At 36.1% G+C, this 72,089-nt stretch overlaps 7 protein-coding genes across 7 annotated transcripts in view; 2 read left to right on the top strand and 5 right to left on the bottom strand.

The window, feature by feature from the left end:
* fest (wurstfest) overlaps window positions 1-3,528 on the bottom strand; it is an 8,785-nt gene extending 5,257 nt beyond the window's left edge. The window contains exons 1-3 of the mRNA XM_028306384.1: window positions 3,351-3,528; window positions 1,035-1,214; window positions 66-151 (exon numbers count right to left, since the gene is read on the bottom strand). Of these exons, the coding sequence (XP_028162185.1) occupies window positions 66-151; window positions 1,035-1,214; window positions 3,351-3,431 (347 nt within the window). The 5' untranslated portion in view covers window positions 3,432-3,528. The remainder of the gene's footprint in view (window positions 1-65; window positions 152-1,034; window positions 1,215-3,350) is intronic.
* Window positions 3,529-5,406: 1,878 nt separating this feature from the next.
* Window positions 5,407-6,354, bottom strand: LOC114354098 (uncharacterized). The gene is made up of 2 exons (XM_028306355.1): window positions 6,285-6,354; window positions 5,407-6,175 (listed from the first exon to the last, which is right to left on the bottom strand). Exon 2 carries the CDS (start codon window positions 6,094-6,096, stop codon window positions 5,407-5,409), a length of 690 nt encoding a protein of 229 aa, XP_028162156.1. The 5' UTR covers window positions 6,097-6,175; window positions 6,285-6,354.
* Window positions 6,355-9,248: 2,894 nt separating this feature from the next.
* Window positions 9,249-19,689, top strand: Tudor-SN (Staphylococcal nuclease domain-containing protein 1). Its single transcript, XM_028306373.1, has 10 exons — window positions 9,249-9,423; window positions 9,781-9,902; window positions 11,524-11,827; window positions 11,912-12,082; window positions 12,190-12,415; window positions 13,335-13,551; window positions 14,051-14,254; window positions 14,557-15,535; window positions 16,747-16,986; window positions 19,090-19,689. Exons 1-10 carry the CDS (start codon window positions 9,373-9,375, stop codon window positions 19,261-19,263), a joined length of 2,688 nt encoding a protein of 895 aa, XP_028162174.1. The 5' UTR covers window positions 9,249-9,372; the 3' UTR covers window positions 19,264-19,689.
* A 6,767-nt stretch (window positions 19,690-26,456) lies between these two features.
* Window positions 26,457-28,926, bottom strand: Bem46 (abhydrolase domain containing 13-like protein Bem46). Its single transcript, XM_028306374.1, has 5 exons — window positions 28,794-28,926; window positions 28,149-28,377; window positions 27,816-28,009; window positions 27,222-27,382; window positions 26,457-26,952 (listed from the first exon to the last, which is right to left on the bottom strand). The coding sequence occupies exons 1-5, from the start codon at window positions 28,924-28,926 to the stop codon at window positions 26,653-26,655; spliced, it is 1,017 nt and encodes a 338-aa protein (XP_028162175.1). The 3' UTR covers window positions 26,457-26,652.
* Window positions 28,927-37,687: 8,761 nt separating this feature from the next.
* Window positions 37,688-44,583, bottom strand: LOC114354121 (uncharacterized). Its single transcript, XM_028306381.1, has 2 exons — window positions 44,019-44,583; window positions 37,688-41,327 (listed from the first exon to the last, which is right to left on the bottom strand). Exons 1-2 carry the CDS (start codon window positions 44,063-44,065, stop codon window positions 37,715-37,717), a joined length of 3,660 nt encoding a protein of 1,219 aa, XP_028162182.1. The 5' UTR covers window positions 44,066-44,583; the 3' UTR covers window positions 37,688-37,714.
* A 1,237-nt stretch (window positions 44,584-45,820) lies between these two features.
* whd (carnitine O-palmitoyltransferase whd) lies at window positions 45,821-69,788 on the bottom strand. Its single transcript, XM_028306356.1, has 17 exons — window positions 69,442-69,788; window positions 68,291-68,444; window positions 67,533-67,669; window positions 67,285-67,393; window positions 67,035-67,202; window positions 66,783-66,904; window positions 66,446-66,647; window positions 65,823-66,022; window positions 62,014-62,192; window positions 57,874-58,007; window positions 57,330-57,355; window positions 56,250-56,312; window positions 55,370-55,551; window positions 54,467-54,672; window positions 53,782-53,980; window positions 49,466-49,626; window positions 45,821-47,347 (listed from the first exon to the last, which is right to left on the bottom strand). The coding sequence occupies exons 2-17, from the start codon at window positions 68,429-68,431 to the stop codon at window positions 47,246-47,248; spliced, it is 2,331 nt and encodes a 776-aa protein (XP_028162157.1). The 5' UTR covers window positions 68,432-68,444; window positions 69,442-69,788; the 3' UTR covers window positions 45,821-47,245.
* Window positions 69,789-71,682: 1,894 nt separating this feature from the next.
* LOC114354104 (uncharacterized) overlaps window positions 71,683-72,089 on the top strand; it is a 2,168-nt gene continuing 1,761 nt past the window's right edge. Inside the window, exon 1 of the mRNA XM_028306362.1 lies at window positions 71,683-72,074. Coding sequence (XP_028162163.1) covers window positions 71,897-72,074 — 178 coding nt within the window. The 5' untranslated portion in view covers window positions 71,683-71,896. The remainder of the gene's footprint in view (window positions 72,075-72,089) is intronic.

Raw genomic sequence — 72,089 nt, 5'->3', positions numbered from 1 at the left:
GATAGCCAAAAGAGAAAGCGTTAGTTTCTTCTTGAAGCACTGAGGTATCAATTAAGTGCACTCACTTCACCCTATCACGGAGTCGGAGGCAAACAGTACCATGCGGGGTTACGGAGGCGTTGTATCCCGCGCCTCCCACCACGTCCGTGACCTACAAAATTAACAGTTAACAAGTGACGTTTAAAATCAAACAGGGAAATAAATCACAACAGTCCCATTTTAGGGGTTAACTGATGAAATTGCTGTATACATAGATTAGTCTTGTATAATTCAAAGCAAGAAGCAGTGATGATAAATAATAACTACTGTAAAAACCATATTAAGTAATTAGAAAATAGAGAGAAATTGTAGATATTTCTTCGAATATGATGAATTTATCGCGACTCTACCTAAATAAAAATCGCTATATGCCGTATGTACGGGCATAAATCTCAGGTGGAAATACCCACAGCCTCTCCACTCAGCTTTTCAGCATCGTCGCTCCACTTATCTTCGTGGCACATCTCAAGAGACCGGTTCGAGACCGCCTTCTCCTTCGAGGAACTTGCTTGTCTTGGACAAGTTAGATTCCTACAATGGCACCTGTCTTAAACCTGGTCCAAAAATACCTCAAGCTTCCTCCAGGTGTCGGCATGGTAGATATCGTCTCCGGGGTAGAAAGGTGCCTTGCGCTGCAGCGGAGCCCTCCACGGGGGCTGCCAGATGGCCGCGCCCATGAGTTCTGCCTGCCTGAGGCCGCCTTCGAGGAACTTATGCTGTAGTCTTGGACCGCGGAAAAGTTACACTCCTACAACGGCTGTCTTAAAGCTGGTCCAAAAGTACCTCAAGCTCCCTCCAGGTGTCGGCATGGTAGATATCGTCTCCGGGGTAGAAAGGTGCCTTGCGCTGCAGTGGAGCCCGCCACGGGGGCTGCCAGCCGGCCGCGCCCACGAGTTCTGCCTGCCTGAGGCCGCCTTCGAGGAACTTGCTGTAGTCTTGGACCGCGGATAAGTTACACTCCTACAATGGCTGTCTTAAACCTGGTCCAAAAGTACCTCAAGCTCCCTCCAGGTGTCGGCATGGTAGATATCGTCTCCGGGGTAGAAAGGTGCCTTGCGCTGCAGCGGAGCCCGCCACGGGGGCTGCCAGCCGGCCGCGCCCACGAGTTCTGCCTGCCCGAGGCCGCCTTCGAGGAACTTGCTATAGTCTTGGAACGCGGACAAGTTAGACTCCTCCTGCAAAAGTTCAAATCTTTAGCCCATGGATTCGGGACCATTGTGAGACCAATGCCTGAAGACAGTGTAAGTAAAGGGAAAGATTTCGATACGTACGTTGTAAGACTACAACCACAAGATGTAGGTACATAACTATGTGTAGGTGGTAGTTATGTACCTACATCTTGAGTTTTTTTTATAAGGCTATGGTTTTGCTAGTTAGCTAAAGGACATAGCGAATTACGATTACGAAATCAAACCACTCATTATCTAGAGGCAGATTCCTATGATGCCATGCTATTTTCATCCGATTTGCATACCTACTAATAATGAAGTGATATTTCACAATCATATTAGGTAACTACAAATGAGAATGTAGTTACAAATGATACAATCAATAAATTAAATACGTATTAATTAGGTAATGTTTTAAGATTCTTAAACAATGTAACGAGCATAACCCACTAACGACATAGTTCTTGCATCAATATAATTACCAATTAAGCAAAATTATCCAAATTGCAAGAATAAACAATTCTCATAAGTTTATAAACATCGCTCTTTTACTAGTGAGCTAGCTCAGAATATTTCGAAATAAAAATGTTGCTCAGAGGGCGTTTACATACTTAAATGGGGGAAGTTAATTTTTAACAAATCGAACATGGATGACGTCATTTGACAGTAGGTATGTCAGACAAGGGGTTTGCGCTGCGAATGCACACGAGGCCACCGATCAAACAATGAGATATTGCAGAGTCTACGCTACAGCATCAGATGCAATATGCTGTTACAGAATCGCAGTAATTTACAATTTACAAGTACCTACCTATCTGTCTACTTAAAAAAGGTGCTATTGCTAGACCTTAAACTTACACTTCCGTCAAGAATAATATTAAATAGAACATTAAGCATACCACAAAGTGGGCTATAACTGGGCCATTCTTAAATTTGTGCCAATTTTTTTTTAAAAATTAAAGATTTTTTTTTTAAACTTTTTGCGATGTGTATCGAAAGTATTAACCAAAAGCATACTTTTGATGTATATGGACAACCTTAAAGCCCTTGGAAAGGAAACAAAATAGCCTACGTAAACACGGCTGTGACACTGCATGACACGGATGTGACAGTTTTACATTTTTACTGTAAATAATAATATTTATGTTGTTAAATTTATATCATAATAGTTTAAATTGATTAACAATAAAATACACTAAATTCGTTTCATCAACAAAAGTGTTATTTGGTAATATGTACTTTTTTCTGAACATCCAAAAATTTAATTAAAATTGAGATCAAAAATACCGTCAGGTAGTTAATATATCTACTAGATAATAAAAAAATAGACTTTTTATTATTGGCACTATCTGATCATGCTTCCGATATGCTACCTACATGGTTTCGATATGATAATATGCTTAACAAATTAGTAAATCTTAAACACAGTAGGTACCTAATTGAGTATCAAATGAGATTTCTGTAGGATTCACATAACAGTTGGTTTTGACAACTTAAACATGTTTCATAGTCACCGTACCACTAAAAATATGGTTAATAGCAATTCCTTTTAAAACAACTCCGACCACCTCTGTAGGGCCTTTACCGGGAGCTGTCTCAGTAAAATTTGATATTACTGCAGAAATGAGAAAGTGCAATAATTTTTCCTTCGTGGCATCTAGAAAATCATACTAGCGAAAAATAAGTACACTTACTAAAAGGCTACTCCTAAAAATTGCACAATACACAAAATAATTTAGCAGAACAACAAAAACTATTAAAATAATAAAAATAGAATGTCACAACCACGCGTTGTAATGTCACGACCATGTACTTAAATAGTTTGCGGTGGTGACACATTTTTAATACCATGGCCGTGACAATTTGGAACGTGTCCGATATATCCAAAAAACTATCTGTGAATTAGCAGATCTTGTGCAATTATCTGAAACTATACTGCATGAGGTACATAATTATGTTTTATACAATAGCGTGACATTGATACCTACCTTTAAAAACCGTACACGGGATGGACGTGCGTAAGAATAAGAATTGACCAACTACCTACTCCACACGTCGTCATCTTTAGCCTACTCTCCTTAGATTTAGTGGACCTAGTGCCTAATTATAAAGGATAGTATGATTACTTTATGGAATGATAACCTGATTGTAAGAATGTGCGGTATAAACGCTCCTCGGGCGAACAGGCATGGTCACATCCTTTCTAAAATCTGCGTTAGCCATTTTAACACTTCTTCAACTTAAAACTGTTAAGGTTAATTCACTATTTTTAAAAATACATGAACAACAGTGACTACATAATATAAATCATACTTCACGGTCGGAAGGTAAGGGAAAAGTCAATTGTCATTTATTTTATTCGATATTTAAATTTTATTTTACTTCTCTGCGGTGACAAATCAATGAGGCTGATTTATTTTAATTGAAACTCTACGAAGGATGGAAATAAAACTAAATTATTGAGGTTTAATTTTATCGTTATATCTCTGTTATTTGTATGCCTACATTTTCTACTTACTCGTAATTAAATCGAATCAAAAATTGAGGAGATCCGCAAGAAATCCAAAGTAACCGGCGGAGCCCGCATTTTTACCAATCTTAAGGCAGTGGCTCGTAGTTCAGAACTGATGGAAGAAGAGAAAAATTCACGATTGCCGACCACAAGCCGAAAGACGTAGTGCAGGCCTCCCACTTGATGGACCGACGATCTGATGAAGGTCGCGAGATATGAAATATCTGGATACGGGCAGCGCAGGACCAGTCATTGTGGAAAAAACTTGTTAGATCTGCCAGTAAGTACTGACCCAGTAAGTATTGCCACCTCTCCACTCTATCTTTTTAGGGTTTTTCTTTAACGTTGGGAATCACCTATTGGTCGATGGGGAGTGGAGACGGCCAGTGTAGGTACGGCCACATGGAACCTCTCACTCTTCGTCTACCGCTACCACACCCTTGCCTTGCCCGGGGGGTCCTGGCCCTACCCCTGGCCAGGGGGTTAACTCCACCATATCGAATAACAAATGATCGAACGTTCCAAATATCGAATGATTATGTAAAATATCGAAAGTCGATCTTATGTTGCATAGTCTGTTTATTAGGAAGATGGAGTGCGCATGGAGATTAGTGAGGTAAGGAATACTTACGCTTCAAGTACTTAACTTAAACTATTCTGCCCGCATCGACATCTTACCTTGTCGGTCGCAGTTTTTATTAATTATACCGAGTGCGAGTACTTACCCGAAGTACGAACAAACACGTTCTCGTTGTACCTTTTCGTGATACTTATTTAATTTTGATAATCGTTTTTATTACGATTACGATTAAAGTGATTCGTGCTTAGGGCACTGAATTCGTTCTTGGACGAATTAACCACACAATCCGACTAATATTATTGTACGTTATTTTTATATACCCGATGTACGTAATTATATTAATATACGTTATATTCAGGTATATTATTGTTAAGTCCACAAAACGTACGTCAGAAGGTTGGAACAGTAAAACATGTGATTTCTTTAAAGGTGTATTTGCGACTAAAATAAAACTGGCGGGCTCAGCCGCCGACACATACAAGGAACAGTATAACTATTGTTTCCTATTGTTAATTGTATTGGGCAATGATGTGGGAACGCAGGACGCTACTCAATACGTCAATACTCTCTGTTCATTCATGAAGTTAATTTATTACTCTGATTAATGTGTACCTACATCATCCCCCTCCTTATACAAAAAATAAAACACAATGACACTTGATTGAGTAAATAACAAAATAATGAATATTTGAAACAACATTATAAATCAAAATTCTATGTCAATTAAAAAATATCTAAAGACAATACGCTCAATCAAATTGTACACTTGGTCCATTGTGAAATTACAAGCAATGCACAAGTTTAAGTAAACAGTAAAAACATAAGAAAGTTGTATGTGCCTATCATTATATAATATAAAAATGTCAATTACAAATTACTAAACATCAATAAACATCTCAGAAACAAAATAACAAAAATGTTTTGCCAAACAAAATACAATAAATCAATTTGAATAAAGAGTAAAGTAAAAAATCATGAAACCATGTATAAAGTAAGTACATAAAAATACAATATTAAATTAATAAACTAATAGCTAATTAATAATACGCATAATAGTTTACATGTTTCGTAAAAACATTAGAACATTGTATTTATAAAAACTTATCCTAAGTAAGTAACGATGAGCCGCCTTGCAGTCGGTTAATCATTTCCGATAATTCGTGAATGCTTCCCGGCGTGGAGGTTTTCATTTCGGCTATTTCTGTATATTCTGGCCTGGTTGCCTCCATAACCTTGTCCGCCACCGTTGCCAAGCTCTCCAAGTCCTTGACCTCGGTGACAGCAAGAACAGCCTGAACTGCTGACGGCAAGTGTCTGGTCCACATTATTTGTAGCGTGGAGTCTGGTAGTTTGTTTCTAGCCAAGTCTCTCATCCGACGGAGAAGTTGCGATGGCTTTTGGGTGCCCAGTTCCATTTCCCCCAAAAGCTTTTGAAATTGCCGCGTCTCAGACTCTTCAAACACTTGTAACAGACGGTCCTTCAATGTCTGATATCGTCTTTCTTGTGGTGGTGACAGCAGCAGGTCGCTGACTTGTTGTATGGCAGATTTGCTGAGTTTGGTAACGACTAAGTTTTGTTTTGTTACATCTCCTAGTCGTTGCGATTCTACTACGGCCTCAAATTGGACAAACCAGAGTCGCGGTTGGTCTGACCAAAAATCAGGTATCCTTGACGAAACACTTATACTCGCCAAAGTCTCCGTCTCCGTCGACGCCTGTGCGGGCGGTGCCGCTAAAGAAGGCGCCGGCGTATTAGGCGCGGCGTAAATAGGTGCGGGTCCGTCTTGAGGATTCATATCCACAATGCACTGTCCAAAACGTAAAAAAAAAATGTTCAACAGGCGTCACCAATGTACGTATTTATACACTGTATACCTAATGATCACGTCGGGCGTATTGATACACTGTATACGTAATGATCACGTCGGGGTATTCATACACTGTATACCTAATGATCACGTCGGGGTATTCATACACTGTATACCTAATGATCACGTCGGGGTCACCAATGTACGTTAATTTTATATACCCGATGTACGTAATTATATTAATATTAGTGACCGACCGAATATTCGTTTTCGTTTTCGTTTTCGGCCATTTTCGGCCAAAAAATGGACATTCGGCCATATTTTCGTTTTCGGCCAAAAACCAGCCGAAGCTTCGGCCAAACCGAATATCAGAAATACTTGAATAAGATGGTGACGTTTATCGTTCCGATATCTTCGGGAGTGAATCTGGTGCACTCATGGTTCCAATCAGACTTGAACGGACGTATTATTGTCACACTCTTTTGAAGTTGTGAAGTGAGGTTACGTTGTAAAGGGTGTCCAGCGAGAATTTTCCAAGTTCAAAATTGAATACAAATAAAACCAAAGAGTTTTCATTAAGTTTAATTGTTTCAAAATAGAGTCTAATGCGGATTTGAAATACGCCATGAGTCACTGGTCGGGCGGGAGCCTACAGAGCGTTCGCAGTTGAGCAATAAGTATTTGAAATGTATTGAATGATCGATGAATGTCTGATACCACAACTGCAACTGCATCCCGGTCAACTACGTAACTCTATTTCAGCAAGAAGGTGTCTCACCACACACGGAGATTACCTCGATGGAGACACTGAGGACTATTTTTTTCAAATAAATGATCAGCAAGTACAGGGGTACATACCCTAGCCGCCTCGGTCACCAGATCTCACACCATGCATGCGACTTTTTCTTGTGGGGATATCTCAAGTCAATAGTTTACAGCAAACAATCCTTAAATAATTCAGGTTCTGTAAGAAAATATCCGCCGTGGAGTTGCAGGAAAATTATTAGCGCGATTGGCTCTCGCATAGTTGTGAATGTAAGGGTCCGGCTGTGAGAGTGCCTATAGTAAAACGTGAATCATCTAAGACATTGCCTATAAAAAATTAAATTCGCATTGTTAAAGTCCAGTTTGCATTTGTAATAAATAATAAAAAAAAAACAATAATTTATTTGTATTCATTTTTGAAGTTGAAAAATTCCCACTGGACACCCTTTATTTCTTCTTCACTTCCCAATATTTCAATATACACCGGATATAATATTCTACTAAGAATTCATGATTAATTTTTTTGTGTTTTAATGTCCGTTTTCTTTAATCAATCCTTATCAAAATCAACTGTCAAACGTCATTATGTTTTTGGTCAAAACAATAACGGTTTTTAAAGTTTTTACATAATTTCAGATTAAAATTTGAGAGTTGAAGGTCATTTCGAAAATGAGACTGCAGCCGAAGCTTCGTTTTCGTTTCCGTTTTCGGCTGAAAATCCATATTCGGTCGGACACTAATTAATATACGTTATGTTCAGGTATATTATTGTTGTTGTCCACTTATAAGTAATGTCCACTTTATAAGTTAAATCCACAAAACGTACGTCAGAAGGTTGGAACAGTAAAACATGTGATTTCTTTAAAGGTGTATTTGCGACTAAAATAAAACTGGCGGGCTCAGCCGCCGACACATACAAGGAACAGTATAACTATTGTTTCCTATTGTTAATTGTATTGGGCAATGATGTGGGAACGCAGGACGCTACTCAATACTCTCTGTTCATTCATGAAGTTAATTTATTACTCTGATTAATGTGTACCTACAATTATAATCCTACTAATATCTATATATATAAAAATGAAACCCGTTTCGCGTTGTCACGGCATCACGTGTGAACGGCTGAACCGATTTCGATAATTCTTTTTTTTAAATGTTTGTGGAAGTCCAAGGATGGTTCTTACGGAAAAAAATATTAAGAAAATCTCTACGCTAAGGCGGTACGAAGTTCGCCGGGTCAGCTAGTTATATATAAATGCGAAATTCAATCCAGATTATGGATGTCTGGATGTTTGTTACTTTTTCACGCAAAAACTACTGAATGGATTTTGATGAAACTTTACAGTATTATTGTTTATAACCCAGATTAACATAATAGGCTATAATTTATGCCGATCTGTGACACTAAATTTCACGCGGGTGAAGCCGCGGGCAAAAGCTAGTCTAATCATAATTAAAGTCACCTATTTCTACATTCATTACAATCTAATAGATAAGTATGTCACATCATGCCCGGGCACATAAAGTCAAAAGGTCAATCCCTGACTCTTAAGGCTTACTTAGAGGCAGTTGGTTTATTAATGTAGGTAACTGTTCCTACACCTAATAGGTCGAACCTAATATTATTTAGATGATGATAAGGTATTCATAGATTTTTACTTATGTAAGTACCATTAGTACTATCCATTCAATGGTACACAAGCAAGAGTGAAAAAAGCAACAACCGGCTTTTTTTTTGGTCTTGCCATAGTGCGTGGCGAGCCGTGCCAGATTGACGTCATCATCACCGTCAGCTAGCGCCAGCGCCACGCCGCGTCGTCGGTCCGCAACAATCTGAATTGGTCCGAAACTGACACAAATAAGTAGCTACCTTATTTAATAAAAAAAACTCAGTAGGTAAATCAAAAAATGGCTAAATCTACAGATTGTAGGTTACATAGGTTGATAACTATCCCTGAATACCTCGTCCTTTTTTTCTGCTTTTTTAGTCCTCGACTAATTTTTCAATCGTTGGATATCTTTTCACTGAAGAATAAAATAGTGATTTTGCCAAATACCAAACTTATTCTTTCTGTTAAAACTTATAAGGCGATTGTAAAATCACTAAATTGACTAATTTTTTTATCCATTGATTAAATAGAATGGGCTTGATTCGGACCATTTATTACGAAACAATATTTAGGTTATCGATTTTTTACTACCCACGATTTTATTAAAGTTTGTAATGGATTGTGACAGGCTAAGGTAGTGAAAAACCCCCAATTGTTTTCATTTATCATTAATAATTACAGATATTTTTAAATGTACTCTTACGCAAAAAAGAGAAAGTAGTAATTAATTACTATATTTTATCTGTAGACCCTCCTCAGCGCCTTTCATTTTCAAATCTGGAAACACCGGCGACCCGCCACGTTTCGCCAGTCTTGTTAGTTGTCCACTCGTCTGTAATTTTTAGCTTCTTATACGTTTAGGATCGTAACAGAGTAATATATATCAAAAATGAGTGCTCCAGCACCTTCGCCTGCTTACAAAATCGGAATAGTGAAGCAGGTAATACATTATTTATGTTTTTCAACATTTCAAAAACACAAGTGGTCCGTACCTCGTGCTGATTTCGTTTAAATTGCCCTGTTGGCACCATAATCCTCTACGATTGGACCGATTTAGGTATTTTAGTGTTGTTAATTTGCTCATTTAAACAAAAAAGATGTGAGTATCTTTGCTTTTCGTTGTATAAAGTTGATTGTTCATCCAATCGGTGGACTATTTGTTCTAATTTGAGGTCGCATAGCATGCAGTGCCGAATGTCAAAGAAATGGTTTGATCGCAACATGGTAGAACTAACGATAGGATGCATACCTAGCGCTTGCAGGCTGGGCGAGTAAATAATGAATGTTTGACTTACAGGTATTATCAGGAGATACAGTGGTCATAAGAAGACAGCCCCAGGGCGGCCCGCCCCCCGAGAAAGTGATTGCTCTCTCTGGCATCACTGCACCAAAGTTAGCCCGCCAAAGGCCAGCTAACAAGTAAGTTTACCCTTGTTTTCACTTTATTGTGTAAATTTTCATATATTAAATTTTTATATAATCCCAGTTCGATTACTAGATTTCATCAGAATGGACAATTATTGTTACTTAAAAGTGAAAGTAGTTTTATGTGGCAACTACTTCCAATAATTATAAGTACATTAGGCTAAGTTTTGTAAGCTGATAAGTAATTTTAACTTAATGGATACGCTTATAGCGAATTCTTCATATTTTGTATTCAGTCTCTACATTACAAACTTTGACTATAATCTAAAAATGTTACCATTCTATTGTGTGATGTATGTGAGAGTATAATTATTATTCATCTACTTAATTTAAAATTGTTCTAGTAAAAAAAAAATAAGTGAAAAAAGTAGAAGAAAGACAGTACGTTTTTCTGACGTCGATTTACCACCACTAAGGTAGACATAATAAAATTATGAAAATTGTTGTAGTTAGAAAAACAAACTTTGACTTTTATTTGGCTTGTTATTATATTTTTATTTTGCATGTTGATGTTTATTCAACAGTATTTGTTTTTAATTTTTTTATGATTATTTTTCATTGTCAGCTGGCGAGATGCAAAAACAAGCATAATAGCGAATACATTTTTATATCAAAGCAGGAGTGCCTGCTCTAATAGTGGTCAGAGGACTACTAATATGATTTTGTAATAGCAGACTATGTCATTACAGTCAGAAATAATTAATCAATATTAGTAAAATAGTCTACTAACCTCTCATAAACTAATGTTGCTGCACATTAAATGCAAACATTAAGTCAATAGGATTTTCAATACAAAGAAATCATTGCAACTAAAGTCTGGAAGTAAAATCTTCATAATATACATACTATCAAAATTATTGACACTAATGCAGAGAGACATCTACTAAAGCTTTTATTTTAAAGGATAAACAAAATAAATAGGTATTTGTGTAGATTATTCAAAACAATTTCATTTTTCATATAGGGCCTAAGTTTTGCACCAGAATGTGTTCAAGCCACCATTATTGTCCATTATCATACTTATTTTTTTTATTTTATGTTTTGTAATAAATACAATCATAGAGCATACTGCAATGGGCCAATTTTGATGTAAATCGAGACTTGGCCTCGTAACTAAGATATGTCAACTTTAGGCTAAAACACGTCGCCTAATGACGTATTTTTTTCTAAATTATGTCCTAATATTAACTTAAATTAGTAGCATTATAGGACCAGTACAAGATTTCGTAATTTATACACTTTGCAGAGGCTAATATTAAAGTTGTTATTTGAGATATTAAAATGACACTTCCACTGCTGTGCTACCTTAAATTTCCTAAACTGTTAGTTTGGCGTTTTGTATACCGGTTTTAGTCTCAAATCGGTGAAATATCAGTTTTCTGACTCAAATCAAACAGCATGTCAGTTGATCGGCAATGTGTCTATTCATGCAATTTTATTTTTCATTTAAATTTTTATTGTTTCCTTGAATTTTTTCCTTTCCTTTATTTTATTGAATGAATGATAACTCTATCATACAGTGTTATTTTTGTTTATTTTGTAGTTTCATGTTTATCTATGTTGTAACTGTTTTTTAATGAATTTAACATCTAACTGACCATTATGTTTCTTTTAGCGATGTCGAGACCAAAGATGAACCTTTTGCTTGGGAAGCACGTGAGTTCCTCAGGAAGAAACTCGTTGGCAAAGAAGTAATCTTTACTGCTGAGAAACCTCCCAACTCTGCCACTAGAGAGTATGGCTCTGTTTGGGCTGGCAAAGACCCTACTAAAGATGAAAATGTAACCGAAGGCTTGCTCGCTGAAGGGCTTGCTAAGGTTAGAGATGGGGGCCGTAATATTCCCCAGCTGAAGAGACTAGTTGAAATTGAAGATGTTGCTAAATCACAAGGGAAAGGCATCTGGGGCTCTGATCTTCAGGTAACGACTACATACTTATTTCACATCCTATATACCTTTGTATTACTTTATTGAAAGTTGACTAAATGTATTTAATTAATGCAGGATCATGTTCGTGACATCAAATGGAGCGTTGAGAATCCTAAGGCGTTTGTTAACAGGCACAATGGGCAGCCAATCAAGGCTATCATAGAATATGTACGTGATGGATCCACGGTCAGACTGTGTCTTTTGCCTGATTTTAACCAAATCACGCTGATGCTATCAGGAATAAGGGTGAGTGATTATATCATTTTTACTCTATGAGCCCTATTATAGCTCTTTTGTTACTTATGTACCTTTACAATAAATAAAAAAATAAATATTTTGTACATTCTTGACAGTGCCCTGCTGTAAAGCAAGATGGTGATTCAGAACCTTACGCTGAGGAAGCCCGATTCTTCCTTGAATCCAAGCTTCTACAGAAAGATGTGGAAGTCATCCTTGAATCAGTAAACAACAACAACTTTGTCGGCACGATTCTGCACCCTCAAGGAAACATTGCAGAAGCACTCCTGAGACAAGGATTTGCGAAATGCGTTGACTGGTCATTGGCAGTAATGAAATCAGGTAAGCATTTTAAGTATAATAACTGCTAATTGCGAAAAATGTTGTGAGAAGTTTTTTCATGCTGTGCTATAAACATTACTTCTATTAGTCACTAATTTTGTTACAGTCTCACAGATTTAAACTAAAAATAAACCAGAATAACATTATAACTTAAGAGAATGGATCAATGAACCAAGCCCGTTGCTCGAGTTTTTGCCAACTCTTCTGTAACATTGTATGATCTATTGTGTCAGCCAAGCAGTGTTTCATCTCTGTTTACAAAGAGAATACCTTGAGGTCTATTTCTGAACATAATACTTAAATACCAGATGTGGAATATCTAAGCTGTGCTTTCCTTAATATCGGTTGTGCCATCTCTTAGTATGTATTACCCAGACACTCAGGACTCGAAATTGAACTCGTAAAGCTAGCTAGGGGAGGGTTTTCTACAGCGGAGACGATAATGTAGGCTGGTTTTGCATATACATAATTATATCAACATCCACGTAGTGTCACATCGCGCGGCTCACCTAAAGCTCGCAGATTTAGTGATACCTAGAATTGTTCCTAGTAATGCATCCTATAAATCAAATTGAAAACTACACGCAATATTTAATTATAAGGCCCAGAACAGACGGTGAAACGCAACTGCAACTGCTAGTTACTTTTGAGTTGCATCTAAGTTTCTGCCGTAGCGTTTGTTGAGCGCGACCAGTTTGAAAGTTTCAAACTGGTCGCATCATGTGTGGTCTCTCAACGGACGCTATGGCAGAAACTTAGATGCAACTCAAAAGTAACTAGCAGTTGCAGTTGCGTTTACCGTCTGTTCTGGGCCTTAGTGTACCAATTTGAAACTAATTACTGCTACAATATCACAGCAAATGTATGTGTAACCTTTAAAACTAAGTAAATAAAAAATTAACACATGACATATGTATAGGTGCGTCCACTCTGAGAGCTGCCGAGCGCGCGGCCAAAGACTCCAAGCTGCGAATCTGGACCAACTACACCAGCACGGCCCCTATCATCGCGGCGAAGGACAAGGAGTTCACCGCCACCGTCACGGAAGTCGTCAACGGCGACGCCCTCGTCGTGAGGATGCCCAATAACGCCACCAAGAAAATCTTTCTGGCCAGCATCAGACCACCACGTGAAAAGTAACTATGGTTTTTCATATAAAAGTGAGCGACATGTCTAATGTAATAACAACAATTTTGACACTTGCCACCGTGTAAGACTAACGCCCGTATTCACAAACATTACTACATTATGAAGTCTCATAGTGCGCGTGGACGCACAGGGTGGCACACGAACCAATCGCAGAGCTCCATTCAACGCTGTGCGTTCGATTTGCTGCTTCACTTAAGCAATCATCGTTTGTGAATACGGACGTTATTTTCTTTGTTTTCAAATAATGGACCAAACAAAAGAAAAAAATTGTTATAATGGGTCGATGATACCTACCTACATCTAAAAACTCTCAATCTTTCTTTCTATTGATGAAAACCTTTTTAAAAGTTGTGTATAATAAGAGAAGCATATTGATAGAAGGAGCGACTTTGTATATTTAGTCTGTTCTTCCATTTCTCTTTTGTGTACTTAACCTTGTCTTGTCTTTCACATTCATTCATATCGTGTTTCCATTTCACCATTTAGGAACAGCCCCGATGAGGAAGGCAAGCAATCTCCCAGGCCGAAAGGATTCAAGCCTCTGTACGACATCCCGTGGATGTTCGAAGCCCGCGAGTCTCTCCGAAAGAAGCTCGTCGGCAAGAAGGTCAACGTCACCGTGGACTACATCCAACCGGCCAAGGACAACTTCCCGGAGAAGTCTTGCTGTACTGTCATGGCTGGTGGACAGTAAGTGGAACTAATTCTCATATGTACTTAATGATCTACTTTATAAAAATAAGTCGGGTTTTCCTTCCTGACGCTATAACTCCAGAACGCACGAACCGATTTCCACGGTTTTACATTCGTTGGAAAGGTCTCGGGCTCCGTGAGGTTTATAGCAAAGAAAATTCAGGAAAATGTAACAAACGAAATTCCACGCTGGCGAAGCCCCCGGCGGAAAGCTTTACCATTTGACTATGTCGTTATCATATCTTAAATACTAAGATTTGTGAAAAATATTTAATCACTTATTTTTTCTATGTTTTCAGGAACATTGCCGAGCTACTGGTGAGCAAAGGCTTCGCTACAGTCGTGAGGTACAGGAACGACAACGACCAGAGAAGCTCGCACTACGACAAACTCCTGGAGGCCGAACTGAAAGCCCAGAAGGCCGGCATCGGCGTGCACGCCAAGAAAGACATTCCCGCCCACCGCATCCAGGACACCAGCGGCGACTCCGCCAAGGCGAAGAAGTTCTTCCCCTTCCTGAAGAGAGCTCAAAAGACTGAAGCGACAGTTGAATTTGTTGCGAGCGGTTCGCGCATGAGGCTGTACATTCCTAAGGAGTCTGTGCTCGTGACTTTCCTTCTGGCCGGCATCAACTGCCCGCGGGGGTCGCGGCCCGGCGTCGGCGGCGGGCCCATGCAGGCCGCCGAGCCCTTCGGCGAAGAGGCGCTCGCCTTCACCAAGGAGAAGTGCCTGCAGCACGACGTCATCGTCACCATCGAGGAGATGGACAAGGCCGGCAACTTCATCGGCTGGCTCTGGGTGGACAACGAGAATCTGTCCGTCTCCCTGGTGGAGCACGGCCTGGCGTCCATGCACCACACCGCCGAGGCATCGGAGTTCGCGCGCGCCATCAAGAACGCGGAGGAAAGCGCCATCAAGAAGCGCATCGGCGTCTGGAGGGACTTCGTGGAAATCGAAAAGGAAACTGAAAAGGAAAGGAACCAACCGATCCAGGATCGCGTCGTCAAGTACGAGAAAGTGTTCATCACTGAAATCACTGCGGAGGGTCACTTCTACGCTCAGAACGTAGACTTGGGCACGAAATTGGAGACCTTGATGGAAAAGATTCACCAGGATTTCAAGTCGAACGCCCCACTGCCCGGGTCCTACATGCCCCGACGGGGACAAATTTGCGCAGCGCGCTTCTCATTGGACGACCAGTGGTACAGGGCTAAGGTTGAGAAGCTGACTGACGACAAAAAAGCGCACATATTCTACATCGACTATGGAAACCGTGAGGTGAGCAATTAATAGTAATTTTGCATTCATTTCTCTTGGCTAATCCATGTAAATATTGATTCTGATCCGTAGATAATATTTGTCTATATGGGTTCTGAAGCAGTTATTGAGTAAAAAGTACAAACATTGTAATAGTAATAATGTGAACCTACAGCGTCAAGTACAAGGTGGTTTATTACATGAGAAATACTGTAAGTATTTACTATAAACTGTCTGGTAAATTAAGTGTCTAAACTTGTGTCTGTGCATGCGGACAATGCTATTAGACTATTTTCTTATTTAGAAAAAAGGGGTTATTTTTACTTGTCGTTTATGCGGCTGCGTGGCCTGACGACTTGCAGTCTGGACCACAACAGCAGACTGAAATACCATATCTATTACCATTATTTCTATTTAACCGGCAGACAGTGGTGACTGAGTTTGTTGCGGCGCTTCTTTTTAGCACTTGCCAATATTGGTCTCGAAGCGCTGGTAGTGCAAAAAGAGACATGTGAAGGTTTCATAAGAGCAAAATTTTGTATTAGTCAATAGTCTTGCTTTTATTTTTTAACTAGCGGCCCGCCCCGGCTTCGCACGGTTGCAATGGAATTTCTCAACTTTTCTATAATAATTATGCATGTTTTATACATATAACCTTCCTCTTGAATCACTATCTATTAAAATAAACCGCATCGAACTCCGTTGTGTAGTTTTAAAGATCAAAGCATACATAGGGACAGACAGACAGCGAAACGACTTTGTTTTATATTTTTTATTTATTTATTTATTTATACTTCAATGCCAAAAATATTAACATTAGGCGAACTTAATGCATAAGGCATTCTCATCCAGTTTACCTTTGGGTTATGCAGAAAAATTAGTTTGGCGGTATAACAAAAAAAAACATTACGAACAAGAATTACAAACGTTTTAGTATAACATGTATATTTGACGATTTGTAAGCACTATCTATATATCTATATATATAAAAGAAAGTCGTGTTAGTTACTTCGCTTATAACTCAAGAACGGCTGAACCGATTTAGCTGAAAATTGTCAGGGAGGTAGTTTAGAGCCAGGAGAAGGACATAGGATACTTTTTATCCCGTTCGAAATTAAAAAAAAGTCTGCTTATTTATTGCCATTAAGGCGGAACAAAGTTCGCCGGGTCAGCTAGTTTATAATAGTCGATGCAAATAAAGGAATTTCGACTGACTTAATCCAAACCTGTAGGTTGTGAGCGTGACCCGCCTGGCTCCGCTCCCGCCAGGCACTGAGAGCGAGCCAGCCTACGCCAGCGAGTTCCAGCTGTGTTGCGTCAAGTTCCCATCCGACCCCGACGAGCGGGCGGAGGCGGTGGCGGCTTTCGGCGCCGACACGCTTAACAAGAAACTGCTCATGAACATCGAGACGCGTGGAGCCCCGCCGTCCGTCACCCTCGTCGACCCCGCCACCAATACTGATCTTGGCAAGGTAAAAATATATTGCTTCAACTTTCATGGTCACTAACAGAATAATTATTATTGACGTGATTCTTGCTATTAACCAAGGGCCCTGGGCCTGGGGCAAATAAAAAAAAGGGCCCACTGATATCTAAACTGGTTAGGTTTTAACAAGTTTATTGACATTAGCTTACTTACTCCTGATACAGTATTATTTTTTTAACCATTTCAATTCCTCTATGTTCTCTTCTCTTTTCTTCACAATAAAACGCACATCGATGAAAATAAAACGCACATATCGCATTTTCGCGTTCAATTCGACTGAGATTTGCCCCGGTGCACTGCCCCGCCTAGCCCTTTGGTAGCTACGCTACTGACGTGATTGCTACCATGCACCTTAATTTCGAGTCTCCGATTGCAAGCGCCATGATCAAGGAGTAACTGAGGAACTGGCGGTAAGGTAAAAATAAATAAAGCTTTATTTATCCATATTTAATTTAAAATTACAATAAAATTTACAATGTGATGATACAATGGATCCCTTTAAACAAAAAGTTGTTCAGTTGATAGCACCGTTTTCGTAGCCCTTTTTTGTGGTCCTTGCTATTATGAAGTTTCTAATGCCTACGTTCGGTATACCTAGAAATATGTCCAATATATGTAGCCTATATTATAGCCTATAGCTAGGCTATAAGCTAACAAGCGAGATCTATATTATAGACTTCTCAGTTGCAAAATGACAAAATTTATGCAAATAAGCTTATATAATCTCTTGTATTCGTTATCACTACAGGTCATCGCAAAAATCAACAAATAACAGTTATATATATTAATGATTAATGGCAATGTCCAAAATTAAATCTAGCCAGAGTTTTCATACATTCATAGGAGACTGGGGAATGTATAAGTAAGCATTGAATTATTCACATGGTGAATTTACATAGCGTAGTTGTTGAAAAAGCATAATATTCTTGCAGAATGAAGATATCAATGTCTGCATTGACATATCGACTGCATTAGGTTTGACTTGATGGATATTACCAATTTGTTTTACAGATAAATGCTCGTGTGTATAAATCCGAAGTAGACTATAAATTCCGGGTTAAAATATTCACTCCATGAATGAATCCGAGAGGTTTTAAATCTTTCTTTGGTATATTTCGATCGTGCCCCACTAGGTTTCTTTTAAAAGTAGCGATGAACTAAAAATCGAATGTTACAGTAACTTTGAGACAATATTGCAGTTAATTTCTTCAGGTAAACTCCGCTTTGAAAACGCTTGAAATCCGCCAGTGTGGCAGCTCACTAAGGTCTCAGTCAGACTGCACTAGCGGGTACGGGCGGGTTTTGAAGGATACAGGCTGAACGAGCGATTAGAAACGCCCGCGCCCCTTCACATGCAGAGACGACGCGCATGTGGAGGGTGAACGCAATAGAATATTTGATACCATTTTCCAATAATTCGAAATCAGAACTTTTAAAAAAGACTTCTTTGTTCTTGTCTTAAAAACATTTAAAATCTGGGGGCACGGCAGTGCCCCCACCAAGTCGAGCAAAAAAGCGGCACGGCCGTACCATCCTTTTCTCGAAGCAATTCAGGCCATTTTCGACCGCCTGTAACTTCGTTGTGGATAAAACTAGAAGGCTGAATTTTCATTAGCTATGCAGGCATTGTAAAGACACGGTATATTTAAAATTTCATTCAATTTGAACCAGTAGTTTAAGAATTATAACGGGTCAAAGTTACTTAATTTTGTCACCGCATGAAAATACGTGTAAATTAAATTATTTAGTGCGATGGCCAAGTCAATATATTTATGTAAAACGTTAAAGATTTCCTGGCCTGGACTTGGTATTACATGGATCTCATAACTTTTTACCGTAGAACAACTGAGTTGCGAGACTTGGTTTTTTTGACAAGTATTGTTTTTGATGGGATTTAGATTTTTGGTGGCATTGTAATTGAAGAAAGTAGTATAATTGAGTTGACAAAATAGTGAAGTCACTTGCTTGTAGCCATACAAAATCTATAAGAGTCTCGTTCTGACAGTTTAAAGTACGTCATTGATTGGTGTTAACACGTCTATTGGCGTCTCCGCTCCGAACGAGTCTTGACACTGTTCTCTCGTTCCAGAACCTGATCAAGGAGGGCCTGGTGCTGATGGAGTTTGTGCGCGACCACCGGCTCATGGCGATGGTGGCGGAGTACCGCGCGGCGCAGGACCACGCCAAGAGTTCGCGCCTCAACCTGTGGCGGCACGGGGACATCACCGACGACGACGCCGTGGAGTTCGGAGCGCGCCGCTAGCGCCAGCCGACGCGGGTCGACGCCACCGATTCCACGTCACATCTCACCTGTGCCACTTGCGCGTCACCACACATGGAATCAGTCGTATTCGCAATCCTCAACGTTATCCAGGGCTAAAGCAACTCCCCATCTCAACTCTCCCTTCTCAGAAATGAAACTATAATTATTACTATTCTAAGGGCTTGCTGTGTAAAAAGCAACGTTATGTGTCTATTAGAACTACAGTAAAATATATTCTTCATCATATATTTAAATGTAACACAACAGGGTTTATCCATAGCCTTGTTGTATTAGTTTTTCATTTCTGAAAAGAGATCTACTGTCGTGGTTTGCTTTGTGAAGGTATGCAACAGACTTTGAAATATAAATCATGCATTATTTAATGAATTTTTAAACGTAGTGAATTGTGTGTCGGATATATGAATTTCGTATAATAATAATCAGTGATGTGGTCGTAGCTTCGCGCGCTCGCGGGTGGCGAGCGGTGTCCGCGAGTGCTTCTTTGCTCCAACTGTGTGCGAAATACGATTGTGAAAACATTTTACTATAATATATTATATAAACGTGGTTTGTACCTAACCTCTTCCGATATCATAATTAAATATAATAAATTATCTGGTGTAAATTGATCTTAATTATTACTAATATGGTATTATACACATAATAATTATACTATTATACATTTTGTTTTTTATTCATAATGAATAATACAATTTTAATAAATAATAATAATTAATCTATACTTAATAAAAATGCATTATTTAATATTTACAGTTTTATATCAGTAAATGAAATTAATGTGAATTTATATTTCGTTGTTATGTTCTTATTTATTTACAATGACACGTCTATTAGAAAAATATATCAATAGATTGTTTTAAAATATTATACATTGTCATTGATGTCCATTTTTATTTAGCTGCAGTCTTGTCACTTTAGATTGTATATTTTGTATGACCGTGTTGACGACTACACGTTGGTGTATGTTATGTTTATTGGGAACCTCCCCCATGAAATAATATTATGTATTTGTAATGACTGTCTACCAATATTAGCTTCCCCTTACATTCATATTTACAATTGTATAAAAGACCTACCTCTCTTCCTGAGATGTTTGAAATAATAAATCTATTCAGACTTTAATAGTACCATACGGTGGATTGTTAAACAAACTTGGTATATTGAAATAAATATTTTAGGAAATAGTTGTGGTTTTATTCATTTGTTTACGAATGAGGATCTTTGAAATAAAAAGCATTCTAGTTGTAAAAATACTTTCATTGATAAAATAAGACAGAATTTTTTTGTTGACGCGTTACAATAATTAACACATTACATTTTTAGCGAAATTATTAACGGGAATGCTTTTGGCACTACTTTACAAGCCATACAAAAATAATACACAAAGATGGCCGGCATATTAGTCGCCTTTTTTGATGCCCAAAAAACATTGCCTATAGGCTGATTTACACGTAAGTACATAGGTAACTAAATTTTAACTTGATTTTTCTGTCAATTTGGAAGCCGTTTCATAGTAAACAAGAGCTTGACGTTTAGAATTAAGTTAAAATTTTGTTACGATGCAATTTGATCACTTAAAATTAAGTTAAATACATAACTACTTAAATACGTGTAAATCGGCCTTTAGTGTGACCTAGTTATCCACATTTTACTCTGTTTTAACATAGCATACCTCCATAGAATATTAATGGCATTCTAATCCGTTGGCCACCATTGTATAACTTTTAAACATTGTACACGCATATACTAAGTATGTATCTTAATTACTGGGAATATCACTAAACTAGTAATTTGCCGGATGATTGATAAATAAATAGGTGGTATTAAAAATAATGGTTATATTTTTAAGGTGAGTATATGTTACGGTTAATGTGATAAATTGAAAATTATTAATAATAACCGGTTATTATGAATAATTACCGACAGTCGCGGTAAAAGTGATAAATTAATCACATTTAACAGTGATTATTTAATAATTCAACCTTAGTACTAACAAATTTCATAAAAAAGAACAACATCTTGTGTACGTGCTCGTGTACAGCCAAACTTTAAAACGTTTTGATATCATATATTAATATAATTTGGCATAATGAGTTTGGAATGTTTCTTGCATAATATTACTTTTCCATGACGCCTATAACATAATGTTTTGATTTAAAGTGAAAAATAGGTTAAGGTGCGGCGGGGGTGGCCCTTGGGCCACCCCTAAGCCGCCTATTTAGTTTTATACACACATAAATGACCTCATATTAATCACATTTACCAAATCATGCGGTAATTATTCATAATAACCGGCGATTATTCATAATTTTCACATTTATCACTTTGACCGTAACATATACACCATCATTGCACGTAATGTCGAGTTTTGATTAAAGTAAAATAATTGACGGAATGTAATGTTTGACGCATTCACGCTTTGCTGATATGTCGTTTTTCCTGCGCTTGAGTCTCCAAAAATTTTTAACCTGTCGTAAACCTCCAATCTTTTGCAAAATCTAAATGTAAACTTGTACAACTTAAGACATGAGTGTGCTAACTCACCTTAAGTTTACTAACTTTACAAGAGAACTAATAAAATAATTTAGAGAAATACTTATACACTACAACACTCAAATCAAATGTGGATGTTTGCCGGAGTTTTCCAAGATAGTGGGAGAAATCTCAAAGTGACCAAAACGTGAATTTTACCTAATTTAACCCTTTTCCAGTTTATTAATTGAATCAATAACCGAGGATTATTTATAATCTCAATAGAGTCTACTATGCGATTGCTATAATTTTCCAGAATACATAGCTTTCTATTTAGGCATCCCAACAAGTTCTTAGCATAAATTACTTATTACGTAAAATTCTTGGGAGCTTCTAAATAGTAAATGACAGGACTGGAAATATGAAAAACACAGTTCTCGCTCAGTAGTAGTTAGTTTGATTAAGTGAGATAAATGGGTTTGATATTTGTGCAGCTTGTATTACAGTAGTGCCTACAGAAAGTGACAAAGATACAGTAAGTGATAAAGGAATGCAGTTAAAATTTAAATAAAACCTACCTACACTTATTTATTTAAAAAATACTTATCTGATTCTACGGTACTATTAAATAATTTAAAAAGGTCGTGCAAAAGAAAACATGAAATCCGAATAATAACAGTTATATTTCTTTAATTGCTAACAAAGTTTTTTTAGTAGAATCATTATTGTTTTTTTATTATTTTGTCTAATTATATTGCCATCGATAACTAATTTTGTGAATTATAAACTATCGATTGTAATTGGCTGCAGGCGACGGCTAATTAAGACTGTTCAATGTCTGTTTCTGTAAAGGCACGCATTGATGATACGCAAAAAGTCGGACTTCGTCTTCTATCGCATCGTCAATATATTGAAAGTCATTATATATTGTCATAATTCAGTGTAATGTAAACAAAGATTAAGTATTAGATCATCATAAGAATTACATTGTGCAAATATAACATAAATAGTATCTAAATCGCAATAAATATAATAATAATGATTAAAATAAAAGTAGGTAAGCAATTTATAAACTTAAGTTTGAGACAACTGCATGACGCCCAGGTTAATCCTTCAATGAGAAGTGCAATAAGGTATCTCCTACTTGTAAATACAAATATTTTTGGAGTGAATCATAATACCTCATAGTAACAATATTGCAAATAAAATGCAGTAGAACAATACGCACCAGCCACCAAGCCTCTATTGTATGCAATACTCATTATTATACTATAGTCGAATAGTTTAGAAGATTAGTGCGTATTCTAATAGAGGGAAGTCGAATGACTATTTTACATTAATGTCTAACCTGAAATACATTATTGTGATTACTTGTTTGTAACTTGAATAAAATCTTCTATAACATATTATTCTGTGCTATAGCTCATTTAACAACCGTTAATAAATCCATTTAATATCGCATAATTACAGTCATGTTGGCGCTATTTTACACATTGTATTTATTATGGTAGTTTATCAACATTTACAAATTTTCAAGTTCACGTAATTCTATGCATCTCATAGCATTGATGAATGTGAGAGTGATGATGACAGATACTGATGATTTTTATACAAACACCTACTTATATCTATTGACTCGCGACAATGAGGGCTATCGTTTTTATACTTGTTAACAGTTGGCACCCCTGGCGATTGACAGGACCTTACTCTACAGTGGCGCCATCTTGATGAGTGCAAATGCGATAGTCCTCCTACCACTTTAGCGCTCACCAGCCGGCGCCACTGTCTTCGCTACTAGCAAGTGGCAGGACCTTACTCTACAGTGGCACCAACTGATGAGCGCTAAAACGATAGCCCTCATTAATACAATATATTATGTCAATTGTTTTTATTTTTGTAACATTGATTAACTTTTTGAAGTAGGTATTAGTAACGTAATCTGTTTTTCTTGGGAAATATTATTTGTAAATACTTTTAGTGTTCCGTGATGTTTAAATCAAAGAAAAAGCTGTAATTTGACATTTATAAACTAACAAAAGTGGCTTTTAGTATTAAAAAAGGAGTAAGAATACTATTTCGGGAGTATACCTATCATGAAAAATACATTTGGGAGGTCTGTGTAATAATGAGATTAAATTAATTTATTAGACCAAAATAAACCATGATTTATGGAATTCGATGTATTAAGCGTTCCAGTTTAAGAGTATTGCTTCGCTGTAATATTTTAAATAACTAACTCCTATTAAAAATGTAAAACCTCCGATGCAATCAAGGGATGACTTCATTTTCATTTATTCGCTTCGATTTTGGTGCTCAAATACAACTTTGGATATGGGACAAATGTAACAATATACAAAAATATAGTATTCCCCATATAAATAGTAATTTTATTCAGTGGATTAGCTTTTAAAAATAATAACTTACCGTCTTTGTGGTATTTTTTTGTATGATTTTGATTTCAAATCCTATACCAAAAGTTGTATTATTTGCAGACTAGAGACATTTCTGGATCGGACAGGTTTATAGATCAGTTTACTGAACGACATGGAAATTCTAAGAACATCAAAAGCCGCGATCATTGTCACACAAAAAGTCGGGGCCGTAAGTTACGCCTCCGAAGTTTTAGTGCGATGGACTGTAAGTATCTGGTAGAAAATACTTTTATTTGACGAAACCAGCTATTAACATTATAACATAATTGAAAATCGGGGGCGTAATCACCGTGGGTTATACCCCCGATTTTCAATTAAGATTTTCATTTTCCCCCGTGGGCAAGACACATCGGGAGCGCAACTCACGGACCCAAAAAGACCCGTATTATGAAAAGACAATTATCTAAATAAATAGGTTGAATCAGTTTCACAATACGAGTCTTAATTTGCCGACTTTATAATGATAGTACTTAATTGAATAAGATCATGGATTGCAATACCATGTTGCGAACAAAAATCAGCAAACTACTTATTTTAATCGGAACGGATTATTTATCTATCATCTAATAATGTTCATTTAATCTATGAATTTAAATACCTATTCAGACAATATTTGACGACCATTCGCGGGTCAGTTGCAGCGCGGCAGTAGGCACACTGAGGCAGCAGCAGTTTCAAAGCAGTTGTAACGCGGGTGGTTTTAAAAAAATACAATGCTTCAACGCGCTGCGCTGCACTGCTTCCGCCCTGCCTCCAGTGAGTCATGCTAATATGGCCGCTATAGTAATACAACAGCGCGGGCCCGCGCTCGCGCCGCTTCTGTCCCGCTCCCGCGCCGCCTGGTTTGTCGTTCGACTGTTGCAGTGCGGCGCGGTTGGAGCGCGGGCCCGCGTTCAAATTTGGTGTGACACACTTCAAAGAGTTTCTTGTATTACAACTTGCGCGGGCCCGCATTCAAACTGCGTTGCTACTGCCCCGCGTTTGGTCTGCCGAAGCCTTTAAATCAACTCCATAATTTCAATAAAACAATAATGTCATCATAGTTAGATGTAATTTGAGTAATATACTCATTAAACTCATTATTATTAAACTATGGTAATATATTGCTTAAACGATGCCTCTGCATTTTACCTTTCCAACGGTCTCATTAACAACAGAATACACCTTTATCAATGCTATCATACAAAATAATCTCGCATACGAAACCGATAAGCGCGGTGTCTAGCTCTAGGCTCACCGTATGATACAACATTTATAAAACATTAATATTCATAATAATTGCTCTAAGCTGCCGCGACTGACACTATGTATACTTTGGACAATTTAATTAAAAACTATAATATTTACTCTTCTAATATTTAGGGAATTTAACGACGGATTTGCAATATTAATAATTAATAAGACAATTGTTAATTTATTTTATGTTCACAACAAATCTATCGCGACAGCTTGGTTAAAACATAGTATTGCTTATTAATTATTATTTATTATGAAAATAGTATTGTGCAACAAAGCAATTAAAAATCTCGTTGTGCATAGAAAAATATGTAAATTCTTTAACAAACAAGTGTATATCCTGACCAGTATGTCAAAGGGACTGATAGATAAGTTTTGTCACCCAACTGAGAAAATAATAATATGTAATGTAAGTATAAGTAGTTAAGCACCTACATCACATCACACATAATTTGACTTCCACATATCTATCAGGCTATACCACCATATTAATAAGGCAGTCCTTTACTATAGAATCAAATATACATTAATACTGTTGTTTGGTGATAATTACAATATTTTTAGTAAAATAAGCTATAATCTATTTACATTGTCTCTCACTCTATCATTAAACTTTAAATATGTATTGCTAATAAAATTATTAATTCATATTCTATTAATTGCTCATAGTCGGCGACAGAAATTGTTTATAGTCGAAGTATTATTGCGTGAAACAATTTTCATCCGACATTCGCACAACACTATCACAATTTTGTACTAAAATGTGTTTAGAATCTATGTTATTATCTATATGAATTTAAATTACACTATTTCAACAACAATTTTACGTTATTATTATTAAAGGAAGGTAATAGTATTAAAGAAAGGTTAATTTCTCTGTACAAATTGGGGCGTGGATAAATGTTATACAATAAATGTAATTATTATCATTTGAAAAAGCAAAACTAAAAATTTCGCAAGACGGCTAATGAAATGGGGGCAAGTATTTTTGGTCTAAGTGACCATTCTATTTATTTTTTTATTTCATTGCCAATAATTAAAAACAAAACAATCATAATATATACTTCAAATGCACAGCAGAGCAAAATAAAATTCAGAGACTAGAGACCAGACGTACCTATGTCATGCAAGAATTCCTAGCAGCCACGCCACCATAACCAGACTACACACGGACAATTTAACCTTTCCTTTCTATTATCTTAAAAACCCAAATCAATAATAAATTAGTCTACACGGTGTGTACTAAACTGCTTCTGGTGGGATTTTTTGATACGTCGTCAAAGAAAGGGATGATGTCTTCAGGCAAAGCGGGGACATTTACTAAGAACTGTTGGATAGAAGAGTAATAGTCTCTGCAAGTCCACGTGTCGTCGTGGCCCCCGCCCGGCAAAACGACTAATTTTTTGCAGAGCGCGCCGCACCTAATGTACAACTCTTGGGCCATAGCCGGAGGGACCAGTGCATCATTCGATCCACAAATCACCAAGGTGGGTGTTAAAATGTGACCAATTTTCTTCAAGGACATATACTGCAATACAAAAAGGTGTGAACTCAGAAAAGTAACGAATGGCTAAGGGTTATCTGAGAAATACGAGCAATTGACACAATAATAAAAATATTCGCAATCAGCCAGCTTCAGAAAATAAGATGCAAGTCGCCTTCTCACAGAATTTAACAAATTAATTACACAACAGTGTACATATGTGATAAGAGATATAATAAACAAAAATTACTGATAGCACTTTACTACTTTCATGTGACATATTAAAGTAACTTGTTATTTCAATCTCAACTCACCTTATTTTTATGACAAAATTGAGGCAGCCATGTTAAACATTTCCACTTCAGTATGATCTGCGCCATGTCTGGTATGCTTGTGAATGTATTCTCAACGACTAATGCCCAAATTTTATTCCTGTATTCCAACCTCGATACCAAGTCGATTGCAACTGCTCCACCTACAAGCAAAATGCTACTATTTAACATAGATTACCACTTACTAATTAATTTAAAATAGAAATAAAACAAAATAACACACGGGTACAGACTTCATACCAACTTTGTAAACTTAGTGGTCCTGGTGGTAAGTAATATCATGGAAATAAAAAACCATCAGGTAAAAGGACTTTGCCATCAGTGGGCTGAGTGTGAGTTTACATCAAATGTATGACAAATTTAGTTTTTGAACGTTACCCGCTAGGGGCGCTGTACAATCCGTCATACATTTAATGACATTTTGTTTGAAGCGTTTGATATAAAACTCACACTAAGTTCCTGGCTTAACTTATTTAGAATTTTATTAACATTAACCATATTATTATTTTGAATCATGGATATATGTTTGAGATAATTGCAAGAAGTTGAGGCTCTAATAAAAAAAATACATTTTACCTAATGATCTTCCAAATACAATAATTTTAGTCCGATCAATATCAGTCCGTTGTATTATGTAGTCAATTGCAGATTGTGCATCAATGTACAGTCCACTTTCATTTGGTGCACCCTCAGAAAGTCCATATCCTCTGTATTCCACCATGAGAATATTGATGTTTAACTTGTGATAAAACCCTGATACATTTGATAATCTGGAAACAAATAATAGATACATTACACAAATTAGAATTAGACAAATTAGAAGACTAGAGATTTATTACGCTATTATTATGCTTTCCTTCTATCAATATAAATAGCTAAATACAATTCAATGACAAAAAATTCACAAACCTTTGACCCATATTACCAGCATTTCCATGAAAAAACACCATTGTTGGTTTGTGATTACTATTGGATGTTTGTTTGATGAGGAACATGTGAATTTTGAAGCCATCTTTGTTTTTTATCTTGATACTTTCGTAGGGCAGCTTATAGTTGCTTGGTTGGAGGACAAACACTCTGGAGTCTGGAGGATCATTTGGATAATACAGTAGTAGATCTTGTGCACTGTACAAAATACCTGGGAAAAAGTATTACATAAAGCTACATTTTTTAAAATATAGGGTATAGTTCCTGCAACTCATGAAGGCGAGTGAGTTTATTGGCCTGAGAGGCTACTGCTGAGAGGTAGCCACTCGGCCGGTACCCGTTTAAGGTTGCGTTTTGGAACACCCTGTATATCTCAATATACGTATATGTATGGTACACTAATTTTAGCACATGTGCATTTTCAAAACCTGGGATAAAACATCTACAGTAATAAATATTAAACAGATTGCTTGTGTGTAGGAATGTATATTGCTCTTACAATAAAGTAATTATGACCATTATTTTCATTTTTTTTAATAACAAACTATTCACCTGGCATGTTCTAAGACCCAGACAGATTAAAATTCACTGATGAAATGTGGTTCAGTCTGACTCTGAGCAGCTTACCTGATATTCCCAAAACGAAAACGGCGAAAGCTGTCACAAATCCATAAAACCAAAACACAACAAAACTAGAAAACAAAGTAAATGTTGATAAAACCCACAGCTTGTACAGTATAATTCTGAGTATGTGATACATTCCCTTTTTGTTAAATAAAATAAAATCCAATCATTATTCGTGGAGCAGGCTTGAAACTAGTAATTCGTCAGTCGTAACCTTTATATATTTAATGCAATTTAGTTTATTAATATTATGCTGGTGAAATTATTACGGTTTTATTGCACGTAATATAATCACACATTGGCCAAAAAATAAAATTTAGTTTGGTGGTGACACACACATATATCCAACATGTCAATGTCAATTTTGACTTCTTCTTCTTCTTCTTTTTTTATGGCAACGGCTTGGTTTTGAGAACCATGATTTCGCCAATGTCACGTAAAAATACAAACAAGCAAAAGCAAAAGCGTTTCGTTTTTCCTTAGTCAGAGACCATGAAGCTATAGATAAAAATGGAGGCCACACTCCGAATACCTACTTGAAGCACAACCTTTGTATCACTATCTCGCTCTCTGTGGGCAGACTCTCTCTTTCTAAATAAACAAAAAATATAAATTTGCTCAAAGTCAATGAAACTCAATGTAAAATCTTTATTTCTTGACATAGGTATCATTAAATGTTAAGTGTAAATACTGGTAAAACGTTTTAGGAAGAAATTACTGTGAAATATGTGATAAATGTTTACAAATGATCCAATGTCGGAAATCACGAAATAAACACTTACGCGTGGAATCTTAAGTCATTTCCAGGACACCACGCACTACAAAATTTTGCACCATTTCTTGTGATAAAACAATGATTTTGTCCTGTAAAAAATCTCAAATGAAATTAACTGCCTAATAAACAAAATAGTAAACAACAACCACCATGATGGGCCGGATTGGGCCGATGTTGCCACATGGTGGTACCGATTTCCCAGGAATTGGGATTGTAATTCCCTGATTCGCAAACACATTAAGCCTAAACGGCCGACAAAATTGTGATTTTTATAGGTGTACCAGAATCTCATGGCAAATAGGGAAAATAAACTTTGTTGAGAGTAATACTGGGGAAATTGGAATAAACGATCTTGATACTGTTTAATTTTTTACTTTTATGACTATAGTATTGGTAACATGAAGTACGAATATAAATTTTAGGTAGGTATGTGTACCTATAAAGAATGTTGTTATCAACATTTTTAACATAGGAAAATGTATTGAAAAATAAATAAATCGTATATTACTTTAAGTAACTAATTTTATTATGCATCATACTTTTAACTTATCACTTCATTCAGAACTAGAAAACGATTCTAAGAACTCCACTTGCATTTCTTGTTCTTCAAATAGATGATAAGATAAAGAGGTATTGTAAATAAATGGCTCTTCCAGCATTTCAATGGAGAAGTTTACTGATGTTAAAAACACTATATTTCTCTGAATGAGATTATTTAAATTACCTACATATTTTCGCGTGGAATTGAAATAGGCAGTGCCGTTCTTTTTGTATAAATTCTGGTCAGGTCTGGGATATTTTAAAAAAGGTTACAAAATTTTACTAAGAAAGAATGTTGAGTGACCCTAGCTGAAAAATTAAAAACGGCTAGATTAAAAAAAAGGGATCTATCAACAGCACTGGATCAGGGTTGATTTACTGTTTATACTTCGAATGACTGTCGTGAATACACCGATCAAAATGGCGTGAATAGTTATTCGCAACTTTAGGGCCCTGTAACTTATTTATTTGTAGAGATATTTTCATGATTCTTTCACAATTATTATTAGTTTTACTTATATTTATTTAAAAGAAAAAAATTGGAAACTTCTCCATTATTCAATCTTGCTTGATGAAATCTTTTTCAATTTTCTTTAGATGGTCATAACATTTTGACCATTCCTCTGCACCAATTTGTGAGATATACCTGAAAACCCCGATAAAGCAGCTATTGAGTAAGAATAATATAAAAAACATAACCCTCCTTCTGACGAAGTTGGGTAATAAACTAAATGTATCAAAACATTTCAGTCCAACTTACTGTCAACTCGACGACGCGCTTTAGAATCAAAGATTGACTTTGAATTATGCCTTATTTCACAATTCACATTGAAAACAAGCAATATTACTTGTTTGATCTTTTTCGACTTTTTCACAAAAATAACAAATAGTTAAGAAGAGATTACAAAATTTTTGCAGCGACTGACAGGTGACAATTAAACCATAGACAATTGCCATATGGAAAACACACTTTTCCAATATTTTTGTTTGCCATGAGATTCTGGTAGACCTATAATTTAACTAGGTAATCGTAGTTCAAATATTTAATTATTTATTTGTTTAATTTCTGATTTGGTTAGTGAATTGGCTATTTCGAAGAATTTACTAGGAGATTTCAATAAGGAGATAGCAATACTACAGTCCACACTAAAAAGAGAGGTCGGCCCACAGAGAGCGAGATAGAGATAATTAGGTATTTGACGCAGAGAGCAGAAATAACAGGAGTGGAACTGACAGGCAATCCCCTCTAGCAATGTAAGTAGACCAGTGGTTCACTCAGTTTATAAAAACTAGTTGCAGCGCCACCAATGACATATTCCAAATGTCACTATTGAAGAGTAACGTGCTGCGATAAAAATGGTGAATTGCAGTGTTTTTAATTGTAAGAAGAGATCTGAAACATCAAATCTTGAAAAGGACAACATTACATTCCATCGGTAAATATTATTTTATTTATTTCACATTAATTAATACACTAAATTTGCAAAAAACTAAATTTCTAGAAGTGTTGCCACTGGAATGACTGGAAAGCAAAAATTCCTAATTGTGTAGGTAATATTTTAAGGATATCTTATAACAATATAATCGAAATTCTATGCAAACAATTTGATACTGCCAATAGGTGTTCTCTTTTATGATATTTGTTAGTATTAATACATTATTAATAATCACTGATAAATGTAAATTCATTTATTACTTTTACCTCGACTGTCGGGAATTATTCATAATAACCGGCGATTATTAATAATTTTCAATTTATCACATTTACCCTGACATAATAAACTCAAAAGTGTGTACATTTTTATTTCAATACGCTGGCCACCCAGCGGAAATTTTAGTGTGGTACAGCACAATATGAAATATCGATATCGACATCGACTTGGTGATTGTATTGTTAGAAAGATTTACTTCTCTCCTGTAAATAATTTTACGTATAAACCGAACAAAAGAAAATTAAAACAGAGTTCCGTACCATCTTTGAAAGTTGAATTTCGACATTGAACTAACCTTCTATGTACCTTCACATACGCTAAAGTAATAAAGAATATTGAAAGAGCATGAATGCTCAAAATGCCACCTCCTGTTCATCCTCTAAGGCCCGGTTTACACTAAGGCGGAGTGGAGCAGAGAAGTTTTTTGAATCCAATCAGATTCCCTTATTTGCACATCTTCACTCCCCTCCGCTTCGATGGAAATGAATCAAGAGGAGAAGAATCAGGTGCACTTGATTTTCTATAGAATTTGACGCTGCCTTGCGGTGCGGAGAAGAGCGGAGCGGTGTGGAGTTGTGCGGAGCAGTGCGGTATTTCATAGATAGCAATAGACTGACAGCTAACAGCTACGCACAGCTCACGCATCTCCTCTCGTCTCAGCACCGCTGCGCTCTTCTCCGCTCCGCTTTGGTGGAAATAGCCTGCCAGCTTCGTCGTACATCTCTCGTCTCCGTACCGCTCTGCTTTGGTGGAAACCGGGCCTAAGGCTGATAGTCGATCCCCTTTGCCAAGGGAGTGTGGCCGTGGGTCATGTTTGGTATATAAGAATATTAGGTACCTATTTCATGGGTAGTGTAGGGTAATGGTGGTAGGGTTAATACTGGGACGTGTAAAAGTGCTTTTTAAGAGCCTATATAAATGACTTTTTAGTTTTTTTCATATAACTCTTAACTTTCACAATTCGTATTCGTGCTAGGGAAGAAATGCCAAACTTTTGCGTATTTTCCTTTAAATAGAGATCTGAAATGTTGAATCTCCCATAGGATAATAAATTAATTCATATCATTTTTTTAAACGAGCCATAGACTATGAACCATAGAGCAATGATTCTCATCGACAAAAATATCGATAGTGTCTCAGCGCCATCAGCTGTTACACAAATGTCATTACCTCGTCCCCCTCAGGAAATGGCGAAATTTTTTTGTATGGAAATAAACGCGCGCTGCTACTCCTGTTATTTCTGCTCTCTGATTTGACGCAAGTTGTTATTCCAAGTTTGGCCTCCATTTTTATCTTTAGCTTCACGTTCGATTTTACTTCCATTTGCAGCAGGAATACGCAAAGGCATTGTGCTATACAGCTTAGTCTAATGGCGCAAAATTTGACCGAGACGAAGGGCGAAGCCGTACACCGAATTAATATGAACGATGCGGAGCGAGCGACCTACAACGAAACTAACCGTAGTGCATGTTTACACTTACGTCTTGATTAACAATTTCAAGCATTGTGTACTTGCGCCATTATTTTTTTTTATATTCAAGGCTCCATGCGATATCTCATGCGTTATGAACAGCCAACCAACAGCCAGCCAGTGCTTTAGACCATGAAGCTAAAGCTTCATGCTTTCGACATACTCTCTCATCTGTGAGCCAGTGGACAAACAAATACCTACAAGGGTCTATTCCAGTCTCTCAGTCTATTCCCACCTCTCGTTCCCACCGCTGCAACTCCTGCCTGTGCTGTGTAGCCAGGATCTAGCTTGACCGCCAATAAAAACCCAACCATTTAGAGTTTAGTTTTAAAAAACTATTGGCAATTTATTAAGTTGTTTATGATTTGAAAAGAAGTGTATAAGTGATCATGTTTGTCCCGCGCGGGGGAAATTATACCTAACTACTGTCATTGCGGGTATTTCGCCGAAACAGTCAATTTTCGGTGATTGTCCAGCCAAGCGAACACATTTTTTTTTTACATGGGAAATCATCTAATGTTTTATTTGCTTTTGCTATTACAGTAACAGAAACTACATTTATACTTACCGTAGAAAAAAAATATCAAAACTAGTTTTTCTAATTTCCTTGTCTTGTTATACTGTTGTTTGCCAAAATAAGCACATTAAAACAAATTGAAGCGTAATTTCATTCTAACAGTAGGTAGGTACCTATTCTCTTTAAATAAAAGGTATTAGTTAAATAAAGTGAAGTTAATTATACTTGTCCGCATCAAAACTGAAAAGTATAATTTCCCTGCAGTTCTCCTTCTTTTTCTAAATTAAGGAATGTTTACAATATTACTTACTTATTATGAGTACTTTCCCTCCAGGTGGTATTACAAAATTCCACCCTGTATAAGAAGGCCCCAGTTTAGAGTCTGATGTAACTCCTAAGAATGTTGTTGAGTTTACTGAATCTAAGTAGTAAGAACACTATTTTACATCGTCAGACAGAGGCGGATTTAACTGACTGTTTTAAAAAGTGTGACGCGTGACCTACCTATCATCAGCAAATACTTAGTACTACCAGGCCTCCGTCACTCGCCTATGCCGGCCGAGATAATTACCTACAGCGCGCGACAACTTCAAGTTGCAAATCAGTCAGGACCGCCACGCGCCTGTGAGCACACGCGTATTTCTATACACGCTCGGTCGATCATCGTCACAATCAAGGTTTATTATTCCAACAGCACTGTTATCCTTCTTTAATGTAAAATCGTAGTATTTAGGAATAATAATTAACTTTACTAATTTAAATAAAAAAAACTACACTTTTTAAATAATTTTGAAATACTTATGACAAAAAACTGTAGCAAAAAAAATATTTTAGCTAATATAAACATTAACTTACTTCACCGTGTCTATTTTCCGACACTGCACCTTTTAAAACTATTTGTCCAATTTCGAATTATTGCAACACTGAAGTTTATTAATAGGTACTTTAGAGATGGTACGATTATACAAATACCACTAGATTAAAGATTACCAATCGTAAATACAATAAATGCTTCTTAAAATTAAGTTATTATTTATTTTACTTTGCTTATACAACCCTGACGCTTGAGCTGCGAGGTAGATCAATTCTGAACACAAAAAATTTGCGCTCTTGTGAGCGTAGTAGTAAGGTGCGATTTCGAATGCACCATGTGCGTTGGATATTTTGCATTATTATTATTACCGTTAAAATGTCGGCATCTGATCCTACACAAAGGAGTGCAATTTCTGTTGCTACTATTATGTATTCTGTGGTACTACATAATATGTATATCACACAGATCTTCGGTGTAGTTTATGGAAGTTCATTTATACATATAAAAACAAAAGCGGTCCCAATATAGATCCCTGGGGCACACCCATACGTAATGGGTCTACAGAAGAATCAGATCCATTGAAAGTTAGGTACTTTTTGCATCCTGTCTGTAAGGTATGAGCCTAATAATTTTCCAAATTCATTTGAGACCAGGGCCGCGCCGCCCCTGTGTGCGATGTGTGCGGCGCACACAGGCGCCAAGACAATAGGGGCGCCGCGCCGCTACTGCCACCTATTTTTTTTTAAATGGAGTACATATTGATAAGTAAGTAGGTACAGTATGCGCAAGCGCAACAAAACAAATATTACGCTTACTAAACAAGTCTCTCAATATTTATACGTGGGACACTATTTAAGTTGTGAGCCTAACTATGAAAACAAAGTAGTTTATTATTAAAATGGTATTGATTGCGTTTATTGGTATTGTCTTTCATGATTCATGTATTTTTTAATGTGTCCGAAACACTTTTCATAGCATTTTTTCCACTCGGCTTGAGGCACCTCCAAAGCATGGTTTTTGACCGCACCGACAGTTGCTTTTGGCTACATAAATCGCTGTTCACGCATTTAATTTTAATATATGGGTACCAAAAGAAGTGTTTAGATTCCAAGCAAGAATTTTGTAGCGTTGGACCTGTTTGTTTCATATTTTGAGTGTTCAAATAGTCAGTTGTTTGACGAGACGTGTAAAAGCTCACATTTTCGTCACGAATGGCGATTCGACTATGCTGGTCAATTTCCCTTATTAAACTAAATACTTTTGGAAGAAAAGTGGCTGTTTACTATTAAGAATTAACCATTCCAAAATTTCTCTAGTGACGCTTCTATCATATAATCGGATATTTCGGAAAAATAGGCGACCGTAAGTTTTAAAGTGTTCCGAGCGCATGGGGAAAAAAATTAAATTAAAACAAAAATATAAATTTAAAAAAATAGCCCACTTAGGGTAAAATGGGCGAACTTGTATTCTTAAAATGACCTTACCTATACACCCACGAAGTATGTCTAATCTTCCGCCAAACACCCTGTATTATAATTTAAGTATGATTAAAATATTCTTGTTAGCACCAGTTGCAAGTGCATTTCAGTAGCACTAATATAAAAAAAAAGTTAGTAATTGGCAAGCAGAACGAACGGGATTTACCTATTTAGTATCCTAATTCCTAAGTGGTTTTCAGTTTTAATACACTTAGTTATGATAATATTATCTAAGTACCTACCTTACTGTAAAACTGAAGAACATTTTTTTTAGTCAAAATTAACAATTAAAATATTCGTTAAAAATAATTTAAATTCGTTTTTTTATGACGATTTATTAGAAAAGAGGCGCTTCATAGGTTCCGCACACAGGCGCTGCCGGCGGTCGGCGCGGCCCTGTTTGAGACACTATAATGCCGTAATTCGTGGTCCACTCAATCGATCGCTTTCGATAAGTAGATCACAAAATACTTCTACTGCATCTTGTTTTAGCTTCCAACATCAATATAAGCATGCATTTTTATAATTAACTAGCTGACCCGGCGAACTTCGTACCGCCTTAGCGTAGAGATTTTCTTAATATTTTTTTCCATAAGAACCATCCTTGGACTTCCACAAACATTTAAAAAAAAGAATTATCGAAATCGGTTCAGCCGTTCACACGTGATGCCGTGACAACGCGAAACGGGTTTCATTTTTATATATATAGACTAGCGGCCGCCCGCGACTTTGTAGGTAGGTAGGTACTTAAGCGTGGATCCCGTTTTACCTCCTTAGGGGTTGAATTTTGCAAAATCTTCTATTTGCAATCGTATTTAGCACCTACGTTAAAATTTGAGACTCCTAGCACTTGTAGTTTCTGAGATTTCGTGATGAGTGAGTCAGTCAATCAGTGACCTTTCGCTTTTAAAGATATAAATAGATAAATTACTTATTTAATCACAGAGTAATATTATACTATCCGTTCGCTTAAAGTTTGCCGCTGGCGATATGACGTCACTCGAAGGGAATCGTTATACAGCCACACATTTTGAACGTTTGGACTGTTTTTACTTAGGTAACCAAAAAGCAAAAGAAGATTTAATCTGGCCAAAACCGGCTACTTCTACGGTCTACCACAGAAAACTTCTACCCTGCTAATCTAAAAAGGCAAGTAAAAATAAAACTCGATTGGATTTTTCTACATTTATTACAAACATAATTACTAGAACAATATTTTAAAGAGCAGCTAGAATAACTTATTAAAACAGAAAAATGTCAAATAATACAGTTTTTTACATACAGTAACATTATTTAAATAAACATTTTAACTAACACAACTCTGTATGGATCATTAGGTCTGAAATAAATTACTGTTTATTTATTTAATAGATTAACAGCTAAGTAACATTCAGTATAAAAATAAACATTTTAATAGATTAAAAGCTAAGTAACAGTAGGTATATATTTAGTTAAACATTTTAATAGATTAACAGCTGAGTACGACTAACATAGGCGCGCGCGCACTTGACATGATACTCCATGATAGATACTTACGAATCTTACGATTAGCTAATATTTATTTACTGTTTCTTTTACACCTATATGCTACAACAATATTAACAGTGGGCAACATAACTATTCCATTGGCTCCACGTCTACACGAAACTTGCTATGCATAAGGCGCCGAATATCAACGTCGGGATATTCTCTAATAGTGCTGTACGCAGATGTATATAAATCTAAATCACGTGTTGGATTTAAAGGCAGTAAAATTAGGGCTATCAGACAAGTTGCCTTTGTATTTACTTCTAATATGCCACTACACAGTGACACTATAATATCAGGGTCATCCACATCATCTCGCAGCTCTGAGCCCCTAAGATATTTTTCAATATTTTGAACACCATTGTAAAGTGCATCACAGAGGTTTTTAGAAAAATAATATTGATACGTATTACTCTCAACGGATTCTCTTATTGTATTCCCAACGCGTCTCCCGAACTCGGTAGCGGCTGTAGTCATCACATCTCTTTGGCGTAGTGTCAGATTTTCATTGATTACTTGCCTGTTGGCAATGTTAATGCGCAAGTCCCAGACTTGGTTATAAACTAAGTTCAAAGGAAAAGTCGCCTCCAAATCAGTTAAAATCGCCTCAAATAATGGCAAACAATTTACGAAAATATTGGCATCAGGTCTACTACAACGTGGCAGTATATCGAACAGCTTATCGTCTTCTGGCAAATATCTGGGAGCATTCAAAACTCTAATAAATTCTTGATACATTTTCCTGCCTATAAAACTATAATTGACACTAACGTTCCAGTGCCTAAAGTACGCACCTAAAAGTATTTTTGCTATTGCAATACCTTCAGAACGCTCCGTGTGAGTCTCACTACGATATGCTATGTAGTGTAATACGAAATCTCTTTGAGCTAGATAAAAATATCTTTCTTTACCCCTTAGCTGTACAACTCTTGCAAATGGGAACGAATTAATATGTTCCGTAACAATGCTCTCAAGAGTTTCCACACGTATGCAATGGATTTTATCATCCATTTGTTTAAGTAACTCTGCTTTAGTTGCTAGATTTTGCTCAGTATCTTGGAATCCTTTCACAGTTCTCCAAAGAACATCAGTATATTCACTTATGAAGTATAATGGCAATTTGTGAATTTTCGAGAATACGGACAAACATGTTACGTCATCCGTATCTCGTAATTCGGATGTTAACATTTTTAAGAAATCGCACAAATCGTCAACTTGTTCATAAGCAATCTTGTCAAATACAGACTTGTATAAAATCTTTCTGATGGAAGTATTAGTCGTGTTTCTCCAAATGTCTAGCACAAGTTTCATCGTATTAGTTAAGTTCAAATTGTAAGCTAACCTTATGCCATGCTGTTGAATTTCTTCAACAGGTGAATTTATTAGAGTTTTGATAAAGCTAAAGCACGATTTATTGGGCAGAGTTGTACAATATCTGTTAATCACAGGCACGCAGTATTTCATATAATCACCCTTCATGTACATCAAGATATTATTATGGTGAAATGTTGGCCTTGAGAAGCTTGCAAATTGGCATATTGCCTTTTTCAAGTATAATATTGATTTATTTCTATGAGGTATTATTGTTTCAGAATCAGGTGCGTACCTCATGAAGAACCTGATTTTGAAAGACTCATCAGCCAACTGAAAAATTGCATATACTGCGGTATCAATTCCTGAGCACACACCTAGTGCTGAATTTTCATTGACTACATTAATACAACAAGTCAATAATACTTGGGCAAGATCTTTTGAAAAGTATATTTTTACCTTGCTTATGAAACGCTTCAATATGACGCCCCAGCTGCTAGCGATATATTTTTTCAGCTGTGGCATTTTCTCAATTACCTTTCTTACGTCAACTTTGAGATATTCCAGTAATTGCTTTTCACTTAGTTGCGAAACTGGCTCATTGATCATTACTGGCTCCTCATTTTCTTCAACTAAATATTCACCAATGTATGGTAATAGATCATGAGGAATATCAGCCCTAGTTTTACTAAATACAGATATTAGGTCTTTCAGTAACTTAATGTATCTTAACAAATTCCTATCATTACTATTTGAGTCAAATCTAAGAATTTTGATTTTATAGAAATCAAGAAAGTAATCATATATTTTTTGAGTAGTTTCCACATTAAAATTCATTAAGTATTTATCAAGGGAGCTCATTTCTATGTGAACGTCCATATACTCAACTAAGTCTATGGTCATAGCTTTATCATTTACTATCTTATATAATAATGTAACAACTTTAAATTTACACCCCGGCGTGTTAGCTTCAATAGTGCTGGCAATTCTATAATATGCATTCCAACATAATTCATCGAACTCAAATACGTTTTGATTATTCAAAACTAAGAGTAGGAAATCCGGTTTTCTAATATCGACGTCAAAATATGCATAAAAAATAAAATAATGATTCAAAACTCTTTCAATTTCAAGATTAGTTTTAGCAGCTTTTACTAAAACTTCAAAAAGACGAAATAATCTCGTCGGGTCTAAAGTTTGTCGCAACAAGTTTGTTATTCCGGTAAATGTTGTATCAAACATTGTGTATTGAAACCAAGTGTAATCATTGCCAAAACCTAAAAATGCATTCGCTAAGTTCCGCAGTGCCCAAGTTTCCCTTTCTTGCGGCGTCATTAGGTTGTAATACTTTGCATCAATGAAATTATTTGACATTTCAAATTCTTCATTGTATCTTAGTGCATATACTCTCTTGGCATAATCTAATCTTTCCCTCTCAGGAAAACTGCTAATAAGCTTCCTAAATCTCTTTTGGTGATGTTCATCATTCCAAAACTCTATTACACGCCTGGGTAATACGTATAAACCGTATCGTTCAACGTCGTTAGGCAAACTATACCTAAGCAGACTATCCAGATTAAGTATATTTGCATACAAGTTAGGTCTCGCCATTATTCTTTGTTTGTGGTGTTTTACGATTGCCGTAGAAGTTTTTAAGCCCAACTTGAAAAGATTTGCGGACCGAACATTTACATGCCTCTCCAGCAAATCTAAGAACCGTTCGCTTGATACAGTGAACAAGTGACTACAACTGCGAATCACCTCATTTTTATTATACGCTCTTAACTGTAAAAACTCTTCAAAGATTACAAAAGAATTACCTATAAACTTTCGCCAGTATTTACTGTTGTTTGATCTAATACTAGTATGTAATTTTTCTCGCATCATTACTATCTTGAATGATTCTGATGTGAATAAAAGAAGTTTATATCCAGAAAGTCTCATATGGTATTTTGAACAGTACTCGTAGAAGTGTTCAGCACGATCTTCAGCACGATCACTATTCTTAATATGTTTTGATAATACGTTAAAGAACTTAATTATCATTCTCGTTGACATATCCGGGAATATGTATTTCTCCATGTAGTCGGGGTTAATGAGGGTTGTGTATTTGTCATTAAATAACCATTTGCATTTTTTTAGTACTCTGGATATGTAGAGCTCGTCTCCTGATTTGAATATATTATGTAATATGTAATCTACCTCCTTGTGTTTAGCAGCCAGGTGTATTTTAAAAAACACATCCACATCGGATGTTTCATCTTGGTGCCTGATTTCTTCTAATGGGACGTTTGTGGCGAATGCTTCATTGACTTGGTCGTTAAGTTCACGCTGGCGGGATGGCAGGTTCTTTGCGGTGAATCGAACAATGGTGGGGTTGTTGGTCGGGCGCCTGAAAAGATATAAACATTTAAACATTTATTTATAGGTAAACTAGCGACCCGCCCCTGCTTTGCACAGGTAGGTAGATACAATGTATTATACTTAAAAACCTTCCTCTTGAGTCAATCTATCTATTTAAAAAAAATCCTTTACATAGTTTTAAAGATCTAAGCATAGAACCTTAAGCTTTTTGTGACCGACCTACTTTTTTGGGAAAACGACAGTACTTACAACTCCACCTATCCCCCCTTTGCTAGACTAAAGATTAATTTTATTGATCAATCATTAATCAGATGAAGTTTTTGCCAACACTGGTAGCCTATGTTACTTACGTGAAATGTTTAAAATAAAGTGAGCCATCATAGCTTACATAAATACTTAGGTTTTAAATATAAAGAAAGCCAAATTAAGCTTCGCTTCATCTTAAACAATTCATGACTTGATTACACAATTGAATTTGGTAACGCGCTAATAAGATATCCTTATGTAGGTACCTTTAGTTCGGTTCGTGCCACCTCAGTCACATTCTGGACATTACCACAGCACAGTAGGTACAGGTTATCACCAGAAAAGCTCTCAAATTGTAATAAAAAAACGGTACGAGAAGGTTCTGTTGGTTTTACAACAAAGACAAAGCGTCCATAGACAGAAAACCACTGCACTGGATGCACAACTGGGTCGGAGACTGGGATCCATCATCGACCCCTCCTCCCAACTCGCATGCGCTCTCGATCAATCAATAGTGCAGCGGCGCGCATTGTAATTTTCGTATGTTAGGTCATTAATATTATATTACCTACTTTCCCATTAGGTTGGTACATGATGACTGAGCTTCAAGTAAACGTGGTGTTATGCCCAGTTGGGCGAGATCCACCTGTTGTTTTGCAATGTGCATAAACCATTGAAAATCACAAGGTGGATCCTGGCGAGCGGCCTCCGGCGTAAATACTACTGAAATTGCAGCCGTTCTTGGGACACGAACCCTACGGGCTTTGCCCTTTTCTCTACCTGGCCCAGAAGATGCCCACTCTGCCCTAACAGGAAACCACAGGACACTGTGTCTGTACCTACCAGGTACCTAAGTACTGCAGTAATTTACAATTAATTGGAGTCTAAATCAAATGAACTGAACATCATGATCATGACCGTTTTTAAGTCTAATGGTGGTGTTTGTTTGTGTTAAACAAAGCAAGTGCTGAACTCAGTAGCTCAATGCTTTTTTTTGTGGTGCCTTCAGTCTGCGGTTTATCAACGAAAATTAGTTAAGTATGAAAATCTGTTTAACATTATTTCATTTTGAAAATACTCTCGCTTTGCTTGCATTTGAAACACCTACGAAATATGAATCTCGCTTTGCTTCGTGTTTATGTAACTTGCTCGTTTCATTAATCCAGAAATTAAAACAAAATTAATCTGGGCAAAAAGGGAGAGCTATGAGGAGTTCAGTCCATGCAGTTTGTTTTTGGATGTGATCATGAGTGATAGCTATCACTCATGCTCAGTATGTGTAGGTACTTTATAGGCACGAGCTTTCGCGCTCGCTTCGCTTAGATACATAGCTACTTAACAATTGCTTAATTTAAAAGTCACACGTCTTAAAAGCTAAGTGACAAAGTAAATTACCTGTTGTAACCTAACTGGCCAATGTAATGGTTAAAATCAAGTAAGTAGGTACTCGTACCTTACTATTTTTTCTAAAAAATATTGTGTAATGAACTGAAAACTATAGGTCCTGGTCACCGCCGACTTCGTTTGCTCAGGGTTAGGGTAAAAGTATGAAAACTCACGAAACTCTTTATTATCTGACAATACTTTCTGGATTTCCCCTAGTGTGTGTTGCGGGGTGAAATATGAACCACCTGTATTTATCAATTCTAACAATCGTAACTAAATACAGTAAGTACAAACCTACAAGCATTTATTCAACTTCAACTTCACTATGTGCCACACTTTCAGGTTCCACATTAATCTGTTCACTTTCAACAAAAAATACACATAATTCTGAAAAAGGCTGCAAAGGACAAAGTCTAGACCAGACAGGTGTCCTCAACCTACATCGACCTCCAAGTTTCTCGCATGCGCCGTCCGTTAATCGATAAGTACTTACTGCATTGCAGGCTGCTCCGATGTGCGCGGTAATATCCTTTATTTACCCTTAAAGTACACAGGTACCTACTCAATGTACGAGATAGCTTAAATCTTTAAACAACGGATTTGATGATGTGTTTTTTAATAGCGATTCAAGAGGAAAGTTCATACGTAATAATACAAAATAATAGTAGAGAAACACTGATAAATTTTGAGGTTTGTAATGTAAATGTCGTAAACAAACCGTGTGAAGCTGGAGCGGGCCGCTATGTAGTTTATCTTCGTGTCATACTAATATTAGGTAATTGTCAACGTAACAAAACAGGATGTAGGTAATATTATTAATTTGAACAAAATGATTTTGCCTTCATAATTTCGATCTCCTTACATCAATCGTAATCGATCATTGGCATAAACAATCGTTAAATAAAAAACTACCTTACTACCTACATAATCATAAACTACCCACATTTAAAATTAATACTGGTTTTGATTAGTTATTCACTTGTATAAATATATTTTCTAGCTCCAAGATCACTTCAGAGTCACTCAGATTTTCCCCTACTACGTTCTAACTTCTAATTTAATTCGAGGAATTATCTACTGCACTTACCTGTAGTTTGAGGGATGTACCATTTGATGCAGGCGATTGGAAATCATTTTGCAGGAGAGTATTAGCACTTTTTATCTTGCTGGTATCGAATAGCTATCAGATTGCTCGACCGCACTGCAGCTCCAAGATGTCTGGCTCACAGGTCTGTCTAGGCTTCCAGATTTTCTAGTATTGATTTTTAACTCCAGGCAATGAGAGCTAAGGAGGGCGGACATGCGCAATCAAACTAGGGAGCAACTAGGGAGTTCGAACCTGCGCAATCGGTTTGAGAAAATATTGCAAGCGAAAAAAAGGAGATTGTTTTATAATCTTAAACCCTAATTCGGTATTACGTTATGCTGCTATTCTTTCACTGATACAAAATACAGGGGCTTTAAGTCTTACCCTAATATTGAAAGGTGAAAAAATTAACCAGTTTAAATTACTCATAAAATACTTTTGATTATTTCGAGCTGGCAACATTTATGAAGTGACTAAGCACAATTTTCTCGAATGTGCCCATCTATAATGATGTACCTACCTGTTGGATTTACACGTGGAAATAAATATCACCACGATAGAAATGGGAAAGATGGGTGTGTCAAATAAAAGAAAATAAGTAAGAAGAGCAAGAAAAATCAGAGAGGCACACGTGGCTGTCTTTATGGCTTTTGATATTATTGATCTACTTTGAATTCTTACTACATAGCTACTATGACGAATAAACTAAAATTGATTTATTTTTTAAACCTACCTTCAGGACCCGTCTCCTGGCCAGCCCATTGTCTTTTGACTGACTTTAAAATTAATCCTTATTAATAACTATTCCACCTCTGGCCCAGCGGATATCGTACCGCCTATGTTCATTAAAAACAACGTGGGATTCTATGGTGAAATAATTTTTCAAACAATAAAATCTTTTCCTTTTTTATAGAGGTACCAACTCGTATTAGTGTAGATTTCCCACCAGGGTTAACTCGTATTAATAACAGCTTTGTCTGGATAGTGTTTCGAATAAAAGTGACTAATTATTAGGTCCCATTAAATTATCAGGTACTCACCTGGATGATGACCGACGTTTTTGTTCTGCGAATCGTGGAAGTGGAGGTTTTTGGAAAAAATGCTTAATATACATTTTGTAATGGTGGATATAAACCGACTGAACTAATGATTTTGAGATGATATTTCAGCACTTTTCATGAATTTTTACTGGATTTGAATAGTTAGCTATCAAAATGCGCGATCACTCTGCCAGCTCCGTTAGGTCTATGCGAGGCTCCCAGATTTTACTAGGTATTGATTTTTAATTTCAGATAGACTCCCGGGGCCCGGGATACCAATCAGAGCCAAGGCGCCTTGCGATTGGTTTGAATGTATTGATTTACCCCTATTTTTTTTATATGTTTTATGGACCTGGAATCTAGATTTACGTGTTAACTAATGTTACCAGTTAGAAAGACAAAATACTTAGATGCTACATTATATACAACAACGAATATTGGGTTAATGTTAATGTCATGTTAATTTTTGCGCTACACAAAATACTGAAGGGCCTAAAAGCTAAGTTTATGATACTCGAATAACAAAATTATTTTTTTGTGCTGACAACACCGTGACAGTGTGATTTAGGCTATTCTTGTCTAGATGCACCTACCTGTTGAGAATTCCTCTAACTTCTAAGTGCAAATTACCTACTGTTGTTAATGATTAAGATTTTTACGTTATTTTTTAAATTATAAATGGTTTTGAAATTCTGTACAAAGACGAAAACGATACACATTTTCTTTATAGTAGTAAAGTTGAGGTTCTAATAAAACAATGTATCACGTTAAAATATTTTTATTTACAATAGATCGATAAAAATTTGTAAGTAGCTTAACACAGAACTCCAAAAATTATTATTATTATTTTAGATACGCTACGTAGAATGTTCATTATGGGTGGGTTACGGTGTAGTTGGTATCGAGTTGGCCCTCTTCCACTTGGTAATAGAAGGCACTTAGACGGTGTATGAGAAATCATAACAAAATGCACTAAACCACACTCATCGTGAACTCTTATAACTCATAATTTAACTAATTGCTTAAATATACCTAATGGACAGAATATTCAGAGTATGTATTGAATAAAAATAAATATTTGTATATTATTCATTTGTATAATTATGTACTTACACTTTATGATTCTGTGGCATAATTAGTAGAATAAAAACTTTCAATTATAAAAAATAAAATATACATACATATTTTGTGGATTGCAAATATGATTACAAGTATCCAAATGCATTGAAAAGCAATGTAGAATAATAAAATAATTAATAAAATCACCTAATTACTATACTACAGTAACGAGTAGAAAAGCAGCGCCTAAACCAATGAGTTTGTTTCTATTCTTAGGTGCTAGTAATTTTACTTCCCAACGGGTATAAGTAAACAAGAGGTTATTAGAAGAAAGTTTGAGTGATACAGACGTTCTCTACAAGACGCTAGGACGGGTCAAGAGGTAGCTGCCTTATATCGTAAGGATGACATCTCACAAAGCTTAGGAGTAAATATATTCATACAACCGATTGCAGTTTGGCGGAAGGTATATAAATATACAAACTTATTGACTCATATGAAATATCTTTATAAATATTTGTTCTTAACTTAATGTGGCTTAGTAACAATGCTACCCCGTGGCGATATCCGACATAGAAAGAAGTAAGAAATTAATAAGAAAGAACTTTATAAGACATATGGGTATGTTTACATAGGTACTGGAATTGAGTACAATTCAATACAATGATAAAATAAGCAAAAAAAAAAACTAGTTTTCGACGACATTCAGTTGAAACTACTTCTGCACCCTGTATAGCAATATTCATTAAAATTAATTGCATTAACTAATGAGTTAAATTGTCTGTTACTAAATTTATTAAATTTTAAAGACATCGTTTTCTCAAACATGATAATAGCCCTGGCGTTGATGTCGCGTGATTTAACTATCAATTAATCCTGAAAAGCTAATCATGATAATATTACTCATCAGCAGTTTTGTAGTTCACAAAATCTGCATTTATTTACTATCATTTTACGACATACAAATGTAAAAGGCGTCAACAAAGAATACTTTGAGTTTTCGCTTAAACCTACTTATTAATCATAATCTTTATAGAATATAAAACTTCAAAATTATTACAACAACAACAAAGGTAATTTATTCTAGAACAAATGAAATAGTAAATTATGATAGATTATTACCTACACTTATTTGCTGTTAACACCATTTTTGAGTTTCTTAAATTCATTGAAGAGGTCTTGGACATCTTTCAGGGAGCGTTCGATTTGTTGCACGAAGTTGGAAGAGCTCTGAAAGTGAAACAAATGAAAACGGATAACATTAAAATATCAGAAAAGTTTCTAAGGCCGGGTTGCACCATCTTACTTTAACTTTGACAAAAGTTAAAAGTCTGTTAAACTCCATAGAAAATACACCGGTTTTCGTCATAGTTACTGTTATAGTTAGGTGGTGCATCTCGGCCTTAATCTTCAACTTTACGAATGTCTCGATTATTCCCCTATCATCGTACAAACAACAAGATTCCATTGAACTGGGTAACATAAATAAAATTTGAAACATAATGGTTAATTTGAAATTAAAATTAGATTGGTTAAACTTACTGCTCTATCCACTGAAAGCTAAACAAATGATTGTTTTTCATTATTTTTCTTAAACATACGGACAAGTATTAGTTTATTACAGCATCTATAGCCATAAAAAATAAATATACTATCTGCGAAAAACACTGTTTTTATTCAAATAAAACAAGCGTCAGCGTTAGTTGCTCAATACATACTATTGAGTATGTATTGAGGATTACAGTGCAGTTTGTTTTATATTATGTAAATTATATTTTGTAAATAGCTTAAAATGCTAAAACTTGACTTGACATACCGGCCATCGCACTAAATAATTTAATTTCTAAGTCCAACTCAATATATTTATGTAAAACGTTAAAGATTTCCTGGCCTGGACTTGGTATTACATGGATCTCACAACTTTTTACGGTAGAACAACTGAGTTGCGAGACTTGGTTTTTTTGACAAGTATTGTTTTTGATGGGATCTCATTTCTTTTTGTATTTTGTAGACAGCAGTTATGTATCTAGAAAACTGGACCGAAATTGAAAAATTTTACTCGACTTGGCGGTTGCACTACCGTGCCCCCAAATCTCATTTCTTTTTGTGTTTTGTAGACAGCAGTTATGTATCTAGAAAACTGGACCGAAATTGAAAAATTTCATTCGACTTGGCGGTTGCACTACCGTGCCCCCAAATATTTTAGTTTTTCCTTGATTCATACACCAAACCCTACTTATATTCCAAATTTGAAGCTTCTAGGTCTGCTAGAAGTGCCTTAGAATTTTGATGATCGGTGAGTCAGTCAGTGAGTCAGTGAGTGACAAAATTAAGTAACTTTGACCCGTTATAATTCTTAAACTACTGGTTCAAATTGAATGAAATTTTAAATATACCCTGTCTTTACAATGCCTGCATAGCTAATGAAAATTCAGCCTTCTAGTTTTATCCACAACGAAGTTACAGGCGGTCGAAAATAGCCTGAATTGCTTCGAGAAAAGGATGGTACGGCCGTGCCGCTTTTTTGCTCGACTTGGTGGAGATTATTGTAAACCCTTGACGAAAAGGCTGAGAAAATGCTTTTGTCTCAGCAGCCTTCTTACTATTTCAAAGCATTAGGGTTAAAGGTATACTGGAAAATGTGAAAGCGATTTAAATTTTGCAAAAAATACATGTTTATATCACTATGATACAAATGGAAAGTTAAATTACTTTCATATAACGGCCAACCGGCCAAATTATATAATCCATAATTTGGTGTTTGTAGTAAAAGGAACATTATGTCGTGCGCGAGATATTGCCTGTTGTTTTATTCTTTTATTGCACGTTAGTCTCATCAACAGCACAACATCGCAATTTTTGCTAAGCGGGCGCCTGTTTAGCAAATTTTTTATGATAATCATGTCTATTTATTTATATTTTAGGAAACAAACAATGTTGATATACAGACAAATAATCAAACAAAAAATAGGACAGAAATCAGCAACTTGTATAACTACAAGTTATAATAAATAATACTAATACTATAACTTGTTTTATCCGCCACATTGTTATGCTGAATAAAGATTTTCTTATTCTTATAACATTACCTGTTATAACTACCAGCAAAAAATAATGAGACATGAAAGGGCCCCTTAGGAGCGTTTGCTGATTTGTAAAAATTAATTTAATTGATTTGATTTTTCAAGAATTCACGTGGACATGTAGTGAGTGAGTCAAACTACAGGGTGTTAGGTAAATGGGTATATGAGCCGACACTAGCCCATGTTAACATGGGCATATAAATGGTATGGTGAAGTCAGATCATCATTTTAATTTTACCCTGTGTAGGATCAAGGGAACACGTACCGTGATAGGGCAGCTCCTCTTGCTAGAGACGTGGAAGAAGAGCGTGTCCTCCCCGACGATGATGTAAGACACCCCGTAGCCGTCGTCGGCCACCGGGCCGAAGCCGCCCCCCGCGCTCATGCACTTGGGGTGTTTCTTCAGGTCCAGCAGACTGGTTTGACCTGCCACACAAAATTATCACTATGTTTATTATCACTAACTACACGGGAGCTTACATGTTGATGTTGCCACTTTTTGCAGCGCATACAATCACGTGGTTTTACAGTCGCGCGACTGCATCGCGATTGTATCTAAGCTTTTAGTATCGCGTGTGTGTAAATAGATGTTTAGGGGCTGTATCGATGCTGCACAGCAACTGAATCGCGTTTGTAATTGTATAGCATAAAGTCGCAATGTACCTCTGAATGTGTCCTAACATACTAATATTATAAAGATAATAGATTTGTATATTGCATGTTTGTAACTAAACTAATGGACCAATTTAAAAATAATCTCTTACCATTAGAACACTATGCTACATTATCAAAATTCAACCAAAAAACAAAGTTTTCCGTGGCGTCTGTCTGTATGGTTTTATCACGGATATTAATACGGGTTTCACCAATAGGTAAGTCATTAATGGGGAAAACTTTAGGTAATTATTTGCTAAGGAGAGATAGAGGGTTGTTTTTATCTCGGTTTTTAAAGGGGCGTTCGCAGGGGATATTCACGCGGACAAAAGATGTGTTTCAATTAAATAATAATATTAATATTCTATAAACATCTATTAGCTAGAGTAAGTAAATCGATTCTGAATCAAATATTAAACATACACACAATGCCATGCTTCTATCAACTACAATATACAGATTCAACAGTCCACTCCGTAACTTATTTAATGTTTTTTTATACCTCGTGAGAAGACAAATAGGTAAGTAAGTAATTTATACGTTTTGTGTAATGCTATTGACACAGATATTAAGAACATTGCTATCGCTTGAGATCTTGACATACTTTTGTCTGTAAATGCATTTGTTTGTAAAGTCAATCGTTTTCTTATAACGACAACCGTGCATTTATTATCATGGAACTTACTACAATAATATGAACCTAATTCCGACGGTATTCGGACCTTATTTGATTGATTATACTACTTATTACATTATTACGCGTAGTAGTGTCACGTTAAGCTTAAAACTAACTATGGCGACTAATGAATAAGCATGCTTAAATAGATCCTTTTTAATTAAAATACTTGACTTATGTAGGTAACTAGTTAGTAAGAAATCGCGAATGGTTCAGCTTACGCACATTCTAACTGTTGGATAAGACGGTGCTAATTATATCGACCGGTAAATTGATGGGTGCAATGTCTATTATTATCAGAATTACAATCAATTAAAAATGCAAGATAGAGTGGTATCACAATCTACATTTTTGATTAAAGATAAAACAAGTTCCTGGATTAATAACTAATTTATCGTCTAGTCGTAATGATTATATTTAAAATACAATTAAATTGTATTATTAATTGATAGCATGGCCAATATTTGTGTCCACCCCAGGATGTTGGCTTACCGATTAGAAGATACAGGATGGAATTTTGTAATGCCACCTGGAGGGAAAGTAGGTACTCTTAATACTGCTGCTAATAGGTAAAAAATACAGAGTGTAAGTTTTAATAGATTTTAATCGGTTCGATTCCGGGTGTGGCAAGCAAATTTTTGAAAATCTTTGATTTCTGTTCTATTCATTTTAAAAAATAAGGGAATGTTTTTTTATCTACAGTATTATGAGTACTTTCCCTCCAGGTGGCATTGCGAATTCCAACCTGTATAGCTTAGATACAATCGCACCACCCTCGCGTTTCCATCGGACATGGTATGTCAGGGGCCAAACCCTCCGTGAAAAATAACCCTCGATACGCCAATGGCCGTTTCCATACCTCACTCACTGATTCAGTTATGCGCTAGACCTTAAGTATAAAAAAAAACCGGCCAAGTGCGTGTCGAACTCACGCACAAAGGGTTCCGTACCATTGATTTATGAAATTAAATTATTATTTTTTAATTTAAGTTATTTGTATGAAAGATTACGCGGTAATAAGCGGTTTACGATTTACGTATTAAAAAAAACTACTTACTAGATCTCGTTCAAAACAATTTTCGTTTTTAAATAAATAAAATAATATTCTTTATTGAATATCTTATTTGACAGTTTAAACTGTAGGCTAATCTTATGCTACAAAAGGTAAAGTTATACATGTGCCTGAACTAGGAATTTTTTTTCCTGTATCTCAGGCGAAATAAAGGCTTAACGATACTTTATTTAACTATCATTAGCAAAATACATATTATACTTAGGGCTAATTTTTCAATCGTCAGATATCTTTTAACGGAAGAATAAACTTGTCATTTTGACATATTTCCCATATTAAAACTGTCAATGTGCCAAACTTATTCTTCAGTTAAAAGTTATCCGACGGTTGAAAAATCGGTTCTATATTGGCTCACATAAAATTCTAAATCCTATTCTTTGTCTTACTACCGATTTGTGTTCATAATAATCTCTCTTCATAATTTTATTTTTCATACTTTTTTTATTCATACATTTTTATTACTACCATCGGAGCTCATAACAGTTAGTAATCATAATTTTTTTATCAATACTGTTACTACTAAGAACCATTTAAAATACATAATTTTTATTTTCAGATCTTTTTTTTTCATAACATTCATTGATCATATTGTTTTAATTAATAATGTTGTTACTAAGAACATACTTCAACTCATAATGTTGTTGTTCAGAATAATTTACTTTATAACAGACATACTCGTATCTTTAAAAAAATCATATATAATTTAATAGAGTAGATAAGCATGCAGAGCATGCAGCATGAAAGCAAGCATGCAGCATGCATTGGTATCTCCTCGTCTCCGGCGCTGCGGGATGTGCAGCCCTTCCGCCCTTGCGTAACGAGGCTCAGGCACCCACGCTTGCTTCCGCAGCTTCGGCTTTTTGGATCGCCATCGGCGCCTTCGGCGCCTCGGCGACCAGCCTCAGCCGCTCCAGCTCACCCGGGCGCCTGAGCCTCGTTACAGCGGGCGAGGGCTGCCCTCCCTCCGCGCCTCCGGCTTTTAAATTACACTCTAGGGGTAGGGCAGACAAGACTACGTGGAGTCGGTTTTGCAGCGATTCGTTTCTGTCACGTTAGTTTTGTGGCACAAAATATTGCCTGTTTTGGACCATTTCAAATTAATTTAATGTTAAAATACGATTTAATACGAATATAGACATCATGATTTTCAATAATATGGATAAATACACTTATGAGTAATAAATTTATGAAAACAAATATTAGGATACATCACATTTATGAAGATTATAGTTATTTATTTGAATGATTATGAGTTTCGATCATTAGTATAGAAAAATATATGAAAACAAATATTAGTAAAAACTGAGTGTATGATTAGTGATATTATGAATATCAATGATTATGTTTTTAAATATGTAGGTTTTAAATTTTTTATGAAGAATGATCATTATGGTATCAAATTGTATGAGAAAAATTTTCGGACCTCCAATGATAGGAATTGAAAAGTTATGTAAGAAAATGCGCTACCGAAAAATCAGCCCTTAAACAATCAACAAATTATATTTTATCAATACAAATTATGTTTATACTAAAAATTAAAATCTATACGTACACATTAAGTAAAATCTAAGAATTAAAATCATTTATTATGGTTACATTGTGCTACTTAATATTGTATATACTAGTAGTTTTCATAGTAATGTACATCATATGTTTTTTTTAGATTTTTCATTTTCTTATTTTAGAAGTTAGAGGGGGGGGGGGGGACCAACTTTTTTCCACTTTGGAAGCGTCTGTCACGCAAACTATTCGGTTTAGAAAAAAAGTATTTTAGAAACCTCGATATCATTTTTGAAGACCCCACACGTAACACATACGTGTTTGACGAAAAAAAAAGTTCAGTTCTAAGTATGGGGAGCTCCCAATATTTATTTATTTTTTTTTAATTTTTGCATCAAAATCTTAATGCGGTTCATAGAATACATCATCTACTTACCAAGTTTCAACAGTATAGCTCTTATAGTTTCGGAAAAAAATGGCTGTGACATACGGACGGACAGACGGACGGACGGACGGATAGACAGACAGACATGACGAATCTATAAGGTTTTCGTTTTTTGCCATTTGGCTACGGAACCCTAAAAAGTGCACTTTATCGAAGTGCTCCTTCAAACCCAAAAATGCTACAATCAATTCGCTTTCCGTGCAAAATCCACTACTCATCTGCTAAGATCCTTACCGTGTGGTGTCTGGCTGGTGGACAGTCGCCAGGGCTCGTTGAACACCTCCTGCAGGAAGGGCGACTCCAGCTCCAAGTACTTGGAGACGACGTACAGGCAGAACAGGTGGCGGTCGATGCCGCGGCCTGACATGGCATCCTGGTAGCCGAGTTGATGACGCTGGCTGGCTTTCACGAACAGATCCATACGCTCCTCCACCTGAAGTTAAAAAAGCACATCTATATTTTCGCAGCAATATGCTCAAAAACAGAACACATTGCTCGTGACAGCAATGTGCCATGTTTTCATATTTCAAAGGTTTACCAAACCCCTATTTTTAATGTAACAACGGAATACAACACTTTCGTTTATACTATGGCTAATGATTAAATGTTGTCGATGGTTTTAGATAACAAATTAATGTAATGCTTATCGTGCAAAATCTATATTCACCCGTAATTGCATGTACAATTATTTACATGTCGGTTACATAATTACGCGCGAGCGATAAGGATGGGTAGCTTGGGGTCATTGGACAAAATTCTACGTGCTCACGGACCAGGCTTTAGTTAAGCTTCAACCACACCAACGCGTGGCGCGATCATAGGCCAATGACAGGTAGCGTGAATTATCATGGGTCGCGCGACCTGTAACTGGCCTATATGAACTCGAAGCTTGTTAGCTTGGCTGATATAATGAACTCACCGACACGTTAGGGTCGACCATAGCTTTGACCCAGGCGGAGCTCTCGATGGTGCAGGGCCGGACGGTCTCGGTGCGGCCCTCGCGGAACATACGGGTCATCGACGCCTCGTACGTGAGGCAGAACCGGCCCGCGTCTCTGTAGTACGACAGCTGGAGTACCAGCTGGATGAACGCGTCGGGGGACACGCGGCATTTCTTCATGAATCCTGCATGAGACATAATAATTAAGTTATTTTTTTTAAGACAATATTAGTAATTAGCGGCCGCCCGCGACTTTGTACGCGTGGCTCCCGTTTTACCCCCTTAGGGGATGAACTTTTCAAAATCCTGTTTTAGTCATCATCCCAACTAATATTATAAATGCGAAAGTAACTCTGTCTGTCTGTCTGTCTGTCTGTTACGCTTTCCCGCTTAAACCTCGCAACCGATTTTGATGAAATTTGGCATAGAGATAGTTTGAGTCCCGGGAAAGAACATAGGATAGTTTTTATCCCGGTTTTTGAAACAGGGACGCGCGCGATAAAGTTTTTCTGTGACAGACAAAATTCCACGCGGGCGAAGCCGCGGGCGGAAAGCTAGTCTACTCTAAAAATTATTTATATTTTTCTTTATTCAGAAAACCATAGCTCTTTATAATATTAATACAAACAGGTATTTTTATGGTACTTAGTCATCTCTTTCTACAGCAAAATCATTTCTAAAAAATGCAATAATGACTTCCAAAAAAACAAATTAGTGTAAGTCGCGCAACAAGAGTTGAGGCGATTAATGCAAAGATTTGTATCTGTATAACGCTTGTCGCGCTATGATGTCTGTTTCTTCAACTTCTCCATGCAAAACGACAATACCTATCATAATTAGCATGGCGTGCATAAACAGGTGCATATGACAACAGCAACTCACCTTTCCCATATTTGGTGTACATAAGTATTCGTAGGTCGACGTCGTTGAGCAGCTTTTGTGCGACGTTGTAGGATAGGTCGATGGCGCTGAGCGTCTCTTCTTTGTTCAGGTCCCACTGAAGGCGCGCCGGCGGCGGCGGCGGCGTCTCGACAGTGCCCTTTGTGTTACCGTCTTCGGTGTATCTAAAACGCAGAAATATGCGTGATGACAGATCCGTATAAAGGATGAGTTGTAAACTTTTACTTTCAAAAATTTAAGACATTTTAAAGTTGGGTGAAAACCATTAAATACTTCGACACAAAACAATTTTTCTCACTAAATTCACGCTACGACCAATAGAAGCGATGCATAATGTTGCTAAAACGAGAAAACTAATCAAATAATGTTCAAGTTGCAGGCAAAGCTAGTCTCAAGGAAAGTTATAATCTAAAGCAAGAATCGAACTAGATTAAGATAAATCCGTGAAATAACTTATTTTCCGTACACACACGCTTGAAAAATCTGTTATTGATATTTATTTACTTAAAAACGCGGAAATGTTTAAGGTCAAGCCGATAATATAATCACCTTTCATACTCTGAACTAATTATCATAATGTGATATTAATATTTAGTAACAAACGTTTTACGTTGTAATATTTTATTTGTGTCTCGCTCTTTCATTTTTGAAACGAGCGTAAGAAGTGAGTTGTTAATAAAGGAGACTTCTGTCAGTTTTAATTTGAATAATTAAAGAGACCAACATTAAAATTTGTGTGGAAGACAAAGCCCTCGCTTTGTCTATTGAACTTATTTACATAATAGATGTAAATCAAAGCTGTATTGTTTTTATAATCAATTAGATCGATTGTGATTCAGTTTACTATTCCTTGTGAACTTACCCAATTTCCAATTCTGACCAGATGACGTACTCCCAAAGGTGGCCCATAACTGGTGCGTCGGCCCTGAAAGAAATATCTTCATGAAGCATTTGACAGTGTGAATATGTTTGCACTATACAGGGTGTTAGGTAAATGGGTATATGAGCCGACACTAGCCCATGTTAACATGGGCATATAAATTGTATGGTAAAGTCAGAAATTTGATATCATGATTTTATTTTTTTAAATTTTCATACAAAATAAATTTTATAAAATCCGATTTGTATGAAAATTTAAATAATTAAAATGAAGATATCAATNGGTAAAGTCAGAAATTTGATATCATGATTTTATTTTTTTAAATTTTCATACAAAATAAATTTTATAAAATCCGATTTGTATGAAAATTTAAATAATTAAAATGAAGATATCAATTTTCTGACTTCACCATACCATTTATATGCCCATGTTAACATGGGCAAGTGTCGGCTCATATACCCATTTACCTAACACCCTGTATACAAATATTACAATTAACATAATTGCTTCCTTTTATCGTAGTGTTATTTGATCGAACTGCAACTTCGCTAATGATATCAAAACCACATTACGCTACAGACAAATTCAAATATTTCTTACATAACTTGGTTAATGTATAGGATGGAACATAAAGACGAAATTATGTAACTAATGCGGATACTATTACCCGTAGCAAGACGTGTTTTGCTTATTTATAGTTAAGAAGTAGATTTCTTTTGTTGCGTCTGTATTTCTGAAGTCATATCGTTATATCCCCCAAGGTTCTTATTAATTCATGATTGAATAGGCATCTTCTGGACAAGCTCACTCGATCATAGTTTAAATCTAGGTACTCTGTTCAAGTGAGGTTATCAGACAATATGATAATATTGATAATCAAAATCAATCAAGTCACTTGCTACTCGCTTGTTATGCTATTTTTAAAGTGAAGAAAATGTAATGAAAATGTAACAATAAGTACATACATTTTCATATTTCTATAAAAATATACTGAAGTTTGAATTGAATATGAATTGTTTATTACAATTTATGTATTACACTATTTCATTATTTTTTACTTACCAAGTGTGCTCGGCATTAAATCCAACCTGAAAAACGAAAAATTTGGTTGAATTATACGAAGTTTCTTTGAATTTCATTAAAAAAGTTTATTTTATATAACTTTCATCTGTTCGCGATTCAACAACAACAGAGCTTGTGGGCGATGATGAATTGTTGACGGACTTATGTTAATCGTTTTGTACCTAGTACATAATCTACACACTAACGAAATTGAAGCTGTTCTATGTGTGTACAGTACATACGAGTAGGTACTNTTAAAAAATATATGTTATTTTATTTTATTTTAATTATCTCTTTATTTTGTATAATAAATATTTCATAGATCAGTAGTAATTTTCCTTATTTTCATACTTTTTTTTGCGTTCCGCTAAATCTGCCGGTGTGTGTAGAAAGGACTTTGAGAAGATTATATTTTGAACAGAAATAAGAACTCGTATCAATTGACATCTCGGACAGTTCAACTGGTTTAACCTTTTACTTTAACACATAACATTGAGCAGCGAGTTCTTTGACCATTAAAATGAAATGATCGTTGTTGACTTACATATCCGTTGGTGCTGAAGCAGAGGTTGAACGACTTGTCGAACCAGCGGTCGTAACCCTTCCCGTGTAAAAGTACGCGCCCGTATTCATCCAACTTCGACGGGTCTTTTTCGTCGAAACCGAACTCTCTGTCGTCTGCAACAAAAGATTCGTTCGTGTCAAGATACAGTTGTCGGCGCATTAGGCGAATACAAATATTTGTCGCCAAATAGGAGGACTTATTACAACTGCACGGCGCATCTTCTCAGCACTTGCCAAATATAATATGTTTGTCTCCAAGCACTGGTAGGTAGGGCAACAAAAGATTGAGACACGCAAAGGCGATTTATAAGAACTATTTCAATTAGTCTATACAAATAAAGATATTTCGCATGAGATGTCCCAGTATAAAGAGAGTGTTGAAGACTGTATTATATGACTGTATATCCCGATGTTTCAACAGCTCGCTTAGTCTACTTTAGCTACTTTCATAGCCTAATGTCATATGGAATCATGCTATGGGGCAAAGCTGCAGATTTTGAAACAATATTTATTCTGCAAAAACGTGCCATAAGATACTTGTATAAAATGAAAGCAAGAGCGTCCCTTAGGGAATTGTTTAAAGAAATTGGCATTCTCACGGCCGCTTCACAATACATCTTAAACTGTATTATATTTATTCAACAAAATATTAATGAATTCAAAAAGAAAAGTGATATTCACCAAATCAATACTAGAAATAAAAATAAATTGGCTATACCCGCTTTTAGACTTAATAAAGTGTTTGCCACCTTTATGGGACAAGGTATCCATTTTTATAACAAAGTCCCTGATAAATATAAAGAGCTACCGTACAATAAATTTAAAGGTATAGTTAAAGATCACATGCTTAAAAAAGCCTATTATACAACTCGAGATTTTCTTAATGATAAGTCCTCCTGGGAGTAGGATTATGGTCCTCTCATGCTCGCACTAAAAAGAATTAAAATCGTGCTATGAAAAGTAATGTATAAACTAATCTAATTTTCTAAAATGTTATAGTGTCATGCTTCTCAATCTGGACTGTTACTTAGCTTTATTATTGGGTTTTTTTTTTCTCTAAGAGATAACTTGGTATTGTCATTCTCACTAAAATGTCTCTGGGGTGGTGGCGTAGTGAGGCGGGTCGTTACATTCCCTCTAATATGGTCGAGTGAAGCGATGGCTGGTTCACTCGTCATGTCTGTGAACAGGCGCTGCTTTCGGGGACTGGTCAATCCAAGTTATTCCAACTTATGTATGCGAGTCATTTCTACTAGTATTTAAGTATGTAATCTGTAAGTCTAGATATTAGCACGTCACTACCTTGTTTAATATGCCACGCAATTTTGTATACCCATTCTTATAAGATACACTATACAAGAATGCATGGTAAATTCAGTGAACTGCTCCTGAATCGAATGTACCTGCTATTTCTATTTATTTATATTAACCGGCAGACAGTGGTGACTGAGTTTGTTGCGGCGCTTCTTCTCAGCACTTGCCAAATGTTGGTCTCGAAGCGCTGGTAGGGTAAAAAGATTATGAGACATGTAGAGGCTCCTTAAGAGCAAAATGACGATTTGTAAGAACTATTTATTAGTCTAAACAAATAAAGAAATTTTGACTTTGACTTTGACTTTTGTACATAATAGGTACACATTGCTACGAGTAACTCAACAATGAGAAGTCCAACTACGCCAAAGGTCGCAAGCACAATGATGTTTTCTGTGTATGATTCTTATTTTTTATAGAGGGTCACATTGTATTGCCACTTATTTATTTTTCGCATTTTTTTAGCTACAACGAGGAAGCTCTTGGCCTGTATCTCACCTGATGGTAAGTGACGATCAGTGGGCTGAGTACTGAGTCACTAGTGAGCGTGTTTAAAAAATGTATGTAAATTTTAGTTTTTTAACGTTTCCCGCTAGGGGCGCTGTACAATCCCGTCATACATGTACACTAGTGAGCGCGTTTGAAGGAAACTCACACTAGGCCCTCAGGCCGAAGGTGGAAGCGAGCTTCACCCGGAATCCTCAACCACGGAGGACCTGGCTATCTTACCTTTAACTGTTGGAACAAAATTATTATGCTGTTAACATTGTTGTTATGGCGACAGACTTAGGTAACTCCTAGCCCGTTAAGTGTACGACTCAAGTACAAACACGTATTTTATACTACTATAAATATAATATTAATAAAATCACCAATAGACTGCTTGAACGTCGAGTTCTGCGAGTTCATCGAGCCATTAAGTCTAAAGGGTATATTTACTTTATTATGCTTACATAAGCAGCATAAATGCAACGAACACATGTCATGTACAATTTAATTACAGTATGACATTGTGTAACAAATGATAAGAATGGAATTGACCCCAACAGTAGTTTATCTATATGTATATTGTCTAATCAACATAGGTTTTGCAAAGTACTATCGCATCTTATTATATCCCTAGACCATTTTTAATATAGGTACTTACGAGAAGTAGTTTTGATTTTTTGATATTTCTATTAAAGCATTATTAATCAATGTTTTATTAGTAATTTAGTACATTTCAAGAAACTATAAATAAAGATTTGGCAATTAATTAATCAAAATATATCTTGTATCAGTCTACTTTGTCGCGCCTTTGATTACAGAAGTCACAAATAATAGATTATTTTATTACTAAACCTGCGCCATATCGTAATATTCTGAATTACTTGTATGATATAAGATTCGTGCATATGCACTAGTTTCGTTGCTACTAGGGCAGTCACGTTTTCAGTATTATGTTTAAATACTGAAATCGTAAGTAAAGTGTTTTAATACCTTTAATTGTACATGTTTCATGTATTGATACGTAGGTATGTTTGAATCATTCGAACAGCGTTGACTTCGCGTATTATGAAATGATTGCCCGGAGCTGAACGTGGACAAATATGTTCGTCGGAACTTTGGATTGAGTAAACAGTTTACCCTTTAAAAAGTCTAATAATAACAATTTGTTTGCGAGTAAACACACGGTAGGATCATAGTTCAAATAATGAATACTACGTGGTGTCTGTGACCCTTGTACTTGTGAAAGAATGTACGCGATAAAACGTAGACATTCTAGGCTTAGTGGGATAATTCCCCCTCAAAACTGCTCTTCATAGATGTAGGACTTATAGGACATAGCACTGATCGCAATACTAACTAGCAAAGCGTAAATAACATTTGGTTTTATGCTTGCTTGCAATAAACTGTACTTTGTACAGAGTCATACGCTATGAAACAGTCGAAATACACCGGAATATCCGCAATGCAAGTAAAATCTGATAAGATTGGTTCAATGGTTATGCAAGGCCACAACATAATACCCAGCACTGATAAAATATGTCTGGTAGATAAGCTATCGCTGAAGTGGAGGATGCAAATCTGATTTTACTATTTTTATATTAAAGATAATCTGATATAAAATTTTTGGTAAATATTTTTTAAGCATACCTAAATGGAGGTTTATAAGGAGGCCTGAATATGTTTAGAAGAGTATATTTGTCTTTTGGGCGTCTTTTACGTCAAACGGAAAAAGTGGGAGTGGTCTTTTATTACTGTTTGAAGCATACCGATGTACCTATATCATACTGATGGTGAAAATTCTTTCACCGGTAGATTAATGAGTGAGAGCAATCAAATCGCACGTATCCTCTCGATTAGGCCACTGTGGGTTATTTGTGGTTTATCTTCCTACTCCAACTAACCCTGATAATTCCAAAAAGCGAGCAGCCTGTGCTCAAGCTAAACTAAATCTAGTGTGTAAGAATATTTTAAAACTAGCTTTCTGCCCGCGGCTACGTCCGCGTGGAATTTTGTCTGTCACAGAAAAACTTTATCGCCCGCATCCCTGTTTCAATAACCGGGATAATCTCTCTCTCTCTATGCCACATCGAAATCGGTTCAGTGGTTTAGGCGTGAAAGCAAGACAGACAGACAGAGTTACTTTCGCATTTATAATATTAATAGTATAGATGAAAGAAGCTAATAATATTGACCGAGTTTCTTGAGCTGTTACTTCTCAACACTGGTCCATATTATTTATCTCGAAGGTAGGGTTGGGAAGTGTAAAAGTGATCTTTGAAAGCCTACTTTCAGTATAATTCGTTTTAATAATGGTAGTTACCAAGGCAGACGTTAAACGCGGCGCGCTCGATGCAATGCAAGGAGGTTCTGTTGTGGCCGCGGTTGAACATCGTCTGGCGAATGTGCGCCCAGTGGGAGCGCTCGCCTGCCGTCAAGGCCGCGAGGCGCTCCTCGCCGACCACCGGCTCAGAATCGTCGTCTAGAATCTGCTGGATTTGCCTGTTAACAACAAAATACTTATTAGAAAAAGACAATTTATTAAGTATTTGGAATCAATAAAAAAAACTAACTTTTGCTCAGCTACAATTAATAGTCTTGAGTTGCACCAACTTTGTCGGTTCAGTCAACTTACTTTAACCGTAACTATAATAATAGTCTTTTGTATAGAGTATGACAGATTTTTGACATTTGTTAAAGTTAAAGTAAGATATTATGGTGCAACTGATAAAAGATTGTGGTCAAATACCTGCCTTGTTATGCCGACTGCTTATCTGGCGATTTTTTTTGGCTTTAAAGGACGAGGAATCGGTCTACACCTACATCGGTGTAATGTGCGCACTTTCATACATGTTCATACTAATTAACAAACCACCCAACCAAACTATCGGCCGACCAAAAGTTTGTTATCTGCGGGGAGGGACTCTTATTATTTCATTTACATTATCACGTATTAATTATTAAATATACTTTAATTTATGCTATTGTTAGCTTATTAACATGTACACAACGAATAATGAATTGATTATCTTAATTGTTTTGAGACAAAACAAATAAATAGCACGCGAATGGAGATGCTGAATACCTAGTTACTTCATCACTACATAATATAAAACAAAGTCGCTTTCAGCTGTCTGTCCCTACGTATGCTTAGATCTTTAAAAATACGCAATGCATTTTAATGCGGTTTTTTCAATAGAAAGAGTGATTCAAGATAAAGGTTTACATGTACTCGTATAGTACTTAGCAACCGTGCGAAGCCGGGGCGAGTCGCTAGTTTATAATGAAAGCGATAACGAAATGGAGATGTCATGTCACATGATGTCGTATTTATATTTAGTGCCACGGGCGTACGAGTTCAATTGTAAAGTCAATTATACATGGCTATTGTTAGGTATTTATTTTGTAGGTAGTAAAGTATGTTACAAAGGAGTTGTTATTTGGATGAATGAATTGGAGAAAAAATTGTTATTTTATCACTGAAACTCGGCTAATGTTGACTCAGTATTTATTATTGGCAAAATGAAAGAGTCACTTTATGTATTTGTTCACAGTTTAGTTAGGATAGTGCAGCCTAGAATAAAACTATTAATTTATACGATGATTCTATGATTCGCAGCCTTCGGTCCTAATCAATAGAAGATGAAGAATCACTAACATTTTGTACAGAACAACAAATTACTAGACCAACCACTTGTGTAGCAGCTCCCATAGAAAAATTAACATCATACGAGATTTGGGAATCAAACTATCAGTTTTGATAGTTTGATTCCAATTTAGTGCAAGAACCGCATAGAAGGCTCATTTTTGCATTAGTGATTCTGGCATTTATGCTATTTAGCAACTTCGTCCCGTGAAGCAAAATCTAAATCGAAAGTTTGTTTGGGCATGATTTGTTTTTAAACATTATTAATATACTTAATAGAACATTATTGCGTGTGATGTTTGCTGTATAACATTGTACGTACCAGGATATAGTCTATCGCATAAATAACATACATTGTACCTACCAAACGGCCGCCACACACAGAGGTCGAATGGGGCCGACTATCAATTTGGCCCAGCCCCGAATATGGGTCAATGTTAGAAACCATCAGCGTGTTGACGACTACTGTGTTATATTAGGACTTCATACATTAGAAATGAAATAGAAAGCGACCTTAGCCTGGATAGGAATAGATAAAGATTGACATATAAAGACTGCAAGATGAGGTTACCGCCGATTATTATCACCGATTATTCTAGTAAATATCTTATCAAGGAGAAATAAACCTAGTTTTGTTGTAACAAAATGCTTAAATTCTACTAATAGGACATTTATATTCAAGGCATAATTTTTCGCGAGCATTACGAAAAACGCCGAATTAAAATGAGTCCCTCAACCAGTGTCAAACTCTTTGCTATTTAAAATTGTATAGACCGTAATCGTTTCAATCATGATTACCGTTACTATCGGAATATTGTTTAGTCACAAAATTAAATGAGATAATAAAATTAAATATCGTCTATAGATCCGCTTCTTTATCGGACCATTAACCCCAGCGACGTGCGTAAGCCGAGATAAAACTCTTCACCTAATTTCTGACCTTTCGTCTGCCACGGGGGTGTTCCACAGATTATGACCATGTGTAATTAATATAATTAACTGCTTAATCAACACATTAAAAATTATCATGTGACATGTGTCTTGAATCACAGTTAAGTTCAATAACGTGTTTAACTTATTTAAAGCGTAATACGTCAACACAATAAACACTGGAATATTAATCAAAATGTAATAATTTGGCAACAAAAATGTGAAGTCTGGTGTGCTGTTGACTGTTCATAAAGTATTTGACAAAGCTATTTGTTATGTATGAAGTCGATCGAGTATTTATGATACGAATTACATAATGGAATACCTACTATCATTATGTAATAGAACGACACCATACATGTCAGCTACTACGATACCACACACAGTCACGCTCACGTCCTAGTTTGGTTAGAACTTCCATGTATAGATTGACTGTTTAAAATTACCATAGTAATGATATTGGAAGATATAAACCCAATTTTGGTTAGTTCAAGTACTTTGTTAACTTTTTTTCAGAATACTGATTTTGCAAAGGAGAAAAGGGATGACAATGACAATGGAGAGAACGATCAATTCGTTTCAATTGTGTATCAATTATCTGCACAATTGCACGCATAATTAATGCGATGCGCTTGAAGCAAGACAAGTGGGCACTCAGTGCGACCTTAAACTGCTGGCCTGGCTTCATAATCGACGCATACGGAGTGGTCTCAATTGCACAATGAATGCATATCCGTTACGTAGCTGTTCGCTTTCAATGAAATTCGCAAGGTCTTTTTACGTAATTAATTAACATTTTTTGCGCGGATTAGTCCTTATAGGAGCGTTCAGGATTAGTTGTTTACTAACAGAGGGCTTAAAACAAAACATGACACTGGTGTGCAATGTGCGATCCAAATAACTGAACAGAATGACTGAAACACGACATAATATTTGAATACAGTGTGCTAACCATGAGTTTACGTTAGGTGAGCTCGCTAGCGAATACGTCAAAAAATTCTATGAAGATTTTATTTCTTGAAAGTAGCCGCTAGGGGCGCTGCACAATATGTCATACATTTAAATGTCATTTTTTTACGCAGTCGCTAGCGAGCACACCTAACGTAAACTCATGGTAAGCACACTGAACACAAACAACACTTAGTTTACACATACAAATTTAAATATCGAATACAAGCACCTGACTCTTGGAATGACTCTGCAATGTTCGATGTGTATAGCCCGACCAGGGAACATAAAAACCCTCGCCATGTTGCGGAAAACTAATGGTACTAATTTCTTTTAATGGCAACAGTATAATAAATACTATTTTTTCTGTTGTGCCAGTGACTTAGGCTGAGTACTAAGCCCGTGGTCTAGGCGCAGACTATCGATTTTACGTCGGCCGATAGTTTAATCGGGCAGTTGATCAGTATGGAAGTGTATAACCGTAAGTATAACGATAACCAGTATTTTTCAATGGAGGACAGGATTTTTGACGTTTGTTAAAGTTAAAGTAAGATAGTGCAACACAGCCTTAACTATAGAAGATAAGGTGTAGTAGATCAATCACTCACACTTGAATATCACATGGCTTGAGCAAGCGGCCTCGGGAGTTCACCATGACTTTGAAGTATCTGCCTTTGTGGTACACGGTGATGTGGTTAGAGTCCTGGTAGTGCACGATTTTGTCTGTCTCGATGCCCGGCACGCGAACGGTGTTGAAAAGTCGCTCGTATTGCCAAGAGCATAAAGGCACCATGCCTTGCAGCATTATCTGTGGAACAGCTATCCGTTACAAGACTGTTTATAAGGACATGACCGTATATTAACGGATAATTCTTTATATCACAGATTTTATACATTCAAATTCAATCATCACATCTAATGATAATCAAATAATTATTGAAAACTATTTTCATATAAATCTTCTTTCACAAGTCATCAATCATCTAGCTAGTTAAATTACTTGAGGAAAATGTGTTGATGATTCTCGCATAAAAGCAAAATAAACTACAACTACGTACAACACACAATGTAATAATATTTATCGCTCAGGTTTAATGAAAAATAGTGTTGCATACATCAAAACATGTATAAATCTAACATAAACCACCTTGATACTTGAACTCTATACCTTGAGTACAAAACAACGTGCTTCCCGATCCGAACCCCTATATTGAATAAGTGGTCCACTTACCGGCTCCAATTCCTGCCTGTCAATCAGCCTTCTGAACCTCAGGCACAGGTATATGAAGACAGCGGCGCGCGCGGCTTGCTTGTTGGTTGGCCGGAGAAGAATAGCATCAGTCCCGTAGAAGTTAGAGTTCACCATGAGCGGGGAGCGACCGCGAAGATACACATACTCTTCCCACCAATCAGATACGTAATTGCTTGACCACCTGTTCACAAAAAATCACATCTCTAACAAACAAGTTATTTACTGGACAATTGAATTCCATAAATTATTCATTTGATACATATTTAGCACAGTAATATAATGGATGCAAAAACAACAATAAAATAGTATGTATTACCATGACTTAAGAACGAGGTATCTTTGAAGTTTGACCGCGATTGTCTCCTCGAACTCTTTTGCTAATCTTTCTACTCGTTTATAATTTTCATCATCTAACAGAGGCCGAACGCTAATCAGATACTGAAAAGGAAGAATGAAGAAGCATTGTTTGAAGTAAATCAGGGTTGATGCGGTTGAGTAACATAAATCATAAAAAGCGATAATATTCAAGCAATGATAAAATTATGCGGACTATAAAATAGTTATTTACCCGTCGCATAGTATCCTTGACTGCAGGCAAAGGCAACCTTGGCAGTGACCCTTGGAAACTATAAAGCTTGGGTTTATTCCATCCAGACAACACTTTTACTACACTGACCCAAAGCTTTGATTTCAAAGATATTCTAGCACCAGGAGCACGAGACTCGTACATCCAACCCTAGAAAACAAAACATATTCATTGGTAGGGTTAAACCGGAGTTTGATTAAAATATGAAAATAAATAAGAAGTCAAAACTTACTTTGTACATTAGCAGTAGTTTCAGTAAGTATCTCATAAGGAAGATTACGGATAGCCACATCGATAGCGCTGCCAATAAGCAAGCTATCACTTGCCACATTGCTGAGTGCCTAGAAGAAATATGTAGGTATAACTTATGTAATTAGTTAATGTTTATTATTAATATTTGGTAAATACTACTTGAAGTCTACACTGTATTGACTATCTCTATCCTAAAAAATCGTTAAATTAAGTAAAATATGCACTTACCCCGGTAAGACAGTCAAAGTTTTTTGTACAAGTCCAAAAGGTATGTTGAATCCTCCAAAATGGGCAGCCACAAGCAATGTCCAAAGGACGTAAAGAGATTGTAAATGCCCTGGGTATACTCCATTATGGACACTATTCTATAAAAAAATATATATGGTTTTAGTTATTGATTGTATAATTTAAATGGCAATGCCAGATTTTGTATGGAAAGTGGCGTCTTTTTTTTTTCGCGCGGCCATCGACCAAACTTTGTTTTTTGATTACAAAATAGTGTAATAAACCAAACTTACTATGCATGTATACCTCTAAACGCAGTCTGAACTGAGTTACGAGCATTAGAAGTTTGATGATTTTCATACTAGATTTGCTTTTTGTGCGCAAGTTTTGTAAGAAATTGCAACAAAATATTGCGCTATTTTTTTGTTGCGCTGATTCTGCTCCATACTGATGTCTGGAGCCTTTAATGGATGGTACTGTTTGTTTATACATACAATCTCACTATTTTGTTGCAATTTCTTACAAAACTTTGCGCGCAATAAGCAAATCTAGTATGAAAATCATTAAACTTCTAATGCTCGTAACTTCAGACTGAGTTTAGAGGTATACATGTCATAGTAAGTTTGGTTTATTATACTATTTTGTAATCAAAAAACAAAGTTTGGTCGATGGCCGCGCGAAAAAAAAAAGACGCCAATTTCCGGCATTGTCTTTTATGAATAAATCTCTTTTGTTTGTAAAATAACTTTTGATATGCCCACCCTAAATCTAGCTAGCCTCTTCTTCCAAGATCTTAGACCTGATTCCCAGACCAAGTACAGTACTTCTCGGTCAAAGTTAACATCCCAGCCATCGTGAGTGATAGCAAAGGAAAATGCTACCGCTGAGTGGGCTTCCGCCATGATGGGTCAGAACCTGTAAAAATAAAATAATTTTTGCTACATTTTCGAATAAGAAACCTCATTCCGTCATAAGCCTTATTTATATTTAAGTAGGTACAATAGTGCAAACAGGAAATGATTTAGTGATTTTATCATAATCATTGGTTCCTGATATTTTGGGTAGCTTTAAATGTGAAATTTAATACATAATATTGTTTTTGGTGATTGTTTTGATTAAGTGCAGTCGCTTTGCTAATAGCCATGTAGTAATTTAAAGTGGATAAGATAGGTATATCAGAAAATATTAGCTGTTATGGTTTACCACTTACAATATTATTTTCAGGAAAATAATAAATGGATATGGAAATAATGTATAAAAATTTTAATTGGCAGCAGGTTGAAGTTCTAAAACATAATAATAATATAATAGAATTGTCTAATTGGTTAGGTTTAATTTAAATTTAAAAGAAGGTAGGTAATCAAAAGGAACTCATGAAAATGTGAAACAATCAAATAAATAAAAGGTAAATAAATCAAAAAAAGGAATGTTAACTAGTAGTGACATACTATTCTTTTGTTTTTGTATATTTTCTATACAAAATGAAAATTCAATGTGTTAATTATATGATAAACAAGTATCCCGAAATAAATTGCTCATCAAGCTTCACTTCAATACTGCGTCCAATAAATATTTTTTAATTTAATTATTATTTGGAAGTACGAAATTACAAATGAATGTACACACACAGGTTATAAAAATACGTTCGCTACAGCACACGCACGCACACAACTCAAGCTCGGTGTCAAAGTCTAATCTGAGAAACGTTACCACATTTACGTAAATGCGGAGGAGTTGTAATAGAATACAACTATTTTGTAAAAAGATAATTAAATTACGAGATATTAGAGCAATTAGTATTAATACTAAAAAGAAATTAAGTATACCTTCAAATCGCCAAGGCCAGTCCATACCAATAGAAACTATACATATTTTATTCTAATTGAAATGAATAATTGTAAACTCTACGTACCGTAAATTCAACACTGTTGATTGGAAGAGCACCAATAAATTATAACAATATTTTCTGTACTTGAAACGCAGGTGAAGGTACTCTAAAAAGTACCTTAGTGGTTATTTATTTACACATCTTCTCTCATCATCATTACTTGTCTATATGTTTTTTAACTAATTAATAATATAATTGTACACTAAATACTTCAAAAAATAACTTTCGGGAGTAAAATACTATTACGCACAATAAAGAGTTTATAAAAAATACATTCACACAACGTGAATGCGTGTAATGCGTACGAAAAATACAAGGAGAACACAAATTTTCGACGCACACACACGTTTACACCACAGAGGAAAAAGGAGGAATTTTACTACTACACATACACGAACGAGACACGAAGACTACACGAACACGAGAATACAATTCAGCGGTACCAACATAAAGAAGATGATGGCACTTTGTAGAGTTGTTTGTACGAGAAGTTGTAGTAATATCACTGTGATTTAGTAAGTTATTTTATATTGTTAAAATTACTCACTTCAATATAATCTCTTCAGAAATTAGTTCGTTTACGGATCTCCTCATTTCTGATTCGATCTCGTAAAGAAACAGCGAGCATAGCCCTCTCCATAGCACGCTGTGCAACTTTGAGCTCATATATACCAGTTACTCTATGACTTTGAGCTTCTGTGTAAAGTGGCCCCGTGACGATCAATAATTTGCGATTGTCAATTATTGACATTGATCGTTTACGAAGCCATTGTCAATTGCATTTACGTGATTGAAGCAAATTGATGAAAATTTTAATTGAAGCCCAATTGACAGGGCCATTGAAGCTAATATTGATCGTTTCGCTGAGCAATTGACAAAGTTTCCGTCAATTGGAACGTAAATACATTGACAATCGCAATGAGGGCTATCGTTTTAGCGCTCACCAGTTAGCGCCACTGTAGAGTAAGGTCCTGTCACTTGCTAGTAGCGAAGACAGTGGCACTAACTGGTGAGCGCGAAAGTGGTAGGAGGACTATCGTATTTGCACTCATCAAGATGGCGCCACTGTAGAGTAAGGTCCTGTCAATCGCCAGGGGTGCCAACTGTTAAGTATAAAAACGATAGCCCTCATTGATCGTCTCGGGGCCACTTAAGGCCTATAGTGAAAGGCCACATTTCCGAAGTTAAATTTATCTTTTACATGATAATAATACCCAAGAAATCATTTTTTCATTTCAAATAATTATTATAAGTTTATTTTAGATTCTCTAAGAGTTTTTTAGATTGATTAACTACCTCGAAAATAATTGTTATCTTCATCCAGAAACATTAGTTTGAAACATTCTAAACAAATGAATATCACGTAATATAAACGTTGTTTTAATAACCGTGCATTGAGCCCATGAAGCTAAAGATAAAAATGGAGGCCAGACTTAGAATACCTACTTGAAGCACAACCTATGTATCACTATCTCGCTCTCTGTGGGCAGGCTCTCTCTTTCTAAGTAGGGTAACCTTTTATTTATTTTTCTCAGGACGACAAAGACTGATTTACGTTTAAACAGTGTGTCTTGATAAAGTGCACTTAATATGATTATGAAAAAAGGTTTTCGATGTTTTTGTTTTAAGATGAATTACAACATTAAGAAAGTGTAAAGGCATCGAAAACTGTGGATATTTGATAGAAAACAGATTTTAATTTGGCAGTTGACAGACGGATTTGGATATGGATTGATTACAGTAAACGGCCGTAGAAAACATTATGCAAAATTAGATAAGTAAGGTCCCACAGAAAGTTTGAAAAATCTCAAACGAAATCAACTGCATAGTAAACAACCGCCATGATGGGCCGGATTCGGCCGATGTTGCCACATTACCGATACCTCAGAAATTGGGATTGTAATTCCCTGATTCGCCAACACATTAAGCCTAAATGGCCGACAATTTTGTGATTTTTTATTTAACTAGGTAATCTAAGTTTCAAATATTAATTATTTATTTATTTAACTTCTTATTTGGTTAGTGAATTGGCTATTTCGAAGAATTTACAAGGAGATTTAAATAAGAAGATAGCAATACTACAGTTCACACTAAAAAGAGAGGTAGGGCCACAGAGAGCGAGATAGATATAAGTAGGTATTTGACTCAAGTTTTGTTCCCAACTTTGCCCTCCATTTTTATCTGTAGCTTCATGATTGAGCCACATTTTGAGCTATGTAGCCGTGACTCTATTTGTGTGTGCCTGCCTCACTCACTGTCACTGACTCGGCCTGCATAATCTGTGGCATTTCAAGACTCCGACAGAGCGACAGAGTGATTCTTTATTTTTGTTATTGTTTGATATAAAATTTATCGATTTAAAAAGAAACAGAAGAAAGCAAGAAAAACTAAATATATAATTCCAGAAAAGTATGTTTAAAAAGTTGGGTTAAAGGATTTCTGTGTTAATTTTAGCGTCAATTCCTGATAGAACGCAAAAATGTTTACTCGCTATTTGCCCAAGTCTAAAAACAAGTTATTTGCTTTATTTATGTTTATAACGCTTACGGTTAGTGCTTTGTATCTTTATTTGAACAATTTGCAAGAGAAAAGTACTGTTCAATCTTCGGGAGAGAGATGTTTAACTGAATTATCGTCTCTGAAATATCAGTTGAATGGTAAGTGAAAAAAAT

The sequence above is a fragment of the Ostrinia furnacalis genome, unplaced genomic scaffold, assembly GCF_004193835.3.
Source record: "Ostrinia furnacalis isolate ACB-3 unplaced genomic scaffold, ASM419383v2 OfSCF1918, whole genome shotgun sequence".
NCBI classification, from domain to species: domain Eukaryota; kingdom Metazoa; phylum Arthropoda; class Insecta; order Lepidoptera; family Crambidae; genus Ostrinia; species Ostrinia furnacalis.
Note: the sequence above shows the minus strand (reverse complement) of the source record. Positions and strands in the feature narration are given on the sequence as shown.

Excerpts from the sequence above, each read along its gene's own strand:
- LOC114354098 (XM_028306355.1), bottom strand. The coding sequence starts at position 6,096 with ATGAATCCTCAAGACGGACCCGCACCTATTTACGCCGCGCCTAATACG.
- Tudor-SN (XM_028306373.1), top strand. The coding sequence starts at position 9,373 with ATGAGTGCTCCAGCACCTTCGCCTGCTTACAAAATCGGAATAGTGAAG. Across the intron at positions 9,903-11,523 it reads CGCCAAAGGCCAGCTAACAA|CGATGTCGAGACCAAAGATG; the intron begins GTAAGTTTACCC and ends TGTTTCTTTTAG. Across the intron at positions 12,416-13,334 it reads ATTGGCAGTAATGAAATCAG|GTGCGTCCACTCTGAGAGCT; the intron begins GTAAGCATTTTA and ends ACATATGTATAG.
- Bem46 (XM_028306374.1), bottom strand. The coding sequence starts at position 28,926 with ATGTATCACATACTCAGAATTATACTGTACAAGCTGTGGGTTTTATCA. Across the intron at positions 27,383-27,815 it reads TGTATTTGGAAGATCATTAG|GTGGAGCAGTTGCAATCGAC; the intron begins GTAAAATGTATT and ends TTTTGCTTGTAG. Across the intron at positions 26,953-27,221 it reads AATTTTGTCATAAAAATAAG|TATATGTCCTTGAAGAAAAT; the intron begins GTGAGTTGAGAT and ends TTTGTATTGCAG.
- LOC114354121 (XM_028306381.1), bottom strand. The coding sequence starts at position 44,065 with ATGATTTCCAATCGCCTGCATCAAATGGTACATCCCTCAAACTACAG. Across the intron at positions 41,328-44,018 it reads GTACATCCCTCAAACTACAG|GCGCCCGACCAACAACCCCA; the intron begins GTAAGTGCAGTA and ends ATATCTTTTCAG.
- whd (XM_028306356.1), bottom strand. The coding sequence starts at position 68,431 with ATGGCGGAAGCCCACTCAGCGGTAGCATTTTCCTTTGCTATCACTCAC. Across the intron at positions 67,394-67,532 it reads ACTTTGACTGTCTTACCGGG|GCACTCAGCAATGTGGCAAG; the intron begins GTAAGTGCATAT and ends TATTTCTTCTAG. Across the intron at positions 54,673-55,369 it reads GTACACCAAATATGGGAAAG|GATTCATGAAGAAATGCCGC; the intron begins GTGAGTTGCTGT and ends TGTCTCATGCAG.